The sequence below is a fragment of the Rutidosis leptorrhynchoides genome, chromosome 4, assembly GCF_046630445.1.
Source record: "Rutidosis leptorrhynchoides isolate AG116_Rl617_1_P2 chromosome 4, CSIRO_AGI_Rlap_v1, whole genome shotgun sequence".
In the NCBI taxonomy this organism is placed as follows: Eukaryota; Viridiplantae; Streptophyta; class Magnoliopsida; order Asterales; family Asteraceae; genus Rutidosis; species Rutidosis leptorrhynchoides.
Genome location: NC_092336.1, coordinates 384009218 through 384071244, shown reverse-complemented (window position 1 = coordinate 384071244; position 62027 = coordinate 384009218). Strand labels below are relative to the sequence as shown.

At 33.4% G+C, this 62027-nt stretch overlaps 2 protein-coding genes across 2 annotated transcripts; one reads left to right on the top strand and one right to left on the bottom strand.

The window, feature by feature from the left end:
- Positions 1–16344: 16344 nt before the first annotated feature.
- Positions 16345–20965, top strand: LOC139843985 (5'-adenylylsulfate reductase-like 7). The gene is made up of 4 exons (XM_071834175.1): positions 16345–16737; positions 19425–19606; positions 19731–19855; positions 20309–20965. The coding sequence occupies exons 1-4, from the start codon at positions 16573–16575 to the stop codon at positions 20731–20733; spliced, it is 897 nt and encodes a 298-aa protein (XP_071690276.1). The 5' UTR covers positions 16345–16572; the 3' UTR covers positions 20734–20965.
- Positions 20966–21675: 710 nt separating this feature from the next.
- Positions 21676–22667, bottom strand: LOC139841887 (F-box protein At5g07610-like). Its single transcript, XM_071832077.1, has 4 exons — positions 22325–22667; positions 22011–22177; positions 21777–21905; positions 21676–21690 (listed from the first exon to the last, which is right to left on the bottom strand). Exons 1-4 carry the CDS (start codon positions 22665–22667, stop codon positions 21676–21678), a joined length of 654 nt encoding a protein of 217 aa, XP_071688178.1.
- Positions 22668–62027: the final 39360 nt, after the last annotated feature.

Genomic DNA, 62027 nt, shown 5'->3' with positions numbered 1-62027 from the left:
TCCAACTAATTGGGGATTCGAACTGTAACAAGGTCTTAATACTTTGTTTAATGAATACACCAGGTTATCGACTGTGTGTAAACCAAGGTTTTAATACTTTGTTAACAATTACACCAATTACCCTTGAATATAATCCACCCCTGTTTTAATGAGTCCATTGACTATTAATCCATCCCCGTATCCGGTCAAATGAACAATTAATTGTATTTATAAATATCCCGCCCATCGTATCCGATTAAGCGTATGTGGTTATATATAGATACGTCAAATTGTAACCTTTATATTAAATTAACGAGGTATCGTTAATTTAATATAAAGCCCATTAATAGCCTATAGTCTAATTTTCACAAGTGTCGTTCTTTTGTCCAAACCCCAATTATGGTCCAAAGCCCAATTACCCCGTCTTTAATATTTAGCCCAACATCACGATTACTTCGGCTCAAATAAGCATAATAATAACTTAAGTACGAGACATTAATTTAAAAGGAGAACATAGCTTACATTGATTATTTATCGCGTAGTGTTACACGGACAGAGCTCCGACTTTAAAACCCGTAAAATAACCTTTGCATAACCCAAAACTAATCTAATATAAAACTACACTATATATATATATATATATATATATATATATATATATATATATATATATATATATATATATATATATATATATATATATATATTATTTATTATTATTACAGAGGAGTATTATTATTATTATGTTGTTGTGTTTTTACTCGATCAGAAGCCTGGTATTTATAGATGTGGCCTGAGATTTCACTCCATGAGATCGCATGGAAAAATAGCTTCCAGGCCATGCGATCGCATGGCCAGCTGGATCCAGCCACATTGCTTTGTTTTTTCTTTGTCGACGTATTATTTAAATATATATAATATATAAATAATTTATATAATTATTTAAATATTATATTATATTCTTGTGCATAGTTGACTCATAATTTTTGGCCCGTTGCGTCGCGCGTTGATAGTTGGCTCAGGTCCTGGTTCCGGATTTTCGAACGTCCTTTCGTACTATTTAATATCTTGTACTTTGCGTTTCGCAATTTGTAATTTGCACAAAAAATTATTTTTCTTAACTCCCAAAATCCGCGCAAGTCTTTTAACTCAATTTTTGGGACGCTTTTGAGTGCACTATGGCTTTAAGGACCCTTTTCTAGTTTTAGGACGCTTTTTCTTCAATTCTTTAATCTTCATGCTTCGTCTTCGCATTTATTTATTTAAACGATTACAACTTAAAAATAGAATAATTACAACTAAAAACTTTACATATTGGAAGGATATTATGACTAAATATATGATCATTTGGAGCACTATCAAATATCCCCACACTTGAGCGTTGCTTGTCCTCAAGCAATACAGAACTTGAAATTAAATTACACGAATCACTTCTTTATTCTTCACACTTTATACATCAGTGATTTTGATACGGCGGTATAAACAATGATAGTGACGATGTGGTTTACAGTCCCACATGACTATAAAAATTTAGATCCTTAAGGAAATTAGATCTTTATGAAAACATTAGATCTTTTGAAAATTCATTCTAGCTTTTACCCTAGATAAGTTTTCCGGAATAACCCTTCACCGGTGTTTGTAAAATATTTTTGTGGGTTTTGTGGGTTTCAGATTTTAAAATTTTAGCTCAAAACTTGCGGTTTTGTGTCACCTACTTGCTAACCTTGTATTGGGAAAGCAACACGTCCAGTATACTTGCTCCGTATATTACCTTTCGGTAAACTACCGTCCGGTTGTAAAGGAAAGCGTTGAACAAGCAACTGTTAAGGCAATGTCTAATGACATGCAGATGTTCATGGTCTAAAACGTGTTGGATGCAGTTACTATACTTTGTAGGAGCAATAGTAAAGATCACCCTATGATTTTTCATTCTGGCACAAGGTCCTGTCTTCGACCATGCTATGCAACCACCGTTCTTACGGTTGACACCCGATTTGGTTCAGGTAACCTAATGAATTCCAGATGAATTCCTAGAATTTTACGTTCAATGGTAATGAACGCATTGAAAATGGGTTTTCGGAAAACAAATCGGTTTGTAATTTGATCAAAATATTTTCTCGTTCAAGCTCGAGTTTATATATCATCGAATTCCATGAGTTTGAACATCCTCAAGTGGGCCTAGATGTAAGATTACTAGAATGCCCTTAAGTTAGTGTAGTGTTATTATATGCTTTTATTTTTATTTAATGTTTGGTATTATTTAATGATGAGGTTAGGACCAGTTTGTGACAAGGGTCACAGAACAGGTTTGTTTATTTAAATTGGACTTTGTTTGGGTTGCCAAATGATGTACGAAAGATATCAGATAACTGATAAATACCCGTGTGCCACACAGTGTGGGATTTTAACCCACTTTTGATGCCTTATGCAGTGCATTTCTTGCACTTTCCAGACCCTTCCCAAATATTACCCCGTACCTAAATTCATCCCCTTTGAAACCCTAATTGCTAAAACTAGTTCTTGAGCTCAAATTGTTCTTGGAATCGTGTTCTTTGTTGTCTACTGATTCTAACAAGGTAAGAAACATGTGTTTTTGTGTTCAATTCGTGGTTAAATTCATAGTTTTGTGTAAGTTTTGTAAAAAGCTTGATTTTGTGTCAAAACCCATGAATTTGATGTTGTTATAGTCCAAACTTTGTGGGTTTATAGTCTATAACATGTAGTGATTGAGTTGTGGTAAGTTTTGGTGTCGAAAATGAGCTCTAGATCGAGTTTTGACGATTTTAGCTTGAAGTCCGTAACTTGTGTTCTGCTTCTGAAGAAGATGAACACAGTCGGCCGACTGTCGGTCGACAGTCGACCGACCTAGGGTGAACCGACCGATTGACGATGACAACCGATCGACTGAGAATTACCTTCGGCCGATTGATGATATACCAAGTGAGACGACCGACTGAGAGGGTCAGTCGACCGATTGTGTAGACAGTCGACCGACTGTCAGTGTCAGTCGACCGACTGAGTATCCAGGGCAGAATATTTTACCTAAGTGTTGATTTTTAGCCGTTATGCTGCCCGTTTGTATTTTGATGTTTATGATGTAAATTTTGAATGTAAATTTTGAAAGTGCATAAGTGTTAAGGAGAAAAATTTTAGCGGACAGTTTTCTGACAAAATTTTCTGTATTGTGTTATTTGGTGTTTATGGACATAAACTAACTCGTGTATATGTATTTCTCAGGAGAAAAGGAGAAAGAGAAGGTTCAGTGATTAGATAGCTGAACACCTTCTCGTTTGCTGGTAATCGGTGAGTGGGACTAACTGGAGTATATAGTATATAGTAGCATGTTATATTATGACTGCCATGCTTGTTAGATATACTTATTGTTGTGGATAGTTGGTACATTGTGATGACTGCATGTTGGTTGATGCTTGTCTGCTGGAGCCCAGTGCGTCCCTATTGTGTGGTGGCCTCGGTAGGAGAGATCAACCTGCGGGTTGGGTTCCTCATGTGGTGGCCTAGACAGCCGTGGTGTATATATATGTGAATGACGCGTCCGTCGCGTGTGGATTATGTATATACATACGGTGGTGGAGGAACTTCTGGTAAGCCCCAGTCCGATCAGCTGGTGGTTAATGGTTTGGCCGAGCCGCCAGAGTCTCTGTAGACGGCACTTGGGTGATGTTTGTGTGTTAGACTAAGTGACATGATTAGTATAACACTTATGTATGCTATGGCCTGTAGTTAGTCGTACTCACTTAGCTTCGTGCTAATTCCCCTCCATCTCCTCCCTGCAGGTTGTTAGCTTTTGTAGATAGTGCTTTTGGGAGAAGACGGGCATGATGATGTTATGTTTGACAGGGTTAACTCTGATGTGGTCTTTTAGAATATGAACCGTGTACCTTTGAAAACAGAATGTATTTACGTCTCTTCCTATTAATATGTAAATTGTTTTAATGACACGTGACATCGGTTTGTACAAATGCTGATATCGTAATTAATTAATATTATGCTTCCGCCACGTATGTGAAAAAAAAAATAGCGGTGTCACAAGTTGGTATCAGAGCTGAGTTTGGCAGCATGTGCACTGTGATCTACATGTCATGTTCCCAAACTTAGAAGAGTCATGTCAAACATAACATGCTGGGGATGGGTTAAGTGAGTATTAGGACAGGTTATGTGTTAGTTGTTAGTACTAACAGAGTTTATACTAAGCTTTGGTGTGAGTGTTGTGGTAGTGCAGTAATGGCAGATAACGAAACTAACGCTACTGGCCCCACTGTCCCTGGAACTGGTACTTTTAGAGCCCCTGACGAAGATGGACATGTGTCTTTAGAAGAAGAAACTTCTCAAGAAGTAATAGAACTTCAAAGTCGGTTACTAGAAGCTCAGGAGAAAATTAAGGAATTAGAACAAGAACGGGCGCAATGGAACCCAAATACCACTGCGTTGAACACAACCTTTCCTCCTAATTTTTATAATCAAGCCGGTGGCAGTTCTCAGTCACAATTTCCACAAAATACCTATCAAAACTATCAAATGCCATTTCCGTTTAACCAGACTTTTTCTAATCAAATGATGTACCCATTTCAAGTCCCTGAGACAAGAAGGAAGTGTACCTATAAACAGTTTATGGACTGCAAACCTCCTAAGTACAGTGGTCACACAAACCCTACAATGACCCTTAATTGGCTAAGAGAAGTAGAGAGAGCGTTAGAAGCATGTTTTTGTGAGCCTGAATCTATGGTACTGTTTACTAGTAGGCTTCTCAAGGGTGAAGCAATGGAATGGTGGGACTCTATCACTGCATATTTACCCAAAGAACAGATCAGTCAGATAACTTGGGAACAGTTCGCTGCTAAGGTTCGGGAGCAGTATTGTTCTGAGTATGAGATGGAAAGATTGAAAACTGAGTTTCTGAGTATGAAAATGACCGAAAACATGACGATTGATGAGGTTTTCAGAGATTTTACATCGAAGTTAAGGTTTGTTCAACAGTGGGTACCAACTGAGAAAGATAGGATTCAGCATTTTATGCGGGTGATTAGGCCAGAATATAGGACAGTTGCAAGATTTGCAACCTCATTGGCACAGGCTCATGAGATGGCTAAAGTTACAGAAGGTGATATAATGGCAGCGAAAAGAGAAAGTTCAAAAGGTGGACCTTTTGGGGGTAAATCAGAAGGTCAAGCAGGTAGACAGTCGACTCAGCAGTCGAGTAAGCAATCTGGTTTTCATGGTAAGAAGTCAGGTGGGATTAAACAGAGAAGTAAGTCTGGTATGAGTGGATCGGGTTCTAGTCAGTCTGGTTGGTGTAATGTTTGTAAGTCGACTCACGCCGGTCCATGTTCTCCAATGACCCGAAGATGCTTGAGATGTGGAGTACTAGGTCATGAAACAACAACTTGTTCCTTTAAGTCCGATGTGTATTGGACTTGTCATCAGGTAGGTCATAGATCAGCGAATTGTCCATCCGCGTCGAGAGCCGGTTCTGGGGCAGGGTCAGGGGCGAGGTCAGCAACTTCTGGGGGATCTTCTGCTTCTACCGCCGGGCAGAAGAGAAAGAATCCTTCAACAGCAGAGGCAAGGGCGTTTCAGATGACGGTAGACACTGCAACCACTACTGATGATGTCATTACCGGTATGTTCTTGGTTAATTCCTTGCCAGCTCGTGTGTTATTTGATTCAGGAGCGAATCGATCTTTTATGTCCTTAGGCTTCTGTGATAAGTTGAAGTTGCCTGTTAGAATGTTAGATGCGCCTTTGGGAATAGAAGTAGCTGATGGTAAAATGGTTCCATGCACATCATCTGTGTCTGGAATTACCATCGAAATTGACGGCCATTCCTTTCCTTTAACCTGTTTGTTGATGCCTATACCTAGCTTTGATGTAGTCATAGGCATGAATTGGTTAAGAGCTAATAGGGCTAATATTAAGTGTGATAAGAAGATGATTTCTTTCCGTTTGGCCGACGGATCCCGAGTGATAGCTAGGGGAGAGCGCAGTGGATTTAACTTCCCTATGGTTTCCCTAATGAAAGCTCAGAAGTCGATAACGAAAGGGTGTGATTCATTCTTAGCCTACGTGATTGATGTTAAGAAAGAGAAGAAGCAGGTGACCGATATTCCCGTTGTGTCAGAATTTCCAGAAGTATTTCCAGATGATTTACCAGGGTTACCTCCAGTACGTGAAGTAAAGTATAAAATCGATTTGGTTCCAGGTGCTACACCAGTTGCAAAAGCTCCTTACAGATTAGCTCCATCAGAAATCCGAGAAATGATGTCTCAGATTCAGGAATTGTTAGATAAGGGGTTTATCCGACCAAGTTCTTCACCGTGGGGTGCTCCTGTGTTGTTTGTGAAAAAGAAAGATGGGTCGCTTCGTATGTGTATAGATTATCGTGATTTAAACAAGAGAACAATCAAGAATAAGTATCCGTTACCAAGAACAGATGACTTATTTGATCAGTTACAGGGTGCTTCCTACTTTTCAAAGATTGATTTACGTTCAGGGTATCACCAGGTACGTGTTGCAGAGACTGATATACCGAAAACAGCGTTTAGAACTAGATATGGTCATTATGAATTTTTAGTTATGCCATTCGGGTTAACAAACGCGCCAGTAGTGTTTATGGATTTAATGAACAGGGTGTGTCGTCAGTATCTTGACAAGTTTGTGATTGTCTTCATAGATGATATCTTGATATATTCGAAAACAGAGAAAGATCATGCTACGCATCTGAGGTTGATGTTAGAACTTTTGAAACAGGAACAATTGTACGCTAAGTTCTCCAAATGTGAATTTTGGTTGCGGGAAGTACAGTTTTTGGGTCATGTGATTTGTGAACAGGGTATTAAAGTAGATCAGTCTAAGATAGAGGCCGTAATGAATTGGAACTCACCGAAAACGCCGACAGAAATTAAGAGTTTTCTGGGTTTAGCAGGTTATTACCGCCGATTTATCAAAGGCTTCTCTAAAATAGCAGGTCCATTGAATAAGTTAACTAGAAAAGATGTAGCCTTTCGATGGACTGATGAACAAGAAAAGGCTTTTCAGACTCTCAAACAGTTGTTATGTCAAGCGCCGGTTTTAGCTTTACCAGAGGGAACAGAAGATTTTGTGGTCTACTGCGATGCGTCATGTGCAGGTCTGGGTTGTGTTTTGATGCAGAGAAATAAAGTTATAGCGTATGCTTCACGACAGTTGAAGAATCATGAACGAAACTACCCTACTCATGATTTAGAGTTAACTGCAGTTGTGTTTGCTTTGAAGCTTTGGAGACATTATTTGTATGGTACACATTGTGAAATCTATACAGATCATAAGAGTCTTCAATATATCTTTTCGCAGAAAGAATTAAATATGCGTCAACGTCGATGTTTAGAATTGATTAAAGACTATGATTGTGAGATTAAGTACCATCCGGGTAAAGCAAATGTGGTCGCAGATGCTCTGAGTCGCAAGAAAACCATCGAAAATGTTAGATTTATGAGAATTGAAATAGTTTCAGACTTGATTGATCGATTGAAAACCGTTCAGTTAATAGCTTTGAATGACGAAAACCTAAAGACTGAACAAATGACTAAAAGAAAATTTGACCTATGCAATGATTCTAGAGGATTAAAAACCTATAAAGATCGAATTTGGGTGCCTATGCTTGGAGATTTGAGGGATTTAATCCTTACTGAAGCGCATAAATCGAGATTATCAGTGCATCCAGGTAGTACAAAGATGTATAGAGACTTGAAAATATTGTATTGGTGGCCGACAATGAAGACAGATGTTGCAAATTTTGTTAAAAAATGTCATATTTGTGCGCAAGTTAAGGCAGAACATCAGAAACCGTATGGATCTCTAAGACAGTTAGAAATTCCTCAGTGGAAATGGGATCATATAACGATGGATTTTGTAACCAAGTTACCCCGAACCCAGAAAGGACACGACATGATCTGGGTGATAGTGGATCGTCTGACAAAGAGTGCTCATTTTTTAGCTACTCGTGAAACAGCCTCGTTGAGTGATTTGGCAGAATTGTACTTGAAAGAGATCGTTAGTTGACATGGTGTACCGTTGTCTATAGTTTTCGACAGAGATACTAGGTTTGTATCGAACTTCTGGAACAGTTTACAACAAAATTTGGGTACACGTGTAAATCTGAGTACAGCATATCATCCACAGACAGACGGTCAGAGTGAACGGACAATTCAGACATTAGAAGATATGTTAAGAGCATGTGTCTTAGAATATGGTGGTTCTTGGGATTCACATCTTCCATTGATAGAGTTTGCTTACAACAATTCATATCATTCGAGTATCGGAATGCCACCGTATGAAATGTTATATGGTCGAAAATGCAGAACTCCTACGTGTTGGTTAGAAGCAGGCGAGAAACAATTTGCAGGTCCCGAGATTGTTCAGATAACTGCAGAAAAAGTTGAAATTGCACGTGAGAAATTAAAGGCAGCTAGAGATCGACAAAAGGTATATGCTGATCCGCGCAGACGTCCGGTGACATTTAATGTAGGTGATCGTGTTTATTTGAAAGTTTCGCCATGGAAGGGAGTGATCAGATTTGGTAAACGTGGTAAGTTAGCGCCGAGATTTATTGGACCTTTTCCGATCACAGAGATTTTGAACGATCAGACTGTTGTTCTAGATCTTCCGTCAGAGTTAGCAGGAATTCACAATACGTTTAATGTGTGCTACTTGAGAAAGTGCAAAGTAGATGATGAAAGTTTGATTCTTCCGCTGAAGGATTTGAAAGTGGATTTAAGTAAGAAATTAGTGGAAGAGCCGATTAAGATAGTGGACAAGAAAGTCACCAAGTTAAGAAGGAAGCTGATTCCAATGGTGTTAGTAGAGTGGCGACACAGTTTAGGTTCCAACCTAACGTGGGAAACCGAGGAGTTAATGAGGGTGCGCTATCCCCATTTGTTTGACCTTGACCAGATTCCGAGGACGGAATCTTCTTAAGGGGGAAGATTTGTAACATCCTCAAGTGGGCCTAGATGTAAGATTACTAGAATGCCCTTAAGTTAGTGTAGTGTTATTATATGCTTTTATTTTTATTTAATGTTTGGTATTATTTAATGATGAGGTTAGGACCAGTTTGTGACAAGGGTCACATAACAGGTTTGTTTATTTAAATTGGACTTCGTTTGGGTTGCCAAATGATGTACGAAAGATATCAGATAACTGATAAATACCCGTGTGCCACACAGTGTGGGATTTTAACCCACTTTTGATGCCTTATGCAGTGCATTTCTTGCACTTTCCAGACCCTTCCCAAATATTACCCCGTACCTAAATTCTTCCCCTTTGAAACCCTAATTGCTAAAACTAGTTCTTGAGCTCAAATTGTTCTTGGAATCGTGTTCTTTGTTGTCTACTGATTCTAACAAGGTAAGAAACATGTGTTTTTGTGTTCAATTCGTGGTTAAATTCATAGTTTTGTGTAAGTTTTGTAAAAAGCTTGATTTTGTGTCAAAACCCATGAATTTGATGTTGTTATAGTCCAAACTTTGTGGGTTTATAGTCTATAACATGTAGTGATTGAGTTGTGGTAAGTTTTGGTGTCGAAAATGAGCTCTAGATCAAGTTTTGACGATTTTAGCTTGAAGTCCGTAACTTGTGTTCTGCTTCTGAAGAAGATGAACACAGTCGGCCGACTGTCGGTCGACAGTCGACCGACCTAGGGTGAACCGACCGATTGACGATGACAACCGATCGACTGAGAATTACCTTCGGCCGATTGATGATATACCAAGTGAGACGACCGACTGAGAGGGTCAGTCGACCGATTGTGTAGACAGTCGACCGACTGTCAGTGTTAGTCGACCGACTGAGTATCCAGGGCAGAATATTTTACCTAAGTGTTGATTTTTAGCCGTTTTGCTGCCCGTTTGTATTTTGATGTTTATGATGTAAATTTTGAATGTAAATTTTGAAAGTGCATAAGTGTTAAGGAGAAAAATTTTAGCGGACAGTTTTCTGACAAAATTTTCTGTATTGTGTTATTTGGTGTTTATGGACATAAACTAACTCGTGTATATGTATTTCTCAGGAGAAAAGGAGAAAGAGAAGGTTCAGTGATTAGATAGCTGAACACCTTCTCGTTTGCTGGTAATCGGTGAGTGGGACTAACTGGAGTATATAGTATATAGTAGCATGTTATATTATGACTGCCATGCTTGTTAGATATACTTATTGTTGTGGATAGTTGGTACATTGTGATGACTGCATGTTGGTTGATGCTTGTCTGCTGGAGCCCAGTGCGTCCCTATTGTGTGGTGGCCTCGGTAGGAGAGATCAACCTGCGGGTTGGGTTCCTCATGTGGTTGCCTAGACAGCCGTGGTGTATATATATGTGAATGACGCGTCCGTCGCGTGTGGATTATGTATATACATACGGTGGTGGAGGAACTTCTGGTAAGCCCCAGTCCGATCAGCTGGTGGTTAATGGTTTGGCCGAGCCGCCAGAGTCTCTGTAGACGGCACTTGGGTGATGTTTGTGTGTTAGACTAAGTGACATGATTAGTATAACACTTATGTATGCTATGGCCTGTAGTTAGTCGTACTCACTTAGCTTCGTGCTAATTCCCCTCCATCTCCTCCCTGCAGGTTGTTAGCTTTTGTAGATAGTGCTTTTGGGAGAAGACGGGCATGATGATGTTATGTTTGACAGGGTTAACTCTGATGTGGTCTTTTAGAATATGAACCGTGTACCTTTGAAAACAGAATGTATTTACGTCTCTTCCTATTAATATGTAAATTGTTTTAATGACACGTGACATCGGTTTGTACAAATGTTGATATCGTAATTAATTAATATTATGCTTCCGCCACGTATGTGAAAAAAAAAAATAGCGGTGTCACATTATAACCCTTCCCCACACTTGAGATCATGCAATGCCCTCATTTGCATGAAATCAGACTATAATTATAAATTTATGAGGGTGATTAGTGTAGAAAAGTGATTAAAAATACCCAGTTTGTAATTACAAAGCTCGTCGAATGATAGATAGTGCACCTAATCGTTCATTCCTTCTTGTTTTATCACACGTGTTTTCTTCAAAAACGGTTGCTTTTCTGAACTGTTCGCTAATTTTTGAAAATGCGTCTTTTACCCTAATCGTGCATTTTTATTAACGAGTTATGCACTAACCCGAACCCCTAATTTAACGTTAAGTGGGGTTAGACTTCCCCACACTTAGCTGACGACATGTGAAGTCGGTAGAATAAGTTCCACGAATTAGAATAGTGAGCCAGTTATTTACGTCTCGGGTGGTGTATAATATATCAATGGGTTTAAAGTTTAGAACCACCCGATCATCACTACTTAATTCTTTTTTAAGTGTAGCTTTTAGTAAATGGATATGTCTCTTTTCTGGTTCCTGGTCAAATGGATCGATATACACCGACATACATATTATAGGGTGGACAATTCCTAACATTTCCTTCCTTTTATTCTCGGGATCAAAGTTTTCACCTCTATTACCCAATTGGGTGAAATTCGAGGTGTCATTATCTATTACAGCTCGTAGTTCATCTTCGGTAGATGACTCGTCTATTGAGAATATTGGTTTGGAAGGTTGTGGAATGGTGAATTTTGGGATCGAAGTAGATTCTTTTTTATTAATGGTACTTATCGGTCCCACCACTTTGGTCTCGGAGGTAATGTTATCGTTTTCCCAAGAGTACCAATTTATCACCCTTACTTCTTCTTCATTCATTGATTGATCGATGATTTCATCGGTAGAGGCTAATGTGTCGATATGTTGTGAAATTGGTAAAGCTGAATAAAAAGTATCATCGGGATAGTTGGTGATTTCGGAGCTCTCGAATTCGTCAAAATTCGATGATATGAGATTTTCTTGCACAATACTCCTCAGATTAACAGGTGTGTAATCTGATAGAGTTTCAGCTTGCCTATTTACAAACTCTCTCATTTGTTCATTTTGAGCATCAAGTTCTTCGATTTTGATTTTCATATAATCTAAAGAATTTTCAGGCACATAATTTTCCTCGTCTTCTGGTTGTTGAGTTTGGATATATTCTTGATAATAATCTCAATTAGAATTGTATTCCTTATAATCATTCCATTCCGGTTCCATGGGTGCATAATTTTTCTATAGGAACGTAATAATAACATTCCCATGTTGAGTGATAATCTCCACAGATTTCACAACCGGTTATTGTTTCATCATTCGTGATCCAAGATTGACCGAACGAATTGTCATCAACACCCGTTTGAGAGTATTGATTAAATTGATTTCGGATGTCATAAAGAGTTTCCAAAATATTCTCGAGATTTTCCATAATGCGCTTATTACCAAATTTTAGCTACAATGTGGTGCATTTACTAATTATCCTATTAGTTATAAAAATAAAAATTATATAAGTTATCAAATTAATAGACTTTTCTGCTTTTGCCCACGTTTCGAATAGCCAATAGATGCAGCAGGGAGCCAGAACCCTTTAAATCGGAAGCTCACAACTCAGCCACTAACAAATCCAACTATTACTACGAAGCAGAAAATTTGGATGTCTATCAATTTAACCGCTTATAATAATTTTTCGTTTGGAAAATAAAAATCTATGTCCTAAAAACTAGCGTGTCGAGAAATAAGAAAGAAAAAGATTACGCGTCGAAAAACGTCGAAAAATAAAAATAAGAAAGAAAAACGTCGAAACTTAAAAGTCTAAAAACTAAATCTAAAAAGTTGCGCCTAAAGGTCTAAAGGTAAATGCAATTTTATTCAGAAAATGGCAATTACTTATAAGGCACTAAAAAAATTAAAGCGAAAAACGGCGTCGCAAAATTCTAAAGCGCCTAAATCTTAATTCTAAAGAAAAAGCACTTAAAGGATTTTACGACAAAGCCTAAAAATCTAGAAATAAAAAATAACTACGGCAAAAACTATGTCTTAAAACTAATTACGAGCGAAAAATACAAATATTACACTAAAACAAATAAAAAGATACAAAATATAAAAATATACTTAAAGTTGTAAGAAGTACAATTTTTATAAAAATATTATTTTTATATTATTTATTTATAAAAGTATTAATTTTTATATATTAATAAAACTAATTAAACTAAATAATACAAATTAATTAAAAACTAAAACAAATTATTATTAAATGTAACCCTAATTAGGGTTTAAATAATAATAATAATTAATAATACGTAATTAATGCTGGAATAGGGTTTGATCAGGCGTGTCAGAGTTTACCATGCGATCGAATGGAATTATCACGGCCAGCTCATGCGATCGCATGGGCTTGGATTCCAGTTTTTTTTTATAGATTTTATATTGTTTTTCTAAAAATTATATATAAAAATATTTACACAAATATATATTAAAAATATAGCGTTTCGCCGAGTTCCCCGGCAGCGGCGTCAAAAACTTGATGTGTGCGAGCTGTACTAGGAAATAGTATTATTTTTACAACGTAATACTGTTAAATATGATACAATTTTACACAAGATATTTATTTATTTATTTACAGATGGGATATACCTAAACCTTGCTACAACACTATAGGCAGTGTACCTAATCGTAAAGTAGTATAGTTTTTAGTAAGTCCGGTTCGTTTCACAGGGAGATGGCTTATTTCACACTATATTTTAATTAACTATATTTGTACAAAATATATATAATTATATATAATAATATATAAAAGGGGGGTTTACCGTTTAATGACCGGTTTGTCGATTTTAAAACTTAAGCGTAAATATAAATGACAATAATTAAAGTGCGTAAAATAAATAACAATATAATAATTATGCTTATTTAAACTTCCGTAACCATGATGTTTGACGTTTTGATTATTTATTACCCTGGGTTAATTGTCCTTTGTCCTGGATGTATTTGAAACCTATCTGGTTTTTGTCCATAATAGTTCATCGGTCATAATTATAAAATGCTCGGCAAATTTAACCTTATACCCGAAGTCAAATATTCTAACTAATTGGGGATTCGAACTGTAACAAGGTCTTAATACTTTGTTTAATGAATACACCAGGTTATCGACTGTGTGTAAACCAAGGTTTTAATACTTTGTTAACAATTACACCAATTATCCTTGAATATAATCCACCCCTGTTTTAATGAGTCCATTGACTATTAATCCATCCCCGTGTCCGGTCAAATGAACAATTAATTGTATTTATAAATATCCCGCCCATCGTATCCGATTAAGCGTATGTGGTTATATATAGATACGCCAAATTGTAACCTTTATATTAAATTAACGAGGTATCGTTAATTTAATATAAAGTCCATTAATAGCCCATAGTCTAATTTCCACAAGTGTCGTTCTTTTGTCCAAACTCCAATTATGGTCCAAAGTCCAATTACCCCGTATTTAATATTTAGCCCAACATCACGATTACTTCGGCTCAAATAAGCATAATAATAACTTAAGTACGAGACATTAATTTAAAAAGGAGAACATAGCTTACATTGATTATTTATCGCGTAGTGTTACACGGACAGAGCTCCGACTTTAAAACCCGTAAAATAACCTTTGCATAACCCAAAACTAATCTAATATAAAACTACACTATATATATATATATATATATATATATATATATATATATATATATATATATATATATATATATATATATATATATATATTATTACAGAGGAGTATTATTATTATTATGTTGTTGTGTTTTTACTCGATCAGAAGCCTGGTATTTATAGATGTGGCCTGAGATTTCACTCCATGCGATCGCATGGAAAAATAGCTTCCAGGCCATGCGATCGCATGGCCAGCTGGATCCAGCCACATTGCTTTGTTTTCTTCTTTGTCGACGTATTATTTAAATATATATAATATATAAATAATTTATATAATTATTTAAATATTATATTATATTCTTGTGCATAGTTGACTCATAATTTTCGGCCCGTTGCGTCGCGCGTTGATAGTTGGCTCAGGTCCTGGTTCCGGATTTTCGAACGTCCTTTCGTACTATTTAATATCTTGTACTTTGCGTTTCGCAATTTGTAATTTGCACTGAAAATTATTTTCCTTAACTCCCAAAATCCGCGCAAGTCTTTTAACTCAATTTTTGGGACGCTTTTGAGTGCACTATGGCTTTAAGGACCCTTTTCCAGTTTTAGGACGCTTTTTCTTCAATTCTTTAATCTTCATGCTTCGTCTTCGCATTTATTTATTTAAACGATTACAACTTAAATATAGAATAATTACAACTAAAAACTTTACATATTGGAAGGATATTGTGACTAAATATATGATCATTTGGAGCACTATCACCTTGCGTGTTTTATGTTAAGATGTCAGTCATCACTTATGCATATGTATGTGTCATCATCAAAATATATTCTTTGGTTAATTACACTTTGGTTAATCATACTTAAGTTTATTGTTTAGTGTATTAACCCACATTCAACCAACAGATTCTTCTATGTTGTTTAGATATGTTTAATTGTCGTGGATCTTTTATATGTTACTTATGTTGTCTGTTTGTGTTTTATCTTATTTGTTGTGTAATAAATGGTGTGTGAGACAAATGTTGTGTAATAAATAAATGTGTGTTATTGACCTAAGCAACAAAAGTTAATATTTAAATGTTTTTTAGGTAGTCTACCATGGTTACGTCTACTGCCTTATAACTTCGTCTACTACGTAGTAGACCACCTTTATTGAGTAGTCGACGAAAAAACTGTCGACTACTTTGTAAAAATAATAGTAGACGACATATAAATGTGGTAGACAGAAATCCCGTCTACCGAATGGTGTAAAAAGACAATTTTTTTTAAAAAATGTATTTTGTTTGAAGCCTTAAAAAAGTGTATTTTGATCAATTTTCCTACAATATTAAAATGTTGTTAACATATTATATTATTTAATTTTAAAATACGATAATATAAACATTTTAAGGTATATGACATGATTAGAAATTTAGAATTCACCGTATAGTGACATCATGCTCAACTACATCAAAAACCAACATATATACAGAATAGGAGTCGGTAGCTTGGGGATCAACTATGTTTTATTAGATAACATATATTGATAAATTTATTTAAATTATTACTTTCTCCATCTCATATTAATTGTCATATTTTAATTTTTAAATTTTTTTTTCCAACTTTAAATTAAAATTATATTATATAATATTTAATAAATATTATAGCAGTGAAAATATATTCAAAAACCAATCTATTAATATAAATTTTATTAAATATTTTATAAATAAACTAAAATTATATAAAGTCAAATTTGAAAATTAAAGACCTGCAAGAATTTAATTTATTTAATTTTAATTGTGAAATTAACTTAAAAATACTTATCGGATTTGGTTCGTGTTGGATCCGGATGCAACTTATGGGCCACCTTATTAGTCGTCGCCATCATTCTCCGGTCAATCAAACACCAACCCTTCTCCGGAGCCCTAATTTCCAAATTACACAAAATTCCCAAATCATTGCATCTTTTTAACAAAAACCCGTATGACTTTCATCTCCCTCAACCTCTAATTTTGTTATCTGAATCGTATACAGCCAAAATCGTATACATAGATCCGAAAACAAGGTACGAACTTTTCCAGCTGGAATGACGTCACCGATGAAATATTTCACGTGGTTGCTGATGTTGAACATAATGTTTCCGTGTTCATCGTTCGCGTTGTCATCGTTATCGTGTCCTCAAACGACACCGTTCCTTAATGATTTGAAGCTTCAATGCCCTACTTCCATCATGTATTCATGGCCGTCTGAGGTACATCGTTTTAAAATTGTTTGTGTATTTATATGATAACTGATAATTTGATACACGTTTTACACGAATTTGTGTTTATATTGAATTAGGTTTTGGGTAATTTATAATCAAATTATTATTGTATATTGTACTCCGTATTATATACTGCTGTTTATTACTGTTGGTTGTATAGAAATTGATACATGTTGGAAACTTGTGAATATCAATTAGATAGTTTGCTGTATTGGATGAGTTTTTGATAGGGCTATCTGAGAATGTGTTGTAATTTTAATTGATGTTTTTCCAAATTAAAAAAAAATATTGGATTTCGCTCGGCTTTTTAGGTTTTGCTAATCTTATGGAACTAGCTCTTTCTGGAATTTCTAAGCACACAAAATGAACTGAATCTAATGGACGCCACAAGCTCCTAGCCATCTGAGATTGAGTAATAAAACTATATGTTGCTTAGTCAAAAAACTACTCCGTAGAATGTTATTGTTTAGCGCGAAAACACATGAGAAAAGAAAAATAATGTTTTGAGTTTCATGTTTGATGGGTTTCTAATATGACTTGTTATGGGCATATGGAGTATGTGTAACTAAAAGTTGTTGTTCGCCTATGATCCTTGGCTCATTGATATTACATGATGGCAGTTAGAGAGAATATCTATTTCAAATCTACTTATTTTCAGCTTTAGGGTTTAACGCTGCAATTTTTTTAATGAGCCTAAGCTTTTATGACATGTTATGAAGTGTATCGAATGTCAATGAAAGGGAAAATGAGAAAAATAGAATTTTCAGATCAGGGTCATGAAGAGTGAGTGTGTGTGTGTGTGAGAGAGAGAGAGAGAGAGAGAGAGAGAGAGAGAGAGAGAGAGAGAGAGTTGAGGTGAGGTGAAGGTCGTGTTTTTTTTAGTCTTTACATTTTAATAGTTATATCGTAAAACTAACTGATACAAGTATTGGATATTAGAACTTTAGAAGGTAAAACCCTAGTCTAGAAAAAGGAATACTAGGAAAGAGGGCTTTTTTTATACAAGTTGAGGTGAAGGTTATGTTTTTTTAGTCTTCTCATTGAAATAGTTATATTGTAAAACTGATACAAGTATTGGATATTAGAAGGTAAACCTTAGTGTAGAAAAGGGAACAATAGAGAAGAGGGCTTCTTTCATATACAACATTATAAGGTATACATAGTAGTCTATTAATAGGAACCAAAGAGAAAAGGGCTTGTCCCATACACGTGATTTTTGTTTTTTTGTGTTGTCCATCGTCGCATTTTATGATTTTTTACTGGATTGGATTCATGTCAAAACTTCCACATTGTACACGTGAAAAGGTCAATCTGAATTTGGTATGTAAAATTCATCAAAGGGACCGACCTTTTTTACCCAACAAGAGTTTTTCCATGAATACTTATTTAGTAACCTTATTATTATTATTCCTGTGATGGAACGTTTTCTTGTCGCGATTTGGGGCTTCGTAGACTGTCATTATGATTTTTATTTTGAAATGTTTCTGTAATATCCAAGCTATATATAACATAGTATTCCTATGACCCGTATTTGACCTAAAATGTTGAACGGGTTGGTGGGTATCCGCTTTACTGGTTGATGACACAACAACAAATCCAATCCCACAAAAGTGGGGTATGGGTATGGGGGAGGTAAGATGTAGACAATCCTTCCCCTATCCTACAATAAAGAGAAGTCATTTCTCCACCCAGAGTTAAACACCCCGAGAGTACGAAAGGCAATCCCACAAAACTGGTTGACGAGTTGAGATATAAAGGTTATATGTCGGCATAATGATAGGTTTTAGGTAATGATACCCATTTCCCCCAATTTGATGGGGATTGAGTGATTACCATCAATGGCTAATGAGGCATTGCATTATACCAGTAGTAATGTAGTATACTAAGCACCATTATCCATACTAAGCACCATTATCCGTTATCATTCCCATATCCACCCCCTAACACCCCAACCAAGCACGTCCTAATTTATAATGGTATTAAGCTCATTTGGGTGTAATTTATTGTGTTTTCATATTGTCAATGCTACTTTTGCTGGTCATGTTATTAGTTATGCATTTCCCATGCAGAAATAAGCTGTTATTGTGAACCCTTGGAACTTATATATAATAATAGGTTGGTAAGTACGATACTGGTCAGTGGGTCCATTTAAATATTTAAGTGTTTGAATAAAATTGTTGTTCTTTTGATTGGCTAAAAGTCAAAACCATTCAGCAGTTTGCTTAGATTACTTGGGCAGGAAAACTGAATACTTTGAAAGATCATCCCTGTGTATTGGCGACTTGACTGACTCTTAGAGCCTAAATTAAATTCCAGACAGGAGTTAAAACCCATGGAAATTTGATTCTACCATTTTCATGGCGTCTAATTATTTTTATTTTATTATTTTTATTTCTTTTTAAACTTTTTCCTACTTAAAGGCCGGAGGTCCTCTCGGAAGCAATCTCTTTATCCGTCGAAGTCGAATAGAGAGAGGGATGACTTTCTCTACTTTTGAGAGTGTTTCACTCTGGGTGAAGAAATGACTTGTCTTTATTCTCGGATAGGGGAAGGATTGTCTACATCTCACCTCCCCCATACACCACTTATGTGGTATTGGGTTTTTTTGTTGTTGTTGTTGTGTATGAACAGTTTATTTTGATTAATTAAAGCTTAAATGTAATCTTTCTCTGCAGGTGAATGAAGAGTCTCTTGACAAGGTTTTGAGTTCCAGTCAGATGAATTCATTCGTGTCCATATTGTTCTATGCTTCTTCATGTCCATTTTCTAATGACGTTCAACCCAAATTCAATACCCTCAGTTCAATGTACCCACAAATCAAGCATGTTATGGTTGAACAGTCTTCAGTTCTACCAATGTAAGTTGTTTATTATTTGTTAGAGCAATATATATATTGAACTCTGAGTTTTCTTTTTATATTAGTAAGAAATGCTGAAGGTGTTTATTCAGACTTACTCTCCATATTCATCCAACACATGCAGTGTTTTCTCAAGATATGGCATTCATGGCGTTCCTTCCATTTTGATGGTGAACAAGACAACCAGAATGCGACACCATGGCCCAAAAGACCTTACTTCGCTTTTGCACTTCTATAAAAAAGCAACAGGTACCATTTTTGTATTGGGTAAAGAGCATAAAATGATAAAACGACATTGGTCAAGTTTCTGTTTCAAGTAACATTTTTTTTTTTCAAGGAAAAATTGTTAAAGTTTCGTTAAAACCCTCCAAACTTTCCGATAAACCATGTTACCAGATTTTGACGTAGGATTGATGTGGAGTTGTGGACATTTGAATGTGACCTTAAATTGAAATTTCTAAAATATGATGGTTATTTTTTTTTCTATCAAAAAAGTAAGTTGGATACTTCAAATAGAATTTTGACTCAAGTTCGTTATCTTTTTATCCTTACGTACACGTGGTCAGTCTTTTTGTACAAGGATATTGTGATATCTTGTGGTTGGATTACCTGGCTGGGACCACTATGGCATATATACAATAGTTTCTACTTTCTAACCATAAGTTTTGTATAAGCTTGATCAGTATATGCTACGTTTTACAGGACTTGAGCCTGTAATCGATTTAACTGCAGATCAAACCGTCTTCCCAGAAAACAAGTCTAGAATTTTCGAGTCCCACAACAATACCCAATTGAAAAATATAGTCTCGAAAGAACCCTATCTCATATTTTCCCTGCTCTTCATCTTCTTAAAGGCACTTCTATACCTCTTTCCAAATATGGTATCGAACCTTATCGCTCTGTGGCTTGCATACATTCCTCACTTGAACCTTTCAATATTTGGAGAATCAAGACAGCTTTTGGCACGTGTTCTTCATGTGGTCGATGTCGAACGGTTGTTTAACAAACTAAAGCTTATTAAAAGCAGGCCCTTTCATAATGGAGCTAGAAGCGCTCGGGCATGGACTTCATCATTGGCATCGTTCTCATTGGGCAAGACGTCTTCATCACAGGGAGGAAAGTTTTAGACTTTCGTTGCGTATCTGGAATGAGCATGTTATATCTTTTCTTTGTTTATGCTGGGTCATTTTGGGACTGTGGTTTAGTAACGTGAAAGTAGAAGCGTTTGTAAATTCGAGATACAATCTGATCTTTTTCTTCTTCTTGTATATCATGTATCAAAGTAATAGAGTTAAACCCTGATTTATCTCAGTTTGATATACACCCATAAGAATAAATACTACCAGATTGTTTTTGGTATATGTTGTCATATACGAGTAGTATATAGTATATTTTGACTTAGCAGACATGGTTCCAACATAACTTGCAAAATACTCGGTACTTGCATAAATGATAAGTATTTCTTCTGTTTTGATCGTTAATCAAATGATGATTAACTGCTAACTTGATGATGGCAAATTGATTTACAATTAACTCTGGAATATGTACCTACTTCATTCAATACCTAAGCTACATACATGATAGAAAAAAAAAAAAAAAAACTTGTGAAAGAGCATAAACAAAGCCATTGAATATTACAATATCATAGTTCAACTATGATATCAATCAATAAAGATAAACGACTTGAACAAAAGTAAGTAATTGAGAACAAATTAGAAAGCAAGATAAGTTAGTAGCAAGTAAAAACGAAAACAGCAATAAACCAACAAAACACAACGCCCGCACACTAACTATAAATCAATTAAGTTTTGAATGAATGATCTTCAATTCATATATATAAAATCAGACATGAGAAAGAGTTTCAAAAAAAGGAAAAGCATGAAGACCTTGAAGCCATATCTCTGTACAAGTTCCAAGTCGATTAGACGAGTCAAGATCAAAAAGCTTTTGACAAGTCTTGGACGCTAAATTGCATCATATAATAGCCTTTCAAGGAGTTTCAATCACCAAGAATGCGTCATCATCTCTTACTCCCGGAAAGAAACAATGTAATACTACATATTCACAACTTAGGTGATGCTCCCCTACAGAATAAAGATACAAAATAAAGTTGACATGATACATTTTGGACCAGCCAGCGTTGTCTGCCTTCCAACGCGTAAATACCAACCTTAGTGCACCAAAAATAAAACTTATCGAAAAACAACAAAGAATCACGAGATTCATATAGAGTCGGATAAATATGGCACGTATCCCAAGGTAGAGGTAAAGGAATTATACGGACATGATTCTCATTGATCTTAAGATAAAAAAAAAGCCATGACTGATATGCCCAATGAATTGCACCGTTCCAATACACTCCAGCCATACACTTGTGAAACAGACTGAATTTATACTTAAAAACCTGATTTGCAGAAGCCACCCAACTCTTACTTTCGGATGAGTAAACCTCTATACGTCCAGAAACATCATCCGAATACATGCGGACACATACAAGTTTATATTGAGGAGATTCAAGTGGATCAAAAACTAAAGTCATACCGCAAGGAACACCATCAACACTATCAAATTCTGGAATTGCCGTGCATTGAAGATTGTAAACATAAAAGTAAATTTTTTTTTTTTTTTTTTTTTGAAAAGCATAAAAGTAAATATTATTCATTATCTTGGTGCGAATTAGCAATAACCCATTTGAAGATTGCACAACTTTAAGCATACCTGGTGTAAATGGAAACTCCTGCATATGATCAAAGGACTTAATAAAATCTAAGAATTTAAAAGGAGGTTTGACAGGCTTCTCAGGATCGAGCGAAACAATAATATAATAACTCTTTTCTTCCCAAAATGACAGACTCTTTCGTATAAATAAACTTGATGGGGAGATAAGATTAACGTTAAGGTTTCGATGAAGAAGAGCAAAACGAGGACTTGAAAGGAGATACTGCCAATATTTAGATACACATTTGAATAGAAGAATTGATCGAACCGGTAATTGGAGTAAAATTTGTGTCAATATGTCATCATGAGGAGCTAATTCGGCTGAAGTAGTCGTTAAACTCATCTTTGAACATGCAATCGTGCTCATGGAAACTAGTGATATATCATATATATCATATATATACGATATGAAGAAATTAAAGAACAAAGTAAGTTTTTTTTTTTTTGGTTTTTTTTTGGCAAAAAAACCGTAACTTTTATATAACCACGAAGAACAAAGTAAGTTTGGAACCCTAGATGAAGTGAGTTTTAATATGGGCAGATCTAGCATTGTAGTTGGGCTGCAGAGGGAAACACCAGATCATATTATATGACCCGACCCATACGATTTTGACTACCTAAAAATGTGGTTATTGTGTTGGAATTTTAATTCTATACGTGTCAAATTATTTGGTCAGATGGAAATTGCTTGGTCAACCGAAGAAGTAGGAGTTATCAGAATAAATCGTGGACCATGAGTATCATGTACCACACGTTTTAGAAGTTGGTTACTATCGATTTTAAAAGTTGTTATCTGTTATAAAATATCTAGATTGGATGTTAATTTTATTATTATTATATTTCTTGCATAGTAATATTTTATACTATAAATAGACATGTATGGTAGCCATTTAAGGTGTACCATTTTTCTTGAAATATCAATATCAATATTTCTTCTCTCTTTCTTCTCTCTTTCTCTCTCTTTGTTCTTATAACTATTAAAGGTAGTTATAAGCCTACTGAATTATAACACGTTATCAGCACGAAGAGCTCCCGCAGGCCACCGTCCTCCGCTGCTAAAACCGTCGGAAGATCTAGAAACCTCCGATGTGTCTTCTGATCAAGAATTTATCAGCTTGATTTCTTCCACTACTGAGTTATACTCATCGGGTTACATCTCCTGCATTTCTTCCTCTTCATATTTCAATTCATTCATATCATAAATCATAAAAAAAATATTATTATATCATATTCTGAAGAAAAAAAAAATTGAGATCAATCGAACCTTTATTTGATCTTTTCCATTTACACCACACTCTGCCAAATGTTTGCAACATTTAACCAGTGTATTGTACACAAAATCCGGTCCACAATACTCCTCTACTTTTCTTGTTGTCATGTGGAACGTTAAAATATAAATACTTTATTAAAAAATCAATCACTACTATGCCATACAAAAGAGTCCTACTTTATGAAAACCAATTATTAGACAAATGACTTCGACTCGCCTATTATCTCAAATCATGTCTTCTTATATTCATGAAAAGAACATAGGCAGATTTAATTAAGCATTCTCCCTCACGAAGTGCTCCGTATAATCAAGGTTTATCTAAGTAAGCACAAGTCACTAATCAAGGTAACAAAAAAAAAATTCTTATTTATGTTATTTAAGTTATATATGGTCGGTTATACCGCCTGAATTATATTTTCTGTAATCTAACTTTTATTAACTTCACTAACATTTATATTTAAGATGGTCGGTTATACCGCCTGAATTATACTTTCTGTAATCTAACTCTTATTAACTTCACTAACATTTATATTTATGTTATTTAAGTTATATATGGTCGGTTATACCGCCTGAATTATATTTTCTGTAATCTAACTCTCATTAACTTCACTAACATTTATATTTATGTTATTTAAGTTATATATGGTCGGTTATACCGCCTGAATTATATTTTCTGTAATCTAACTCTTATTAACTTCACTAACATTTATATTTATGTTAATAAGACCTCATGATTGTACGCAACACGTCATTTGACAACACGGTACTTTATGTACGCAACACGTCATTTGACAACACGGTACCATAGGTCGAGATTAATTCCGATCAATACGAATACGATGGGGTCTTTATATGTTATCTAACATTTATGATTACTTATGCAATTAATCATTATTTATTTCATGCATACTAATGTTTATTCTTAAATTTATAAATCTTAAAAGTTAAAATAAGAAAAAGTAGTTTGTATTTTTATTAAAAGTAAATCTTAAAAGTTAAAATATAAAAAGTAGTTTGTATTTTTATTAAAAGTAAATCTTAAAAGTTAAAATACAAAAAGTAGTTTGTATTTTTATTAAAAGTAAATCTTAAAAGTTAAAATAAAAAAAGTAGTTTGTATTTTTATTAAAAAGTAAATCTTAAAAGTTAAAATAAAAAAAAAAGTAGTTTGTATTTTTATTAAAAGTAAATCTTAAAAGTTAAAATACAAAAAGTAGTTTGTATTTTTATTAAAAGTAAATCTTAAAAGTTAAAATAAGAAAAAAAAGAAATGGTAAAATGGAGTAGCTTTTTGTCAAAAATGAAGTATTGAAAATGAAGTGGTCTCCTTCTATAATTAAAAAAAATATACTTTCATCAAATAAATTTTTTTTGTGGCCAACAATTCCAAACACGAGTCAGTGTTTAGTTTATCAAGAATATCTCTTGATTTGGTAAAAGGTCACGATCACGATATCGGGTGTTGTGAAAGAATTAAAAAAATTAGTCAAGTGGCCTTTTAAAAACTAGAAAGTTTTTTTTTTTAAACAAAAAGTTTTTATATATTTATAATTTACAGGTAAGGTAAAAAAAAAGGAAGTTTTTTTTAAAAACAAAGAAAGTGTTTAAATGAGTTTTATAGAAAGGGGGAAAGCAAAGTAAAAAAAAACTTTTTTCAAAACTTGTCAAATGTTTTGTTAAAAACGTGACCGTTGAAAAAAGGAGGTTAAATAATAAAACTTAAAAAAACAAATTATTTTTTTAAGAGTGTGCATCAAAATGGCCCGTTTAATAATGGGGAGTTAAAAAAGATAGTCAAATTGTTTCAACGAACAAGGGTTCAATTGGATGTTTCTTAAAAAAAATAATCCAAATTTCCAGTTATTTGATATAAAAAAAAAAAAAACAAAAAAAAAAAAACCGTCACCTATTACCCCAACCATACAACACCACTGATGCCACGTTATTTCTTTTTCTATTTCAAACGACCATAAACCATTGAATGGATCCTTGCAAAAATTATTAACATTGTTGTTTGGAAACAAGTGACGAGTATTAATATTATACCCTCGACAAGCTGATAATGACAAGGAATTTGTGGCCTGTTTAAATGTGATATATAATTTAATCAAATGAAAGTGCACCACTTGATATAATTTACCCCACATGTACGTAAAATAAGAATGGGTTGATTGGTAGCATAACCTTTCTTGGTCCACCAATATCCTTTTTCTTTAATGAGCCGTGATTTGTGGAAATGTGTATTGGAATTATTAGTCTACTATGATTAATTTTGGCCGTGAACATGATAAGGAGAATTAGGATATAATTGAAACATTTACAAGTGGGGTAGTTACAAAAGTAAAAAAAAAAAAAACCGCGGGTACGGGTAATGGATCCAATGAATCCGCATCCATGACCCGCGGGTGCTATCCCTAATTGTGACAAATACAAATCAACTAAAAGTCTAAAAGATAAATGCTCTTATAGGGACCAAATGTTTACAATAATTGCCTAAGCTAGATATGAAACAAATAGTTCATCAAGAAAAAAATATGCATCTAAAGATTCTACTGAAAATTAATGTGCAAGGTACAACATATAACTATATGGTCAAATTCATTTGAGCCTTCGGAGTCACAAGTATATGATGTATATATATTACTCAATTAACAAAATAGTAAATCGAAATTAATTCATATGAATAGTAAAACGAAATTAATTAATTTACTATTCACATAAAAAGCGCATATGATTAAAAAGCGCATATGATGAAAAGCGTAGCGCATATAATAAGCGCATATGATGAATATGATGAAAAGCGCATCGCATATGATGAAAAGCGCATATGATTAAAAGCGCATATGGTGAAAAACACAGCGCATATGATTAAAAGCGTATATGGTGAAAAGGATATATGATGAAAAAGCACATATGGTGATTTATGAAAGAAAAAAAAAACACATATGGTGATTAATGGAAAGCACATATAGTGATTAATGAAAAGTATATTGTGAAAAAGAATCACAAATGTTTCTTGAAAGAATTCAAGGTAAGATATATGAACCAATTCATCCATCATGTGAACCATTTTGATATTTCATGGTTCTAATAGACGCATCTAGCGGATGGTCTCATATTTGTATGTTATCAAGCCGTAATATGGCATTTGCAAAGTTTCTTGCACAAATTATTAAATTGAGAACACATTATTCTGATTACACCATTAAAAGAATGAGACTTGATAATGCTGGTGAGTTAACATCTCAAGCATTTAATGATCATTATATATCTACAGGGATTGTTGTTGAACATCCAGTTGCTCATGTGCATACACAAAATTGGTTTAGCTGAATCAATAGATAAACGCTTGCAGCTAATAAATAGACAATTGATAATGAGTACAAAACTCTCAATATTTATATGTGGACATGTAAATTTACATGCTGCGACATTAATTCGCATTATACCATGTGGAAGTCATAAATATTTTCACTTACTACTTGATTTTGGCCAAGAGCCAAATATTTTCCACCTTAGAACATTGGTTGTGCAGTGTATGTTCCAATTGTATCACCACAACACAATAAAATGTTATTTCAAAGAAAGATGGTAATATATTTTGGATATAAAACATCTTCAATCATAAGATATATTGAACCCATGATGGGTGATGCTTTTTACAGCACGTTTTGCTGATTGTCATTTTAATAAAACATTGTTCCCTAGATTAGGGGGTGAAGTAAAAAAAATAAATAAAATGATGCTTCATATTAAGGTATATTGAACTCGCACAAAAGAATGTGAAACGAAAGTTCAAAAATAATGCATATGCAAGAACTTGCAAATTAATTACTTTATGCATTTACAGATATAAAAAAGTGACTAAATCATATATACCAGCGATAAATGCTCCAGCTCGAACTGAAATTCCAAAAGCTGGCAATAATGTCACTGTTGAGTCTTTGTCACGCATCAAACGTGGAAGATCAATTGGTTCCAAAGATAAAAATCCTCGAAAAAAAATCAGCTGATAATGAGGTAAAAGAAAGTGTTCAAGAAGAACCACAAATCAATATTCCTTCTGCAGAGGATATTGATAAATGTAAATACTAAAATTGCGATAAATTATGCAATATTATGGAACCGAAATTAAATTAAAATCTCTATGAGATATTTTCATATAATGTTACAATGACATCATGAATAAAGATGATGATCTGGAACTAAAATCTGTCATTGAATATACAAAATGGACATGATTGAGCTCAATGGAAAGGAGCAATACGAGCTGAATTAGAATCGCTCGATAAAAGAAAAGTTTTCGGATCAATCGTTATCACTTTTAAAGATTTGAAACGTATGGGATACAAATGAATTTTTATCTGAAAAGAAATGTGCAAATGAAGTTACAAGGCAAAACTAGACTTGTAACTCAATATTTTTCACAATGACCAGAAATGAATTAGGAGAAAAACTTATCCTCCTGTAATGGATACAATTACTTATTAGATACTTAATCAACCTGGTAGTTATTTAAATGCATCTCATGAATGTTGTTACTACTTATCTGTATGGATCACTTAATAGTGATATATATGAATATACCTAAAGGGTTAAGGTATCATAAGCATCTAATGTAAAACCCAAGGGAATATATTCCATTAAATCACAAAGATTTCTAAATGGGTTTATACAAACGGGACGTATGTGGTATAACCGATTAAATGACTACTTGATAAAAAAAAGGGTATACATATAAACTTATTTTGCACGTATGTTTTATAAAAACAATGTCCGGATATGTGATCATAGCTGTTTATGTTGATGATCTTAATATCATAGGTACAAATAAAGAAATCTATGAAATTATTCAACTTCTAAAGAATTATTTTGAAATAAAAAATCTTGAAAAAATCAAGTATTACTTTGGATTGCAAATTGAGCATATGCCTAATGGTCTACTTGTACATCAAACAACTTATACTGAAAAGATTTTAAAACATTTTTTTTAAAGATAAAACCAATTGGTTGTTAGATCACTCAATATTGACACTGATCCATTTCATCCCCGTGAAGATCATAAAGATATTAACGGATCAGAAGTTCCATATATTAGTACAATTGGGACTGTTATGTATCTTACAAATTGTACAAGACCTGACATTTCTTTTGCAGTTATTTTGTTGACAAGGTTCAACTCAGCCCTTACAAAAAGACATTGGAATAGGACAAACACATATTTTGATACCCTTGAGAAACTGCTGATTTAAAATTATTTTATTCTAACGTTTCAAAACAAGATTTGGTTGATTATGTATATGCAGGTCATTCATCAAATCCTCATAAAGATAAATCTCAAACTCGATATGTATTCCTAAATGGAGGTACCACAAAATCATGGCGTTCTTAAAACAAACACTTGTTGCAACATCATCAAATCATGACGAAGTGATTGCATTATATGAAACTACTCGAAAATGTGTTTGGTTGAGATCAATGACACAAATCATTATTGATTCTTGTGGACTAGAACGCTATAAAAGACTAACAACTATCTTCACCAACAACTATATATGAAGATAATGCAGTTTGCATAATACAAATGAAAGAAGAGTATCAAAAGTGACTGAACAAAATATAAATACTGACGAGGCGCCAAAGCCATAGACGGTCTTAACGGTCATAAGTTTGATGGAAAAGAATGGTATGTTGGTAAGGCTCAGAAAAGACTACAAGGGAATAGGAATTGAAACAAGGGTTTGAGCAAACCATGAAGGAGACTGTAGACAAATCACAGGGGCTAAACTTGTACATAAAAGATTTAGATGATACAGTTTTAGATGAAAACCTCAGATTCTTCTCATATACTCAAGATCTCGTAAAAGACAACCAGATTAAAATGAGATACGTTTCAATCAACAACTCTGCTGATCTTTATACCAAAGCACTGCCAACTGCTATTTTCAGAACACACGTTCATAATATTGGCATGAGGCATGTTCAGAAGATGTAACAACTCAGGCGTTGCCTACTTGAGGGGGAGTCAACTCTATGCTGCACTCTTTTTCCCTTAGCTAAAGTTTTATCCCAATGGGTTTTTTTTAGTAAGTTTTTTAACGAGGCAGTACTAGTTATTCTCTAATAAAATTGTCATCCAAGGGGGAGTGTTATAAAATATCTAGATTGGATGTTAATTTTATTATTATTATATTTCTTGCATAGTAATATTTTATACTATAAATAGACATGTATGGTAGCCATTTAAAGTGTACCATTTCTCTTGAAATATCAATATCAATATTTCTTCTCTCTTTCTTCTCTCTTTTTCTCTCTTTGTTCTTATAACCATTAAAGGTAGTTATAAGCCTACTGAATTATAACATTATCGTTTATTTTTAACTTAATTACATTCACTATGATTGGTTACATCTTGCAAGTTTAGTCATTAATTTCTTTTTTTTTTCTTCTTCTTTTTTTTTTCTGCAAAAATAGTCACTATGATTTCAAAATATTACATGTTTGGTCAACTCGAGTAGACGAGTCAAGATCACAAAGCTTTTGACAAGCCTTGGACGCTAAATTGTATCTTATAATAGTCATGAAAGGAGATTCTATCACCAAAGGTGTGTCATCGTCTCTTACTTCCGAAAAGAAACTTAACAATGTAATACCACATATAGATGATGTTCCCTTACAGATTGAATATCAAAAAATTGGGCTGAAGAGGGATAAACCAGATCATATTATTTGACTCGGCCCATACGATTTTGACTACATAAAAATTTGGTTACTGCACGGATGTATATAGTGATAAATAATATATGCATCCGGTAATGTGCACCTAAACAAATTGTGAAATTGATCCGAAGATCAATAAAATACAAAATCGAATCATCAAGAATCTGAAATCTAGCCCACAGCGTACTGTAAAAAGCGGAAACAAACAAGGTAAGTTAAACAAACAACACCACCAACACGGTGAAAACCCTAGATCCGGAAGACCAGAAGCACCTAAACCATTACCGAATAAACAACGAAACCTTTTGAAGAATGACGAAGAACGTCGGGACCCGCTGAGCCACCGAAAATTAGAGAACATAACAAAACACCCCCCAGACACAACAAAGTTCCACGAGCCGCAAGAAGAGTTATCCCAATCGCAAAAAAATAAAAAAAAATAAAAAGAAAAAGAAAATCTGTCCCAACCAAATCCAGATCTACAAAAGGGAGGTCGTCGTCTACTCCAAATCTCAAGGACGAAACTGGAAAATAAGGGACCCAAAAATAAAAGGAAACACTGCAAGAAGCAACACGCACCAAGACAAATTAAAGCCACTCAATAAACCACCTCTCCCGCCCACAACGACCATGAGTATCTACCACCAACAGGGTGGTAGACCACCTGACCAGCCACCGCCAACCACCGTCTGCCACCACATATCACCATAACCTGGTAGTCACCACCAACAGGGTGGTTAACCATCAATGAAACCTGCAGACGCCCATGGAGAGAGGAAGAAGTGGAGAACCACTGTAAGATAGAAGCATCCAGTGAACCAAATGGGCGGTGAGCCACCAACCATCGCTATCCCAGGCGTCTCTTGTTGAAATAAAAGGATCAGAACTGTTTTCAGCTCATCATTTCCTGTAAAGAGAAGACCAACGGCTATTTCCTTTTTTAGTCAAAAAATAGATTCCTTTGAAAGTAACAAAGCTCCATTCCAATAAAGGAATTAGCTGTTACATTTTCGTTTTATAAATAGTTTAGCTTTTCATTGTAAAGAATGCAATACAATCTGTAATCAATATCAGAATCAATACAGAGATCAAATTCATACATTTAGCAAATCAAATTCTTATTTTAACATGGTATCAGAGCTAATGGTGTAGATCTGAGGGATCAACACAACCGTTTTTTTAGCTTCAATCATTTACCAGAAAATTATTCAAGCTGCCATGTCAAGAATTGACGGTAGCTCAAAAAAACAGAAGCAAGAAAATAGCCTCTTAAACACAGCTGCCATGTCAAGGAGTGACGATAGCTCAATCAATCAAAGCAATTGCAATGATTTCAACATACAAGCCAAGCAATTAAAGGCCATAAAAAATAGTTACCTGAATGCTTTGTGTCGGTCACCACCGGTCACCATCAAAACCCAAAAATTCATAGCCTACCAAGAAAGTAAAAGGTTAAATACGGCGAAGATGGCGGCAACGGCGGCAACGACGGCAGCAATGGCAACTGGAATGGCGGCCAGAGATGAATGCGAAAGTACCAGCAAAGGCACTTCAGTAATCAAACGGAAAAGCCACACGACATCAACAAGAGGTAAAGAGTTGAGATTAAAAACCTCAAACCCTGATAAAAACTCTCTTCCTTTTAATTCATTTATATCGGCCAAAGGGGTTAGGTACAAAACCTCAAACCCTAAATTACAACAGCCAATCGAATTAAAAGGGGAATCGATTGTAGCAGTGAACCCTAATCGATACTTTTGTCTTCAAGACAAAGAAGAAGAATTAAACACTAATTTTATAATAACAGTAAAGGGAATGAATGTAAAGGGAAAAAGAAGCCAGTGGGTTGGTGAGAAAAGAAATCCCATCGACCATAAGCTTGATCATAGGTCCCTTGTTGACCAAATTTTGCAAAAAGGCTCCTCCATCCCCACATCCTTTTTAAATAAACCCATAGTTAATAAACAATTACAAAACAGTACCAAAGTTTTAAAAACTCATATTTTAGACACTAAAATTTTAAATAATAAAGCCCAAAATCATATTATTAATATGAAAAATGAACAAGCCCAGAAATCTATTTTTTATAAAAATAAATATTTAAATAACTCTTTTATTACCAGAAAAGCTAATATTGTTTCAAATAACACCAAAAATAACGAAAGGATTTTTGACTGCGGTGCTACTCACACCATGACTTTTGAAAAATCCGACTTTTATTTCGAATCACAACCCCAGGTTAATAAAATTCAAACGGCTAACGGAGGGATTGTACGAGTTGAAGGGGGTGGGAGAATTGAAGTCACTCCGACTATGAAACTATCAAATTGTTTATATATTCCAACCCTATCTCATAAACTTCTATCCGTTAGCCACGTTACGAAAGAACTGAATTGTTCTGTTTTATTACACCCTACTTTTTGTATCCTACAAGATATCAGGACTGGGGTGATTATTGGGCGGGGCACTGAACGGGGTGGGTTATACTATGTAGACGAAGTAACCCAACAAGGTTCTGTGATGCTTGCACACGGAACACCTGATAGAGAGGCGTGGTTATGGCATAGGAGATTGGGTCACCCTTCTGCCGGATACTTACATGCTTTATTTCCTAGCCTTTTAAAATCCAATGTTAATTTAAACTGTGAGACGTGTATTTTGGCCAAAAGTCATCGAAGTACATTTAAACCTAGTAATACTAGGAAAGATGTACCTTTTGCTCTAATTCACTCTGATGTGTGGGGTCCTGCACCGGTTATTGGGGGGAGAAATTTTCGGTACTTTGTCTTGTTTATTGATGACCATTCACGCATGACTTGGATTTATTTTTTGACTCACAAATCTGAAGTGTTTGAAAAGTTTTCCCATTTTTATAAAATGATAAAAAACCAATTTAACAAAAATATACAAATTTTGAGATCCGATAATGGGGGTGAATTTGTCAATACTTCAATGAAACAATTTTGCGAAGAAAACGGGATTATTCACCAAACATCTTGCGCTCACACTCCCGAACAAAATGGAGTAGCCGAACGAAAAAATCGACTACTCTTAGAAATGACAAGAGCTTTATTAATTGAATCTAAAGTTTCGAAGAGTTTTTGGCCAGAAGCTCTTGCTTCCGCTACCTATCTTATCAACCGTTTACCTACTAAAGTTTTGGGCACAAAAACCCCTAAAGATACCCTTTCCCAATTCCATAACCTCCCGACTTCATTTAGCATTGAACCTCGAATATTCGGGTGCTCGGTCTTTGTCCATATTCCAAAACATGAGCGTACCAAACTTGACCCTTGTGCGGAAAAATGTGTCATGGTTGGCTATGGAATAAACCAAAAAGGATATCGGTGCTATAGTCCAAAAAGACGTCATGTCTTTACTACAATGAACTGTGACTTTGTCGAAACCGAATATTTTTATGATACCCAACTCACGAGTGAGGGGGAGAAAGAGGATAATGACACTCTCAGTTGGATAACCTGGATACCTAAACCTGGTAACATTCAAACACCAACACCAAATTCTAATCCAGAATCATCAAATCCTGATCCAGAATCACCAAATCCCAATCCCGAATCACCAAATCCTAATCTCGAATCACCAAATCCTTGCCCCGAATCACCTAAACCTGGTAACATTCAAACACCAACACCGAATTCTAATCCAGAATCATCAAATCCTGATCCAGAATCACCAAATCCCAATCCCGAATCACCAAATCCTAATCCCGAATCACCAAATCCTTGTCCCGAATCACCTAACATTGAACCAAATGAAGTCCCCTCAAGTAATGAAGTTCAAGAGGAACAAAACAGTCAAACTCAAGATATACCACTTGACAACAATTCCACTTCTCCTGAAACCACAGAAAGATATGTTCTACCACAAAGATCCAACAGAGGAGTACCACCAAAGAGATACTCTCCAGAAAAAGAAGCTCAAAGATCTAGATACCCAATTGCTAATATTGCACACGAGAATCTATCAAATGAAGCACAGAAATTCAATTCAACTTTTTACTCTGAAGAAATTCCAACTACAGTTGATCAAGCAATGAAATCTGACAAATGGAGAAAGGCCATGGATGAAGAAATGGAAGCACTCAAGAAAAGTGACACATGGGAAAAATGTGTCGTTCCTCAAGGAAAAAGAACAGTAGGAAATCGATGGGTATTTACAATAAAATACAAACCAGATGGTACCATTGAAAGATACAAAGCCCGGCTGGTTGCCAAGGGATATACTCAAACATATGGAATAGATTATTCCGAGACTTTCTCACCAGTTGCGAAGATTGATACCATCAGGGTTCTTTTCTCAGTTGCTGCAAATGAAGAATGGCCACTTCACCAATTTGATGTGAAGAATGCCTTCCTACATGGTGAACTAAAAGAAGAAGTCTATATGGAAGCTCCTCCAGGATTCTCCGAAAACTTCAAAAATGGGGAAGCTTGTCGACTTAAAAAATCTTTATATGGGTTAAAACAATCCCCACGGGCTTGGTTTGAGAGATTTACTTTATTTATGAAAAAATATGATTTCAAACAAAGTAACTCGGATCATACTCTATTTTTTAAACGAAGAGGAAAATTAATTACATGCTTAATAATTTATGTTGATGATATGATAATAACAGGAAATGATAGAGAGAAAATTTCTAACTTAAAAATAAACTTATTTAAAGAATTTGAAATGAAAGACTTGGGCAGACTTAAATATTTTTTGGGGATTGAGGTATTACGATCTCAACAGGGAATATTTATCTGTCAAAAGAAGTATGTTCTTGATTTTCTTGCAGAAACAGGTATGATTGATTGCAAACCAGCTGACACTCCAATGATTCCAAACCAGAAGCTATACATGGAAGATGAAGCCGATCTCGCTGATAAAGGGCAATACCAAAGGATGGTGGGAAAACTCATCTATCTTGCTCACACTCGACCTGATATAGCACATGCAGTTGGAGTTGTGAGCCAATTCATGCATCAACCACAAGTTCACCATATGGAAGCTGTAATGAGAATCATCAGATATTTGAAGAAAACAACGGATCATGGAGTTGTTTTTAAAAGACATGGACACTTAAAGACTCAAATATATACAGATGCAAGCTGGGGTGGAGAAAAAGGGGATAGAAAATCTACATCCGGATTCTTCACACTTGTCGGGGGTAATTTAGTTGCATGGAGAAGTAAGAAATAAAAGGTTGTCTCCCTTTCAAGTGCCGAATCAGAATTCAGAGGAATAGCCAAAGGAGTAGTCGAAGCCCTATGGATCAAGAAATTGTTAACAGAGATTGGTTTCCCTCCAAATGAAGCAATTCAAATCTTCTGCGACAATGAAGCAGCAATTGCCATCTCAGAAAATCCCGTTCAGCACGACCGTACTAAACATGTGGAAATAGATCGACATTTTATTCGGGAAAAGCTAGATGGTGAAATCATTTCTCTCCCGTCTATTAGATCAGAAGACCAATTAGCTGATATTCTCACCAAGTCAGTCAACGGGAGATTATTCAGTGAAGTTCTTGGCAAGTTGAATATTGGAAACCCCACTATTCAACTTGAGGGGGAGTGTTGAAATAAAAGGATCAGAACTGTTTTCAGCTCATCATTTCCTGTAAAGAGAAGACCAACGGCTATTTCCTTTTTAGTCAAAAAATAGATTCCTTTGAAAGTAACAAAGCTCCATTCTAATAAAGGAATTAGCTGTTACATTTTTGTTTTATAAATAGTTTAGCTTTTCATTGTAAAGAATGCAATACAATCTGTAATCAATCAATATCAGAATCAATACAGAGATCAAATTCATACATTTAGCATATCAAATTCTTATTTTAACATCTCTTTGGTGAGCACATCATACAGAAACGGGCGCGGACCTAACGGAAAAATGGAGATACGGGCTATCAAAGTCAATCCCACCACTAAAATGGTTGGGGAACATTATGGCCTATTTTTATACACTAGCTTCTACTTTTTTAACTACGAGTATAAGTATTGTATAAGCTTGATGAGGATATTCTTTTTATCATAGTATTCTCTTGTGTTTTAAGCCGGTAATCGACTTAACCGCAGATTGAAATGTTTTCCCACAAAACAAATCTAGAGTTCTCGAATCACACAACAATACCCAATTCAAAAGCATAATCTTGAAAGAACTTTATCTCATCTTCTCCATGCTCTCCATCTTCTTAAAGTCACTTCAATACCTCTTTCCAAATATGGTATATATCGAACCTTATCGGCTATTGCTCTGTGGATTGCGTACATTCCTCATTCGACCCTTTCAATATTTGGAGAATCAAGACAACTTTTGGCACGTGTGCTTCAATTGGTTGATGTTGAAAGGTTGTTTAACAAACTGAAGCTTATTAAAAGCAGACCCTTTCATAATGGAGCTAGAAGTGCTCGTGCATGGACTTCATCTCCTTTGCATCCTTCTCATTGGGAAAGACGTCTTCATCGTTCTCTTTATGGTGTTGCTTAGTTGAATTGTTGGGTCATTTTGGGACTATGGTTTAGTGAAATGAAAGTAAAAGTGTTTGTAAATTCGAGATAAATATCTGATCTTTTTCTTTTCTTCTATATTATGTATCAAAGTAACAGAGTTTAACCGGATTAGGTGTTGTTTTCTCAATTCGATATATACACCCATAAGAATAAATACCAGATTGTTTTTGGCATTTTGTCACATAATGATCGACTTGTCAGACATGGTTCCAATGTAACTAGCAAAAAATACTTGCATAATGCACCTTGTTATATGTTATCATTATATTTTAAATCCAATGATGTTTAGTTCATATATATAATCAGACATGAGAAAGAGATTCAAATAAGAGAAAAGCATCAAGTCCTTGACTACATCTCTCTGTATGAGATCCAACTCGAGTAGACGAGTCAAGATCGCAAAGCTTTTGACAAGTCTTGGACACTAAATTGTACAGTATCTTATAATAGCCTTCGTAGGAGTTTCTATCACCAGGAATGAGTCATCGTCTCTTACCCCAGGAAAGAAACAATGTAATACATATGAACAAATAACGTGATGCTCCACTACATAATGAATATCATTAATAATGTTTACATAATACTTTTTGGACCAGCCAGAGTACTCTGCGTTCAACGTGAAAATATAAACTTCAGTGCGGGAATTAAAATTATCGAATAATATTAAAGAATCACAAGATTCAACCAGAGGTGGATAAATACGCAACATATATGGAGGTAAACGTAAATAGATTATATTTCCTCGATTCTCATTGATCTCAACATAAAAAACCCAGTGCTGATATGCCCAATGAATAGACCGTTCCATTACACTCCAGCAATACAATTGAAAAGCAACCTGAAGTTATTCTTAAAAAATTGTTTCGCAGAAGCCACCCAACTCTTACTTTCAGACGAGTAAACCTCTATACGTCCGGAAACAGTATACCCATACGTGTGAATGCATACAACTTTATAATGAGGAGATTCAAGGGGATCAAAAACTAAAGTCATACCACAAGGATCTTTATCATAGCCATCATCACTATCAAATTTTGGAATGGTCGTGCATTGATTGATCGTTGGATTGTAAACATAATAAATATAACTATTCATTGTCTTGGCGCGAATTAGCAATAACTCATTCGAAGATTGCATAACTTTAAACATACCCAGTGGCGGATCTAGGAATTGTAGTCAGTGGTGTCACCGTTTAAAACTAAAAAAAAAATTCTACAAGTGGCGAGTGGTGAATCCAGAATTTTTTTTTAAAGGGGGCTAAAAAAGATTTTACAAGTCAGATGTACTTTTTTAAAAAAACTTTTTAGTCTTGACTCTTACTTACTTTTGTCCTACATTAATAAAGTAAGGTAAAAAACAACTAATTTGGAACATTCCAAAGTAAAATAATGAGCAATAAAGTTGGAACGAATGTAGTAATTATTATCGAAAAAAGAAAGAAAAGAAAAGGTTAGATATACTTAGGTACTACAGAGTAATTAACATAATCTATTTCTTTTTAATTTTAACTAAAAAAAGGAAAGAAAAAGGACACTGATGAAATAACATGAGACGTTTTATTGAGTTTTGCAGCAGAAGATAAATAGATTACATTGTATTTAGAGCATTAAATGTCTTTAATTGATATGATATGTAATGAAGACTCCAAGCATACCAAACAATCATCATCAAAGCAGCAGATATACAGCGGAAGCAATATTTAAGTACCTGAGAATAAACATGCTTTAAAAAGTCAACACGAGGTTGAGTGAGTTCATAGGTTTATCATAAATCAATAGTTCAGTATAGCATTAGACCACAAGATTTCAGTTTAAAGTTGATTGATACCAAATATATCAATCGAAAGAGTTGCTGTTTGTAATATCGCGACTAAACAAAAGTTACCCGTTGACACCTTGTACTGTCAGTGTCGTTGAATCATTATTATGTATGTGACAACCCGAAAATTTCTGACCAAATTTAAACTTGATCTTTATATGTTTCCGACACGATAAGCAAAGTATGTAATGTTGAAATCTCAAAAACTTTGAACTGTGTTCATGTATTCATTTACCCATCGACTGCTCTTGACGATTCACGAACAATTATGTGTAAAACGACCCGGATTTTTCCGTTAATATATATGAGATTAATAATTACACAATTAAATGTTTCCAACATGTTAAGCAATCAAACTTGTTAAGACTTGATTAATTGAAACGGAATTTATGTAAATGTTTGACCACCCTTTTATTCTTACGATTCACGAACGTCATAACTTGTATTAATTATATATATATGTGTATATGTATGTATGTATGTATGTATATATATATATATATATATATATATATATATATATATATAGATTCAACTTGAATATATGATAATTAAATATCTCATTAAGTATATTAACAAAGTATTATATATATATTTTCATACTACTAATTTAAAGATTTTTCGAACAATATATATGTTACTATTTAAACGACGTAATTAACTTATGTTAAAATGTATTTACATATAAAGTATTACGAGTGTAAATACATCCTTACAAGTATTAAATACACTTTATAATATACCAATACATATAAAGGATAGCTATACTCGTATTTTCGTTCAATTTCCTCAAGAATTCTACTCGCATTCATACGGTATTTTTACCCGTATTATACACAGCTTCTAGAAGTATTTACTATTGGTATATACCAATAGAAATCTGCAATTATTTGTGTAATATGTCATCCATGACCTAATCAATTTAATATGTCATCCATGTCTTAATACATTTTAACTTATCTTAGATATTTTCACTAAAAACTAAATTTTCAAGCCTATAAATAGGCACCATTTCTAACTCATTTTTACACATTCATTTTTCAAATGTTACTTCCAATTTTCACACAAACTTGCAAGAACTCTCTCAAGTTTTGTTCTACTACTTCTTTCCAGAAACTTTACATTCTAAACTTGAGGTAAAAACTCTACTTCAACTCTTGTTCAATTCATATGTTTATAGCTATCTATATAAGAGTTTATAAACTAGAACATAGTTTAGTTAATTCTAAACTTGTTTGAAGAACTAATCTAATCTTTCTAACTTAACTCTAATAATACTTATTTATATGTATTATGATGTTATATTAAGTTAATATAAGAACTTATAACTTGTACATATAAAGAACACCTTGAAACTTAACATATATCGTTTAATCTCCATTCGGTAAAACGCGGGCTGTTTTGGGTTGGGAATTAAAAACCTATCTTAGACTTTGAGTTCGAGGCTAAGACTTTGTAAATATGTTAATATATGTAAATAAGACTTCCAGTATTTTTTTCATGATTTTAGACAAAGTGAAAGTATTTTATCAAAAATCATATATTGGGTGGGTGGCGGGATTCTTCCAAATATGTCCACCGCCACAAAAAGAGGGTAAAACTCTGAATATTAATACATGGGCTGAACTTTTCGAATTTTTTTTTTAAAAAATTAACTTCTTAAGGAATCCATAGCAATTTGATTTACTTTAAACAGAGTTGTAATGAATATTTGGAGAGCAAAACAAAATCTGCTAAAATTAACGTTATATGGACGAAATTTATATTGTAAAAACTATATTAACCATATCCTGCTAACTTTTCCTATATCCTATATATATTTAGACATGTTATCATTAGTATAACAAAATATTATAATCTTAGTTAATTCCTAGATTGTATATATATATAATAATCTTGGTACATTCCATGACAATAAGTATACAATACGTTTTGATAAATCCTAAGACAATAAGTATACAATACGTTTTGATAAATTCTAAGACAATAAGTATACAATACGTATCTGGGTTGATGCAAAGACAATACGTATACCATTCGTCGTGGGGTAATTCTAAGATTATATATATACCGATTATTGGACTGTTGGACATTTCAGACTATTTTGGACTACTAACAAATGACTACTAACATAAAAATGTTAAAAATTAATATCTAAGTATTCTATGTACTTGTTTTATTTTATTCACATGTCGTATTATTATCTGAATCATTATTATTGTTATAGGTTCGTGAATCCAAGGATGACGGCCATATTTTTAATAAGCTGAAAACTTATTATTAATATACTTTTACTACCGTGAGTATATAGTCCCATTTTTAAACTCTAAAAATATTTTGGAATGAGAATACATGCATTTTATATTTTACGCTATGGATGCAAGTACTTAAAATATATTCTACATTGAGTTGTACCGCCTTGCATATCTTCCCTAATAGCTTGGTAACTAATATTTACATGTTGTAAGAACATGTAAGCGCGAATTCTATTGATAGATCTATCGGTTTTGACAACCCCAACTGGGCTAGTCGCTCTAGTATCGTAAACGGTTGCATAGTACTTTGTTTTTATTACACTTGGTACGGTGTATGGAGATTTCACAATAAAGGGAATATGCTACATTTATGGTTAAGTATGGTTACCGAAGCGCTCAACAACTTATAGAATACTTTTATACACTTGCGAGTATACATATATTTATAACTGTGAAATCTTGTGATCTATATTTATATCGATGCTAAACCTATATATCTCACCAACCTTTGTATTGACTGTTTAAGCATGCTTATTCTCAGGTCCTTAAGAAAGTATTTCGCTGTTATATTATCTGAGCAAGCTGTGCATGGAGTCTCATGCTTTTGTTTAAATGAAGTGTTGCATTCAATAAAACCTTTGTCATGTATTATATTCGACAGTTATGTCATGTGTGTAGTTTGGTAACCGATGCATCATGGGGATTATTTCTTAAATAATCGCCCACTTGTTTAAAACATGCATTATGTATAATAATGGTGTGCTTTTTATAAAACGAATGCAATATTTTTCTAAAACGTATCATATAGATGTTAAATACCTCGCTATGGGACCAATGAATAACGTATTGCGTTTATAGTAATATGGACGGGTCATTTCAATGTATCCAAATACCAACGGTCAAATGGACAGAGATGTCACTCTCAGTAGCGCTACTCACAATAACTAAGCTTGCATCTTATACCTCAGCAATTAACGATATTACGGCAGGGATTTAGTATGACAAAGCACGTATATAGCATAAAAGTTTGAATACTTGTGTCTAACGTGTAAAACAGTTATAAAAGTTACGCATGTATTCTCAGCCCAAAAATTTATATAATAAGGGAGCAGATGAACTCAGGATACGATACGATAGTTTGTAGTAAATATGTGTATGATGGTACTGAACAAGTGCGGAGTTGTCCTTGGATTTACGAACCTATATCAGTTTTATATATATTAACACATATAGTTGTAATCGAATAAGTTTATATATATATATATATATATATATATATATATATATATATATATATATATATATATATATATATATATATATATATATATATATATAAATTTATTAGTTATGCCAGTTTTATATTAATAACATATAAGTTTCTCATATTCATTTTATATATTTAAGAATATAAATTTTATTATGTTATGTGTAAATATATATATATATATATATATATATATATATATATATATATATATATATATATATATATATATATATATATATATATATATATCATTTGTTTGTTAAAATAGTAATTGTAATACTACTAAAATAATATTAGTAATTATAAAAATAACAATGATAATACTTAATGTTTATGATAACAATGTTAATAAATCTATTAGTGATAAAAATAATGATATTAATAATAATAATTGTAAAAATATAAATTTACTGTTAATGTTAGTTATGATAATGATTTTGGTAATTACATAATAATAATAATAATAATACTCATTATAATATAAATAATAATACTTATAATAATAATATTAGTAATAACAATAATAATAATAATACTAATAATCATAATTGTAATTATAGTTATGATAATAATAATAAAAATAAAATAATAATAGTAATAATAAAAATGTTAATTTTAATAAAAATGATAGTTTAATAGTAATTTGAATAATCTTATTAATAATAACACTAAAATTAATGTTAAATGGTAATTCTAATACTAATATTAATAATAATGATACTTAATGTTATTTAATCATAATAATGATAATACTAGTAATAATAATTATAATAATTATAATGATAATATTAATAATAATAATAATATTAATAATAATAATAATAATAATAATAATAATAATAATAATAATAATAATAATAATAATAATAATAATAATAATAATAATAACAAATAAAAAAATGAAACTACCTTTAAAAGAATCCTTAAAAATAAATGTCGTCGCCTAGACTCGAACCCGAGACCTCTCGCTCACCCACTAACACTCCTAACCATCGACCCATCTGTTACTTTTGTGATTAATTCTGTGTCTCATATTTATTTAACCCGTATTATTTATCAGTTTTCTTTCTCTTCTTCTTCATCGATTAAGCCAACCAGAGACCATATAATCATAACAACTTTTTAATTATTAAAAGCTTGTAATAGAAACGTTTTTATTTACCAGAAAAGAGAAAAGGAAATTTTTTTTTTAAAAAAAAGGCCTGCAGCAGCAGTTATGTTCGCAAAAAAAAAATGAAAACGTAAACCTTGATTTTGATTTTTAGATCGTTTCAGCTCATGATTCCTACATGAAAGACGTTTTAAAACTTTCCTAGAATCTTCTAAACCTTCAATTTAGCTTGAAACACAAAAATACGTTCGAATTTCGCCAAGAACACGACAGTTGACTTTTTAAGTTTAATCTTTGACTCGAAAATTAGAATTCGATATAAAGAGTTGGAATGTGAAATTTTACAGATAGTTTTACTACGGAATTCCTAACACAGCTGCATTAATGGATTTTGAAAAGGATTACGAATTCGTGTTTTTGGAAAAATAAAAGAAACAGAGGTATCGAGCTAAATAAATAAATATTTCTGTTTTGATTTCATGAATTGCAGTAATCTTCAATGGTATATAAATGATAATGATAATGTTAATCGTACGTGTAATGCAGTAATCCTAAATACTTTATTTAATGTCAATGGGTTGATGAGGAGATCACGATCAGGAAATATATAAAAATAACAGCAGATTAATTAAAAAAAATGGAGACCAGATATGTATCACGAAAAAAATTTAAAGTTAATCACGTTATATAAAAAAATAATAAATAGATAATGAATTTAGGTCATGTTAGGTATCTGTCATTGTTCATCAATTTTTTTATATCTGTATTGTTTAAAAAAAATACTAATAATTAATTAATAATAATATAAATAATAGTAATAATGATAAAAATGATACTTTTAGTAATAAAAATGATAATAATAATCATATTAATGATAATGATAATTATAATATTAAGTTTAGTATTAGCATAATAATAATAATAATAATAATAATAATAATAATAATAATAATAATAATAATAATAATAATCTAAATGGTAGTACTAATAGAGTTATTAATGATAATATTAGTAATAATATTATTGATAGTAATAATAATATTTATATTAATAATAATGATATTTCATTATATTAATATTAATGTTAAGTATTAATAATAATGATATTTATAATAATCTTAATAATTTTAGTAAAAGTGATAATACTAATAATACTAATGTTATTAATAACATTAATAATATTTGTAATAATAGTACTTGTAAATGATTTTGAATTCATTTAGTTAATAGTTGAATTCAAGCGTTTTGGGTTGTTTCTCAATTTATGTCCTTTTCAAGGTAATAATAATTTCGGTAGTATCACCTAGTTTTATCGTTCATAAATATGTATAAACATGATTTTGAATTCATTTAGTTGAAAAATTTTCAAATTTTCACAAAATTTGGCAATTAAACCAAGTGTAAACCCGAGAGAATTTATAACCCTTCCCCACACTTGAGATCTTGCAATGCCCTCATTTGCAAGAAATCAGTAAAAATTTAAATTCATGAGGGTGATTAGTGTAGAAAAATGATTAAAATTACCTAGTTTGCAAACATATTGTTGTTATTTCACATTTGATATTTTGCGTCTTGTCATCAAAATTAGTAGTTTTTGCTGAACTTAATGACAGTCTTTGAAAGTGCGTTGTTTTACCCTGTTTTGTATATAAGATAAACTACAAACATATATACATATTTTTAAAGTTTGGTATATTACCCCATTTTCAAAAATTTATAAAATCTAATATTTTTTTTGGCATACTTTAAATCAATAAAATTAAAAACAATGATAAAAAATTTGTTGTCCCGCCCTCGGGTAAAGCAATTTCGGTTCAATGACCTAGTGTTTAACTCACGACAAATTTTAGAAATCATTTTTTTAAACTTAATTAAATAAAATAAATTTTTGTTTTTAAAATCACACAAAACTTAAATTTAAAAAGCATATTAATTTCATATAAAACCTACAAAACAAAAAAAAAATCAGAATGGGGGGAAAAAACTAGTTCTTTAGTGTCTGCTAGTGGAAAAGACCAATCGGATTCCATTCTCGGAACTACACGAGAACAGAACAACTAACTCTAGACAACATTTTCTTTTTAGAACATTTTGAATCTCCCCACACTTAGGTAGCTGTGGTGTCAAAATTGAGATTAACTTCATCGTCAATTTTTCTTGGACCATAATCAACTTGCATATCTGTGACTTTTGCTTTAAGCCATTGGTCGGATTCATGTGTAATATCCACATATTCAACTAATTTCGCCTTTTCTTTAGGCGACAAATTGGATACTAACCGGTTACATAACTTAAAGTTCCCCTTGGTTCTAGCATCGCGAATTCGTTTAATAAGTTTCTTCATTGAACTGTTAATAACGGAGTCATTTAATTTCGTATCAACAACGGGGTTCTTTGTTATCAAGTCATCATTAGGTGTTACTTCATCTTCCCCACACTTAGGCGTTTTTATTATTTTTAAGCACTACCGTTGGAGTTGGTAAAACAACATGGTTCTTACCAATCGTTTTTGTTGGTTCAACGGTTTTGGTTGGTGGAGATTTAAACTTTCGACTCACAAAGGTGATTGATTTTTCACCATCACTAAGTGTCATTCTACCCTCTCTTACATCAAATAACGCCCCGGTGGACGCTAAGAATGGTCGACCTAAAATTAGAGGAATGTTTGGGTCCTCTTCTATGTCAATGACAATGAATTCGACTAGAAAGGTTAAATTACCTACTTGAACGGGTAGGTTGTCAGCAATTCCAACTGGGTGCTTAATGGTTTGATCAAGGAGTCGAACACTCATTTTCGTTGGACTTAACTCACCTACTCCTAATCTCTTATATAATGAAAGAGGTATAACACTCATACTTGCACCTAAATCTGCTAGTGCATCATACATGACACAGTCACTTAGTAGACAAGGAACAATAAATTCACCCGGATCACCTACCCTAGGTGGAGGTTTTGGTGGAACTGTCTTCACCGGGTTTACTTTTACGGTTTTTGTTTCTTGTACTTTCTTATTCTTCTTCTTCTTTCCAGAGGTATTACAAACTTTATTACCTATTACTTTCTCATACTCAACTCCTTTTCTTGGAAACGGGATGGGTGGTCTGTATGGTGCCACCACTAGCTCTACATACTCGGGTGGTGGTGGTGGTGGTGTTGTAACTTCTTCATTATTACTCACATCTATAACCTTCCTATCTTCTGAAGCTGGTTTTTCAGAATTTGTTGACACCATGTTAACATTCTCTTTCCGAGGATTTACTTCAGTATTACTCGGTAGCTTTCCTTGTTCCCTCTCACTCATCATGCTAGCAAGAGTACCTATGTGTTTTTCTAGATTCAAAATGGAAGCTTGTTGAGTTCTTAATGAATGATCAAACCTCTCATTTGTTTAGGTTTGAGATGTAATAAATTATGTTTGAGATTCCATTAGCTTTGCCATCATTTCTTCCAGATTTGGCTTTTTCTCTTCGGTTTGTTGTGGTGGTTTATATAAGCCAGGTCTTTGTTGATTGAAAGTGTTGTTTTGAGTTGGTTGGTTATTCGGAACTTGTTGGTTGTACGAGTTATTGTTTGGTCCATTTGGATTGTAAAGAATCTTTTGATTTCGATTGAAGTTTGGCCTTGGTGGTTGATAATTATTTTGATAATTATTTCCCGGCCTTTGGTTCATGTAGGAAACATTCTCTCGTTGTTCCATCGTTTGTTCAATGTGACAATCTTTCGTTAAATGTGGTCCACCGCATTACTCATAACTGATTCGTATTGCGTGAATATCTTTAGTCATCTTTTCCATTCGTCTCTCGAAAGCATATATTTTTTGCGGAAACGGAATCAAAGTCATGGCTAGAATCGGCTCTAGCCGCTTTAGACGAACGAAAAATATCTTTTTCCTGGTGCCACTCATGTGAGTGGGATGCTGTGTTATCAATGATCTTGTGAGCTTCGGTTGCGGTTTTCTTCATAATGGAACCACCAGCTGGTGTGTCGATGTCTTTTTGTGTGGCGATGTCGACGCCTTTATAGAAAATTTGCACTATTTGAAAAGTATCTAAACCGTGTTGAGGACATCCTCTCAACATCCTTCCGAATCTTGTCCATGCCTCATATAACGTTTCATTTGCATGAATGTGTCAATTTCTCCTTGAAGTCTCATGGCTTTAGATGCCGGAAAGAATCTTTGAAGAAATTTCTCAACTAAAATATCCCATGAGTCAATCGTTCCTTCAGGTAACGATTCTAACCAATCTTTGACTTCTCCTTTTAAAGTCCATGGGAACAACATAAGATAAATAGTTTCATCCTCAACTTCTCGGATTTTAAATAGATTACAAATCCTATTAAAAGTTCGAAGATGTTCGTTTGGATCTTCTTTTGTTGTACCACCAAATTGGCACTGATTGGTGATCATGTGTAGGATTTGTCCTTTGATTTCAAAATCTGATGCTCTAACATCTGGTTGATTAATGGTGTGACCTTGGCCAGTGCGTTTAGCTCGCATTCGGTCTTCCATACTTAGAGGTTCCAGATTTTCCATGATTGAATTTGTTGAATCTGAATCACTAGAGTATTCCGATTTAATGGTAGGTTCCTCAACAATCTCTGTTTGAATGATTGGTGGTTCCGGAGGAAAGATTAGTGGTTCAGGATCTCTGAATTGTCCCTGAATATCTTTCGGATTCTCAATTGTGAGGTCGGGTTCAAAAAATGGATTATCGGAAATTTGAGTTGGAGTACTTGGTCGACTAGATGACAATTCTAAAGAAAAATCAACGGTGACAATATTGGATAGATGTCTTGATCGAGTTACAGGTGGTGAACATACGAAAGGTGGTGAACGTTTTGCTCGGTGCATTCACTGAATATCCTATTAGTTATAAATATAAAAATTATATAAGTTATCAAATTAATAGACTTTTCTGATTTTGCCCACGTTTCGAATAGCCAATAGATGCAGCAGGTAGCCAGGATCCTTTAAATCGGAAGCCTACAACTCGCCATTAACAAATCCAACTATTACTACGAACCATAAAATTTGGATGTCTATCAATTTAATCGCTTAAAATAATTTTTCGTTTGAAATTTTAGAGAAGAAATTGAAAATTCTATGTCCTAAAAACTAGAACGTCGAGAAATAAGAAAGAAAAAGATTGCGTCGAAAAACGTCGAAAAAATAAAAGGTCAAAAAATAAAAATAAGAAAGTAGCGCGTCGAAACTTAAAAGGGATTTTAAACGAAAAACGGTAATTACTGAAAATGATACTAAAATTTTAACACGGCGTCGCAAAATTTTAAGCCACCTAAATCTTAGTCTAAAGAAAAAGCACTTAAGGGATTTTACGGCAAAGCCTAAAAATCTAAAAGTATAAAAATAACTATGGCAAAACTAAACTTAATACTAAAAGTTGTAACTAGAGTCTAAAAATCTAAAGGTAATAAAACTTAAAATAAATATTTTTTTTTTAATTTTATAGACAAAATCTTAAAAAAATATATATAGCTATCAGTTTTATATTTATTTACTACAGGAAATCACCTAAATTAAACTAAAACACAAAAGACAAGTATACCTATCGTGTAATAATATAGCTAAGGTAAAGTCCGGGAGGTCGATCCGTGGACACTATTATTGGGTGTCTTACTAGGTCAAATTAGTTAATTAAGTAGTTAAACTAGATATAGTAATTATAGGTAACTTTGGGGGGATTTACCGTTTAATGACCGGTTTGTCAATTTTATATTTTAAGCGTACAGATAAATGAAGATAATTAAAGTGCGTAAAATAAATAACAATATTAAAATGACAATAAATAAAATTGCGAGTAAATGAAAGTACGATGAGAAATACAATAAAATAATTATGCTTATTTAAACTTCCGTAATCATGATGTTTGACGTTTTGATTTTAATTTATTATGCTGGGTTAATTGTCCTTTGTCCTGGATTTATTAGATACCTATCTGGTTTTTGCCCATTATAGTTCATCGGTCATAATTATAAAATGATCGTCAAATTAACCTTATACCCGAAGTCAAATATTCCAACTAATTGGGGATTCGAACTGTAACAAGGTCTTAATACTTTGGTAATAATTACACCAGGTTATCGACTGTGTGTAATCCAAGGTCTTAATACTTTGTTAACAATTACACCAATTACCCTTGTATGTAATCCACCCCTGTTTTAATTAGTCCATGATTATTAATTTACCCACTTGGCCAGAATGAATAATAAATTACCCAACCCAATTGATTAATTAAATGATTGTTAAAGATGTCGTATAAACGTCACTAAATAGGACATGCATAATCATTTAATAATTATTAGATTAACTAATTTGAAGATAGGTTTGACAGGCTCCAAAGAATTGTCATTCGATTAGACAATACCCCCCATCTATTAATGGTCCATGGTCCAATGTCCACAGGTGTCGGTCTTTTGTCCATACCCTAATTATGGTACAAAATCCAATAACCCCATCTTAATATTTAGTCCAACATCACGATTACTTCGGCTTAAATAAGCATAATAATAACTTAGTTACGAGACATTAATTTAAAAAGGGAAAACATAGCTTACAGTGATTATTTATCGTGTAGCGTTACACGGACAGAGTTTCGACTTTAAAACCCGTAAAACATTTCTTACAATAACCCAACTAAACCATAACTTATTATTAACTTAAATTAAATTTAAAATTATAATATAAATATATATATTACATATTGAGAGAAAGAGAATTGAAAAAGGTGTATCTTTCTTCATTCTCCGTAGTCTCGTTTTATAGGCAAATGTTGATTTGAAATTTTCACATATGACCCCTTAACTATGCTCAATTAACAACTTTTTATTATTTATTATTATTCTTGTTATGAATTATTTAAATATTATATTATATTCTTGTGCATAGTTGACTTGTACTTTCAGCTCCGTTGCGTCGAGCGTTGAAAGTTGGCTCAGGTCCCGGTTCCGGTTTTTCGAACGCCTTTTCGTATAATTTAATATCTTGTACTTTGCATTTTGCGGCTTGTACATTTGTAATTTTTAGACGTTTCTCATCAATAAATTGAACCACTTGAATTATATCTTGTACATTTGAGCTTTTTGGTCATTTGCATCTTCAAATCGTCGTTTTCTTCTTTTGTCTTAGCACTTATTTATTTAAACGAATATTACATAAAAATAGAAAAATTACAACTAAAAGCTTTACATATTGGAAGGATATTGTGCCTAAATATATGTTCATTTGGAACACTATCAGTGTTTGAGAAACCCTACCTTGAGGGTCTGATTCCATGTTGAGAACTAGTATTGTTGTATTGTTATTATTGATCCATCGCCCAAAAACTATGATACATCGGTGCATATATAATGATAAATAACCCTAACAAGACTAAGGGGCCAAGCCCATACATTATGAGAACATGGGCAAAGAATATGGGCTAACAGTAACGACCACTATTTGGGCAGTTTTGACAATAGGTTATAACTAGAGGGAATATTTTTGTAATATTTTTAAAAAAAGCAACGAGATAAGAGCTGAATTGGGTCTGGAACTCTCATTTCCACTTCCATAACTATTTTCTAATAAACCCAAATGTGTTGAAGAAAACCCATGTGTGAAGGAACTTAAATTAGAGAAGAAGAAGGTGAATATAACTCGTTCTTGGTGCCCTTCTTGCGTTTCCAGCTGTTAGAATTAATCTAAGTGATAGAGGTAAACCCTAATCCGACTTATTATGTTCAATTTATAAAAATTAAGTTAGGGTTTGAGTTTATTGTGATTAATAAACCCCTTTACTTGTTAAATTGGGGTTATGTGAGTCTAAAATTATGTTGTGAAACCCTTGTATGTAGGTTAGGGTTGGGTATTAAATTGTCATTTTTCGAAAGCGAGTCAAGGTCATTTCAAGTGGTATCAGAGCATGGTCTAAGGGATCTAGGTGACTTTGAGTTCGATGCCTAGACTTAGATCGTTATGTGCATTATGTGTTGTCGGGACTTGTAGGTGAATATGGGTCGAACCGAGACTAGTTAGTACCTTATGTGTAGACTAACTAGGATATATTGTACTGTGTTTTTATGTGAGAAACTTGTGATGCCAACGAGTATGACAAGGTGTGCAGAGGTAATGGTGATTGGCCACCACTATTACAGCTTTATACGGTGTTGTATAAGTGAAGTCTAACAAGTACCGATTAGATGATAATGTGTATTATTAAGTGAAGCGTTTATATTTCATCTAATGTTTAAATGGTGTCTAATGAAATGTTAACTTTCAGTATGGAAGCTAATGTTAATCAAGGCGGTGGTGGTAACCTATCTGCCAAAATAGGTGAAGCGTTGCAGAATATCACTCCATTCATCACCCGCTAAATTAAGGAGACAATTCAAGATGTGGTCAATAATGAGATCACAGAAATGATCAAAGTGCAAGTCTCCAATACGGTGCAAAGTGATTTTTAAAGGAGGTTCCCTAAACCTCTAGTTCATGATGGTGGTGTGGGTGATGGTGTCGAAGGGGATGGTGATGTTGAAGAAGGTGTACGTGAAGTTGTCCCTCGAAAAGAGGATGGTTTGAAAAATTTCTCGATTACTAAACCCCTGCTTATGATGGGAAACTCAACCCGATAATAAGTGCACGTTGGGTATCTGGTATAGAGGGATGTTTTCGTATAAGTGAGTGTCCACTCGAGAAAAAGACCCGTATGGGTACTAGCATGTTAAAGGGTGACGCGAAACGTTGGTGGGACGAGAAAATTACGTTGTTCGGTGAAGAACGAATGATGAATCTATCTTAGGATGATTTTAAAAAGGAATTCTTTAAAGAGTTCTGAACTGAAACAGACGTTACCCGGTTGCGTAATGAATTACAAAATATGGAGCAAGGCTCTATGGATCTTAATACATTTAATACGTGTTTCATGGCGAAAGTTCAGTTCTGTCCCGAGTTTGTTGGGAATGATCATTTATTGAGAGAGACTTTTCATCGATTAATGAATCCAAATCTGCGTGAGAAAATAAGTTTGGGTCATGTAGACTCCTTTACGAGATTGTTTGAGGTGGCGAAGGGTTTTGAAACTAGTTTACCAATGAAGATAGATCAAGCTCCCTACAAAAGAAAGTTTGAGGCTACCAGTGTTCCTAATAAGAAAACTAAAACTGTGATCGAGAGTGTGGGAAGTGTTAAGAAAGGGGTGTTTAAGCAGAATGGTCCCCGGCAGCGGCGCCAAAAATACTTGATGTTATGCGAGGTGTATATAAAATAGTATTATTTTTACAATGAAATACTATTAAATATGATACAATTTTACACAAGATATTTATTTATTTATAGAATGGATATACCTAAACCTTGCTACAACACTTATAGGCAGTGTACCTAATCGTACAGTAGTGTAGTTTTTAGTAAGTCCGGTTCGTCCACAGGGAACTCTTAAACAAGCTTAACGCTATATTAGTTTTAAATTTATAAAAATACAAATATATATATAAGTGATATTATTATTATAAAAGGGGGTTTTTACCGTTTAATGACCGGTTTGTCGATTTTTAAAACTTTAGTCGCAGTTAAAACCTAATGTAAAATATTAAAAATAAATATAACTTAATTTAAAGCGTAAAGTAAATAACGATAATGAAATTGCGATAAATAAAAGTGCGATAAAATAAAATTGCGATAATTAAAGAGTACGATAATTAAAAGTGCAATTAAATACAATGACAATAAATAAAAGTACGATAATTAAAAGTGCAATTAAATATGAAATAAAAGAATTATGCTTATTTAAACTTCCATAATCATGATGTTTGACGTGTTGATTTTTAGTTTATTCCCATGGGTTAATTGTTCTTTGTCCTGGATTATTCAATATGTCCATACGGATTTGTCCATAATAGTCCATCAGTCATAATCATAAAATGCGAAAGTCTTTGCCAAATTATTCTTATTCCCGAAGTCAAATATTCCAACTAATTGGGGACTCGAATTGTAACAAGGTTTTAATACTTTGTTTAATGAATACACCAGGTTATCGACTGCGTGTAAACCAAGGTTTTACTACTTTGTTAACAATTACACCAATTACCCTTGAATGTAATCCACCCCTGTTTTAACAAGTCTACTAACTATTAATCCAGTTCCGTGTCCGGTAAAATGAACAATTATTGGTATTTATAGATATCCCGCCCACCGTGCCCAGTCAAGCATATGTGGTTATATATAAATACGTCAAATTATAAGTCTATATATTAAATTAATGAGGTATCATTTAGTTAATATAAATCCCATTAATAGCCCATAGTCTAATTTCCACAAGTGTCGTTCTTTTGTCCAAACTCCAATTATGGTACAAAGCCCAATTACCCAATCTTAATATTTTTAGCCCAACATCATGATTACTTCGTCTTAAATAAGCATAATAATAACTTAGCTACGAGACATTAATTTAAAAATAACATTAACCATAACTTACAGTGATTAAAAATAGCGTAGCGTTACACGGACAGAATTTCGACTTACACCCTTACAACATTCGCTAACATACCCTTATTATTAGAATTTAAAATTAAAATTAAAATTATAATATAAATATAAATATATTTACGTATAGATAGAGAGATGGATATATGATATATAAACTGAGCCAAACACGCGAATTTATAGGCCTGTGGGCTGAAAAAGGCCTCCATGCGATCGCATGAAGATTACTCTTCAAGGCCATGCGATCGCATGGCCAGCTGGTGAAGTTCACATGCCTTTGTTTTCTTTCTTGCCGACGTTTATAAATAATAATATAATATATAAATAATTATAAGAATTATTTAAATATTATATTTTATTTATGTGCATAGTTAACTTGTAATTTTTAGTCCGTTGCGTCGAGCGTTGAGAGTTGACTTTGGTCCCGGTTCCGGATTTTCGAACGTCCTTGCGTATAATTTAATATCTTGTACTTTGCGTTTCGCATCTTGTACTCTTGTAATTTTGAGACGTTTCTTATCAATAATTGGAACCTCTTTGATTGTATTTTGTACTTTTGAGCTTTTTGGTCGTTTGCGTCTTCAATTCGTCGAATCTGTCTTTTGTCTTCACCTTTTATTATTTAAACGAATATTACTTGTAAATAGAACTATTGCAACTAAAAGCTTGTCTTTCTTGAGGGATAATGCTATGAAATATATGTTCGTTTTCAGCATTATCAAATATTCCCACACTTGAGCGTTGCTTGTCATCAAGCAATATAGTCTTGAAATAAAAATACTAGAATCACTTCTTTATTCTTCACACTTTGTACATCAGTGATTTCTATACGGCGGTATGAACAATGGTAGTAACGATGTGGTTTACAGTCCCACATGACTATAAAAATTTAGATCCTTAAGGAAATTGGATCTTTATGAAAACATTTGATCTTTTGAAAATTAAATCTAGCTTTTACCCTAGATAAGTTTTTCCAGAATAACCCTTCACCGGTGTTTGCAAAATATTTTTGTGGGTTTGGTAGGTTTCAGATTTGAAAATTTTAGCTCAAAACTTGTGGTTTTGTGTCATCCACTTGCTAACCTTGTATTGGGAAAGCAACACGTCTAGTATACTTGCTCCGTATATTACCTTTCGGTAAACTACCGTCCGGTTGTAAAGGAAAGCGTTGAACAAGCAACTGTTAAGGCAATGTCCCCTAACATGCTTTTAATTATGGTCTATAACGTGTCGGATGCAATTACTCTCCTTGGTAGGAGCAATAGTAAAGCTCACCCTTATAATTTTCCGGTCTGGCACAAGGTCCTGTCTTTGACCATGCTATGCAACCACCGTTCTTACGGTTGACACCCGATTTGGTTCAGGTGACCTAATGAATTCCAGGTGAATTCCTAGGATTTTACGTTCAATGGTAATGAACGCATTGAAAATGGGTTTTCAGAAAACAAATCGGTTTGTAATTTTGATCAAAATATTTTCTCGTTCAAGCTCGAGTTTAGATATCATTGAATTCTATGAGTTTGTAATTCTAAATATTTAAGGTCAACCTCAAGGATTGAGTAATATCAGTCTTTAACAGCTGATTTTTAATCTTTAAGGAGATTATCCTTTCTGGGGGTCTGATTCATTATGAAATGTCCCGTTCTTATTGATTAAAAACGTTCCATATTAATTGATTTCGTTGCGAGGTTTTGACCTCTATATGAGACGTTTTTCAAAGACTGCATTCATTTTTAAAACAAACCATAACCTTTATGTCATAAATAAAGGTTTAAAAAGCTTTACGTAGATTATCAAATAATGATAATCTAAAATATCCTGTTTACACACGACCATTACATAATGGTTTACAATACAAATATGTTACATCGAAATCAGTTTCTTGAATGCAGTTTTTACACAATATCATACAAACATGGACTCCAAATCTTGTCCTTATTTTAGTATGCAACAGCGGAAGCTCTTAATATTCACCTGAGAATAAACATGCTTTAAACGTCAACAAAAATGTTGGTGAGTTATAGGTTTAACCTATATATATCAAATCGTAACAATAGACCACAAGATTTCATATTTCAATACACATCTCATACATAGAGATAAAAATCATTCATATGGTGAACACCTGGTAACCGACAATAACAAGATGCATATATAAGAATATCCCCATCATTCCGGGACACCCTTCGGATATGATATAAATTTCGAAGTACTAAAGCATCCGGTACTTTGGATGGGGTTTGTTAGGCCCAATAGATCTATCTTTAGGATTCGCGTCAATTAGGGTGTCTGTTCCCTAATTCTTAGATTACCAGACTTAATAAAAAGGGGCATATTCGATTTCGATAATTCAACCATAGAATGTAGTTTCACATACTTGTGTCTATTTTGTAAATCATTTATAAAACCTGCATGTATTCTCATCCCAAAAGTATTAGATTTTAAAAGTGGGACTATAACTCACTTTCACAGATTTTTACTTCGTCGGGAAGTAAGACTTGGCCACTGGTTGATTCACGAACCTATAACAATATATACATATATATCAAAGTATGTTCAAAATATATTTACAACACTTTTAATATATTTTGATGTTTTAAGTTTATTAAGTCAGCTGTCCTCGTTAGTAACCTACAACTAGTTGTCCACAATTAGATGTACAGAAATAAATCGATAAATATTATCTTGAATCAATCCACGACCCAGTGTATACGTATCTCAGTATTGATCACAACTCAAACTATATATATTTTGGAATCAACCTCAACCCTGTATAGCTAACTCCAACATTCACATATAGAGTGTCTATGGTTGTTCCGAAATATATATAGATGTGTCGACATGATAGGTCGAAACATTGTATACGTGTCTATGGTATCTCAAGATTACATAATATACAATACAAGTTGATTAAGTTATGGTTGGAATAGATTTGTTACCAATTTTCACGTAGCTAAAATGAGAAAAATTATCCAATCTTGTTTTACCCATAACTTCTTCATTTTAAATCCGTTTTGAGTGAATCAAATTGCTATGGTTTCATATTGAACTCTATTTTATGAATCTAAACAGAAAAAGTATAGGTTTATAGTCGGAAAAATAAGTTACAAGTCGTTTTTGTAAAGGTAGTCATTTCAGTCGAAAGAACGACGTCTAGATGACCATTTTAGAAAACATACTTCCACTTTGAGTTTAACCATAATTTTTGGATATAGTTTCATGCTCATAATAAAAATCATTTTCTCAGAATAACAACTTTTAAATCAAAGTTTATCATAGTTTTTAATTAACTAACCCAAAACAGCCCGCGGTGTTACTACGACGGCGTAAATCCGGTTTTACGGTGTTTTTCGTGTTTCCAGGTTTTAAATCATTAAGTTAGCATATCATATAGATATAGAACATGTGTGTAGTTAATTTTAAAAGTCAAGTTAGAAGGATTAACTTTTGTTTGCGAACAAGTTTAGAATTAACTAAACTATGTTCTAGGGATTACGAGTTTAAACCTTCGAATAAGATAGCTTTATATGTATGAATCGAATGATGTTATGAACATCATTCCTACCTTAAGTTCCTTGGATAAACCTACTGGAAAAGAGAAAAAATAGATCTAGCTTCAACGGATCCTTGGATGGCTCGAAGTCCTTGTATTAGAATGATAACCTACTGTAAGAAACAAAGATTTCTTGAGGTTGGATGATCACCTTACAAGATTGGAAGTGAGCTAGCAAACTTGAAAGTATTCTTGATTTTATGTAACTAGAACTTGTAAAATATATGAAGAACACTTAGAACTTGAAGATAGAACTTGAGAGAGATCAATTAGATGAAGAAAATTGAAGAATGAAAGTGTTTGTAGGTGTTTTTGGTCGTTGGTGTATGGATTAGATATAAAAGATATGTAATTTTGTTTTCATGTAAATAAGTCATGAATGATTACTCATAATTTTGTAATTTTATGAGATATTTCATGCTAGTTGCCAAATGATGGTTCCCACATGTGTTAGGTGACTCACATGGGCTTCTAAGATCTGATCATTGGAGTGTATATACCAATAGTACATACATCTAAAAGCTGTGTATTGTACGAGTACGAATACGGGTGCATACGAGTAGAATTGTTGATGAAACTGAACGAGGATGTAATTGTAAGCATTTTTGTTAAGTAGAAGTATTTTGATAAGTGTCTTGAAGTCTTTCAAAAGTGTATGAATACATATTAAAACACTACATGTATATACATTTTAACTGAGTCGTTAAGTCATCGTTAGTCGTTACATGTAAGTGTTGTTTTGAAACCTTTAGGTTAACGATCTTGTTAAATGTTGTTAACCCAATGTTTATAATATCAAATGAGATTTTAAATTATTATATTATCATGATATTATCATGTATGAATATCTCTTAATATGATATATATACATTAAATGTCTTTACAACGATAATCGTTACATATATGTCTCGTTTAAAAATCATTAAGTTAGTAGTCTTGTTTTTACATATGTAGTTCATTGTTAATATACTTAATGATATGTTTACTTATCATAGTATCATGTTAACTATATATATATCCATATATATGTCATCATATAGTTTTTACAAGTTTTAACGTTCGTGAATCACCGGTCAACTTGGGTGGTCAATTGTCTATATGAAACATATTTCAATTAATCAAGTCTTAACAAGTTTGATTGCTTAACATGTTGGAAACATTTAATCATGTAAATATCAATCTCAATTAATATATATAAACATGGAAAAGTTCGGGTCACTACACATTAGTCTTATCCAGCTAATTTGCATGGCGTCCTCCCCATTTTACAAGACAGATCCTCTCATGGTTAGGATAAGTCTGACCACTTGGTGACCCTGTTTGATGCTGAGGTCCTTGGATTTCCTGCTGATTTTAAAGATGACTTTTCTAGATTTTTCATCAACCTACAGCTGGTCTGGACGATAACTTCTTGACCTAAATCAAGAAGCGCGTGTCTTTTTCGGAAGACTTTACTTCCTTTTAATGATGGAATTGATTCATCGTGTAGATCCATTTTTCTTACAGTAAATCGGGTAAAACTGTTTAGTTTAGTCCAAAGCAAAAGTATCTTCAATTATTTGTTACAGAAATATGTGATATATGTTTAAAATATCTTGGTAAATTTCCCACACTTGGCTTTTATTTTCCTTTTTATTGTCCTCTATTCCATTTTAAATGAATTCTAACATTTTGGGTTGTTTCTCAATTTATGTCCTTTCCGAGGTAAAAATAATTTCGGTGTTAACACCTAGTTTTATCATTCATAAATATGTATAAACATGATTTTGAATTCATTTAATTGAAAATTTTGAAAAATTTTACTAGAATTGGGTAGTCAGTATATAAGACTAGGGCTGTTCTTTATTGTCAGAGAGCACTAGATTCTAATACAACTACTGCGTTACTAGTATTTTTAACGGTAACCAAGTATTTAAATCAAAAATTTTTAAAATTCCGAAAGAATTTAACCCCTTCCCACACTTAAGATCTTGCAATGCCCTCATTTGCAAGAAATCAGTAACAATTTAAATTATTGAGGGTGATTAGCGTAGAAAAATGATTAAATTTTACCAAAGTTTCCAAACATATTGGCGTTTGTTTGCTAAATGATAAATGGTACACATCATTTGTTCATTCCGTCTTGTTGTTACATCACATTTGTTTTTCGTTTTGTCATCAAAAGTACTAGCTTTTGCTGAACTTAATTCCAGTCTTTGAAAATGCGATGTTTTACCCTGTTTTGTACAATTGACAATATACATACATATAAATATAAACATGCATGGTAATTTGAAATGGGACTTAAAATCCCACTTTCAAATTAAATATGAAATATTAGTACAACATAATAAAAATATTAAACATTACAATAAAAGTATCATAATATAATTTGTTTAAACATAAATAAACAGAAATAATAAAAAAAATAACAATCATAAAAATTACCAACAGGAACTATATCAATCATGGATAGGGGTTCCAGTTCATGTCATCGTCCGGGTTCCATGGTTGGTGATAGGTGTACTGGTATGCCTGGTTAGGGTCGTAGAGAGTATAAGGCGGTCTCATCTTGAGCTGGTGTGGAGGATAGTAAGCTGGTCTGGTCGGGATGTAGGGCTCCTGAGGTGACAGCCGGCTCATAATCTGACGCTGATGATAGTCCCATGTATCATGCTGTCGTTGCCTGGAATGCTCGTAATCATTCCGGGCTTGCCACTGCTCCATTCGACGAAATCTCTCCGCGTTTGTCATGTCTACCTCATCTACACGCTGGTAGACATCAGTCATAGCCTCCCGAATGACATCCCTAATGTCATCCGCTTCCTCCATCTCCTCATGTGAGCCTCTCTCTACCTGAGGTTGACTACCTACATAGGGTATTACCTGGTTGCGTCTACTCTTCAATACCTTAGCACCCGCATAAACCTTCAATCCTAAAAGCTCAACCTGTTCCCTACATTCCATAAGTGGACCCCCTTGGTCCTTATCTACACCTAAATACTCTCCAATGAGAGTAACAAAAATACCTCCTCCAATTATCCCCCCTTTCTGTATTCCTTCAACCATCTTAGATAAATAAAAACCAACATAGTAAGGGATATTAACAAAGTCTCTTGGGTCTCGAATACACTTTAGGTAAAATAAATCATGTAAGGTCAATTTTTTCTTGTTGTGACCTCTCTGTGTAATCGAGTTAGCCAAAAATCTATGAATTATACGAAGCTCGGCTCTGTTAATATGTAAGTAGGTATGTGTTCCTCCTCGCCCAAAAACATTATAATCGGACATATGCCTCCAAACGGCGTTCGCATCAAAATTATTATCTACCCTTTCACCACGATAAATCAAACTCATACAATCGGGTAGTAGTAATTCAGCGGGCGTATATATCTGTAATGCCCTAGCCATGTCCAGCATGGACATCCTGTACATTCTACCGACAAGTATAAATCTAAGAAAACTTCTATCATCTAATCTATCTACATCTACATTTAACGCTATAGTACTCATCAGCTCAACACACCATTCCTTATATACAGGTCTACGAATGGTGAATAAGCGTTCCCAATCGGTAAAAGAAGAACTACCATACCTTTGAATCAGATGCTCCCTAACACGGTCAGCTAGTTGGACCCTTTCCAAACGATCCCAATCAATTACCCTAGGCACCTCTACATCTTTCGTTATTAATTTGAATTTATTACTTTGATATGCCGGGTAATCTCTCCATCGTCTATCGAATCTCAGATTAGGATGCAACGTGTGTTCAGGAATCGCTGGGTATTCTACAGACGGATGCATCGGAAATACTATGAATTCAGTAACAAACTGTAGCGGATCATAATAAGGTACATGTTGATCAGGCTGTTGTTGTGGTTCCTGTTGTGGTTCTTGTTCGGGTTCATATTGCATCTCTGGTTCAGGTTCTGGAGCTGGTCGTCTAGATGATGACGATGATGAACCTCCAGTATCGGCTCTCTGCAAAACACATTAAACACAAAATTTGTGCATCCAAATATGCATTAGTGTTAGCAAAATAACAATTTAAAACAATCACAATAACATGTTAAATCAAACTTAAACTTATATGCATTTTCATAATTTTTACAATTCTATACTTTTTCAAATAAGCACATATGAAAATGTAGACAAAGTTCATAATCATTTAACTCAAATAACATGTCAAAATAGTCATTACTAACAATTAAACAAGTCTCAAATGGCAATTATATCAAATTAATCAAGTTCATGAATTTTGCACCTAAAAAGTCCACTTTAATCTCCAAAAATCATGTTTAGGATCAATGTTTGGATCATTTAACTACCTAAACATGTTACACTACTCAATTTAGCAATAATTCATGACAAAAATCGGCCATAACCTGTTTATATCAAAAAGCCCCAAATTGCTCAAGAACACAAACCCTAGATTTCTAAAAATTTTGAAGTTTTTGGCTTCAAATCATGTTAAATAGCATCAATCTAGGTTATACATGCATAAAATACTAACAATTTAACTCTAATTACACTAGGAATTAACAAAATTGCATTAGGTAAAATATTGGTAATTATCACAAAAACTAGAGAATTTAAAAGTTTAGGGGTGTAATTTTTACCTTTCTTGATAAACTTCTGAACAATTTCATGATTAGAGCGAGAAATTTAACGAAATATGGTGAAAAATGGTTAATTTTAGAGAGGATTTGAGTGTGTTCTCATGTATATGTGTGT

Coding starts and splice junctions, on each gene's coding strand:
- LOC139841887 (XM_071832077.1), bottom strand. CDS start 22,667: ATGAGTTTAACGACTACTTCAGCCGAATTAGCTCCTCATGATGACATA. Junction 22,178..22,324: donor GGAGTTTCCATTTACACCAG/GTATGCTTAAAG, acceptor CGGCAATTCCAG/AATTTGATAGTGTTGATGGT. Junction 21,906..22,010: donor GGGTGGCTTCTGCAAATCAG/GTTTTTAAGTAT, acceptor TTTTATCTTAAG/ATCAATGAGAATCATGTCCG.
- LOC139843985 (XM_071834175.1), top strand. CDS start 16,573: ATGACGTCACCGATGAAATATTTCACGTGGTTGCTGATGTTGAACATA. Junction 19,607..19,730: donor CAGTCTTCAGTTCTACCAAT/GTAAGTTGTTTA, acceptor CAACACATGCAG/TGTTTTCTCAAGATATGGCA. Junction 19,856..20,308: donor CTTCTATAAAAAAGCAACAG/GTACCATTTTTG, acceptor TACGTTTTACAG/GACTTGAGCCTGTAATCGAT.